The 72,089-nt window shown below is 42.5% G+C and overlaps 1 protein-coding gene across 1 annotated transcript; it reads right to left on the reverse strand.

Moving 5' to 3' along the window:
* Positions 1-4,327: 4,327 nt before the first annotated feature.
* Positions 4,328-29,378, reverse strand: MRAP2 (melanocortin 2 receptor accessory protein 2). Its single transcript, XM_028108115.2, has 3 exons — positions 29,237-29,378; positions 17,129-17,228; positions 4,328-4,721 (listed from the first exon to the last, which is right to left on the reverse strand). The coding sequence occupies exons 1-3, from the start codon at positions 29,361-29,363 to the stop codon at positions 4,328-4,330; spliced, it is 621 nt and encodes a 206-aa protein (XP_027963916.1). The 5' UTR covers positions 29,364-29,378.
* Between the last annotated feature and the right edge of the window lie 42,711 nt (positions 29,379-72,089).

The following is a 72,089-nucleotide window of genomic DNA, read 5'->3' on the forward strand; positions in this document are numbered from 1 at the left end:
TACTGTAGAGAAAGAAAAAGCGTATGATCAGGGAGATGGGGGTGCTGGACAGGAATAAGGGGAATGCAGTGCCCAGTCTGGAAGCATGACCAGCATCAGCCTCATTCAGAACGTTGAGGAGGGGGTTATTACTTTGCTAGGGCTCCAACAAAGTACTACAACCGGGTGACCTCAACACCAGAGATTTGTAGTCTCTCAGTCCTGAGGCTGGAAGTCTGAGATCAGGTGTCAGTGGGCTTGCTTCCTTCTGAAGGCTGGGAGGGGTGTCTATTCCAGGCCTCCCTCCTTGGCTTGTATTCTCCTGATTTGTCTTCACGTTGTCTTCCTCTTCTGCACGTCTGTGTCCAACAGTTCTGTTTTTATAAGGATACAAGTCATATTAGCTGGGGGCCCACCCTCATGACCTCATCTTAATGAATTACATCTGCAACAACCCTGTTTCCAAATAAGGTCACATTCTCAGGTTTGGGGGATTAGGACTTCAACATGTGAATTTGGCGGGTTAGGAGGGGGTACAATTTGACCCATAACGGGGCATTTGGAGGAAAAACTTTCAAGAGATGAGGGAGTGGGCCAAGTGGATATCTAGAAGGAAAATGTTCCAGATAGAGAGACTGGCCAGGGCAACAGCCCCCCTTGTTACAGAGGAATGTCTGACATTTTCAAGGGATAGCAGGGAGGCCAGGCTGGAGCAGGATGAGCAGGGGAAGAACAGTGGATGAGATGAGTACGGCTGCGGGACAGGGGAGGAAAGCCTTGAGGTCACTGTAAGGACTCTAGCTTCTTTGCTGAGTGAAATTGGAAGCCATTGTAGGATTTGGAGCAGAGAAGTAACCTGACTTATATTTAAAAGGATCATTTAAGTCTCTGTGTTGAGAGTTTTCATAGGAGGATTACAAAAGTTAAGTTACCGGAGAGGCTGCTTAGAACCCAAAGATGTCATCCATTACTGTTTATAAGGGTGCTGGTAGTGTCCCACCCAGATTTCTTTACTAGCCCGTGTGTTGGCCCACTCATGCTCCCTTCTCTAGAGAATTGCCGTTGGTCAAAGCAAAAGCCACCTGCCCCTGACCAGCTTGGAGTTACAAAAGGTCATGTCCCTGCCTCAAGAGGGAATGATTCTGTGGTGCAATTTGTGCCTCCTGTCTGATGCAATGAACACATGTGACATGTTGAGGAGGCTCACAATGTTCTTGAGAATATTACACCTGCTGAAACATTGCCAACTCTTGGGCTTTAAGGCACAGAGAGAAGACAAGATGAAAGAGGGCTGTCAGACCCCCAAAAGTCTACATGCAGGAAACAGGTGGATAAACTACTCAGTTATAAATACATTCAAGAAAAAGGAAGGATAATTGCAAGGGCAGAGCTGCAGGCCCAGAGGGCGAAGCCATGAGCCACAGAGGATTATTTCCAGGACTTGCAACCGAATGGAGTTAGCCCAATTGAATTTCAAAATTGCTTAGGATTGATGACTCCTCGTTTTCCTTCCAGTTTCTCCCTTTTGAACAGTAATGTCTATAACTGGTATGCTGTGCTTGTCCCACCACTGCATTTGGGGAACAAAATACTTGTTCTCTAGTTTTACAGGTCCACAGAGAGAGAATTTTTCCCCAAGATGGATCGTACCCAGGGTCTCACCCATACCTGACTTAGATAATTAAGAAGATGAGACTGGGGGACACCTGGGTGGTACAGTCGGTTAAGTGTCTGCCTCTTGGTTTCAGCTCGGGTCATGATCTCAGGGTCATGAGATTGAACCCTGCACTGGGCTCTGTGCGCACTCAGCACAGAATCTGCTTGAGATTCTCTCTCCCTCTCCCTCTGTTCCTTCCATTTGTGCTCTCTCTCTCTCAAATAAATAAAAATACATCTTAAAAAAAAAAGAGGACGAGATTGGGACTTTTGAGTTAATAAAATTTAGACTATATATTGGACTTTGAGTTGATGCTGTAATAATTGAAACTTGGGAAGCATTGGGATGAAGTGAATGTATTTTGCATGTGAGGTGCACATGAATCTTTGGGGCCAAATGGAAGACTGTAGTAGGCTAATGGTCCCCCAAATATGTCCATGTCCTAGTCCTTGAACTTGTAAATATACTACCTTATGTGACAAAAGGGATTTTGCAGATATAATTAAGAATCTCAGGATGGGAGGTTATCATGGGTAATCCAATGCAATCATAAGGATCATAATAGGAGAGAGGCAGGATGGTCAGAGACAGGGATATAAAGTAGAAGCAGAGGATGCAGTGCTGCAAGGCCATAAGCCAAAGTGTGAGCAGCCTCTGAAAGCTGGAAAAGGCAAGGAAGTGAGTTTTTCCCTAAAGCCTTCAGGTGGAACACAGTCTTGATGACACCCTGATTTAGCCCACTGACACTGATTTTGGACTTCTGTGCTCTAGAACTATAAGGAAAGTTGGGGTTGCTTTAAGCCACTAAGTGTGTGGTACTAAGTAGCACACTAAGCTGTGGTACTACAGTAGCAATAGGAAATAAATTCAGGAACCAGCATGAACATGAAGCCCATGCTGCCCGCTCTGCTGTCGTGAAGTTCTTTGTCTCTGAGCTGGGAATCTCGTGTCTTTTGTCACTTGTACAATCTTTGACCCTTCATAGTTCTTGACATTCAGTTAATAAAAATGATGGTATGGTCGTGGGTATTTTTCCAACTTCTAGGAATATTCTTCAGCCAACTGACTAATAAATTTACTTCTAAATAAGATAGCACTTAAATAGCTTTGAAGCTTACAAAATAAGAAATAGCCCATGGTTTATATTTGGTTGTTTAAATTATGAATAATAATATTCATATTAGTAAAAGAATTAGTAAAAGAATCAGCATTCTTTAATGCTAATAGGAAGTATCTATTTGTGAGAATGTGTTAATTACAAGAAATACCCCATGCTTTGTTCTACTGTTTAGTGTTAGAGTCTTAAAGAATAATATTTTCCTCAAGAAATATTATGGGAAAGGGATTTCTTTTGGCAGAATAACTCCTAAATGAAATCTGGTACATGACTCAGACCACTGGGCTCCTAGAGACGATAGAAATTAGGAAGCAGTATAAACATGGAATAATTTTTAAAGGAAATAAAAAATTTAGATGTGTAAAAACAAAGAACCAGAGAAAATTCCCGTGCAATCAAATGCATTTATTTTTTAGCTTAAGCAAGACAGGTGGTGAACAAATTCATAATGAAAATGCCACCCAGAGATTAGCAGCTGGCTGCGCATGCAACCGTGTACGCAAAACCAAGTTTTTCCTAATACCAGTGTGCAGACTGGATTCCTTCACGAAATTAACTCTGTGTTGCACCAGTCCACCCTGCATATCTGTTGGTGGGGAATTCACGACCCATTCACCACCTCAGCTCAAAGCCCACACAGAAGCCACATGACCATCACCTACACATCTGCCAAGTAAATAGCATGGCAAATAGCACTTTTCTTGTCCAGTAGCCAACAACACAGAAATGTGACCAGACATACATACACCAACACAGAGAAACAAAATGCACCTGCCCTCACTCAGCTGACAACTTTCCCTATATTTCTGGGGACAAGAATGTCATGCAACGTACCACGGATTGGTTCTCATCCTGGGGGGGCAGGGGCCAAGGCTGTCTCTAGGTTTGAGTGTGAGTGGCTTGAAGTTCTCAGAAGAGCTATTTCAGTACAACCAACAGAAATGTTGGCCACAGTGACTGTGAGATGAGTCTTCTGACAACCCCATAGTTGTTTGGCCCCCTGACAAAAGCTGGGCTCAGTTAAGGGTTGAGTGGAAGGTACAGACATGGGGGATCCTACAAGAGATAGGAGGCAGTGCCCTAGTTTATACTGCTTTATGTACATCCCAGCCTCTTCTGGATTCAAAGTCTCAAATTCACAAATTAGAGCTGAAATGAATCATGTACTCCAGACTCCTCACGTTACAGTTAACCATGTGGCAGCCCAGAAAAGCAAAGCAACTTGCTAAAGGTAGAGCATGGTAGTGGCAGGACCAGACTGGAACATAGTATGCTAATCCCCACTCAAGAACACTGACACCGAGTATGTGGCCAAATTCTTCAACAACAAGGAGGATGAGACTGTGTAAATACTTTATTCCCCAAGAAACCTGAACTTCTTGTGTTGAATGGCATAGAAACTCCGATTATTCAGCTCTTTTCTGAGGGGGCTCTCTTCTCTCTTTCTTTCTGTCTCTGTCTCTGTCTCTCATAACCCTCCCATCCACCCATACAAACAATTTTAGTGAATGGAGATTTCTTGGTTTACAAAACAGACCCAACACCTTCAAGAAGACACTTTACAGAGTAGTTCCTCAATCCAGGTCTTTGTGTGAGGTCTGGGAAACTGGCTTATTTTCTAGAACAGTAGGTGGTTCCGAAATCAGAAGATCATCCTCCCCAAAGGAGGAGTTCTGGTCTGTGTTCACAAAGTTGGGGATGTCAAACTTCATAAGCCTGTTCAGCTCCTCCTCTGGCCGCCCATTGCTTCTAATGGCTTCCTGGAGTCGAACACTGCTGTCAAGGGCTGTGGTCTGCTGACAAGCTTTAGCCCTATCCAAGTGTCCCACTTCATTGATGTAGCAATGAAAGAGAGACCTGGATTCCTCATTGCCCTGTCGAGAAAACACCTTATCTGGCTCCAGTGGTCTTCCAAAGTCTGACACAAAGCTATTCATTCTGCATCTCTTCTCTGAAGATTCCGCATTGCTGTAAAGAGAAGGAAAAGAAAACACTGCTTACACACCAGCTCATTCACCTACAGAAATCATGGTTTTGGGGGGGGCGTCTGGGTGGCTCAGTTGGTTAAGTGTTAGACTCTTGGTTTCAGCTCTGGTCATGATCCCAGGGTCCTGAGATTGAGCCCTGCATCGGGCTCCACACTCAGTGTGGAGTCTGCCTGAGATTCTCTCTCCCTCTCACCCTCTCCCCCCTGCACACATGCTCTCTCTCTCGCAAATGAATAAATAACCTCCTAGAAAGTTTCCTTCCATTCAGTTTCTACCCCCTTTAGGTAACACTGCCTTGATTTTGATTTCTATTGATAAGCTTTGCCTATTCTTGAACTTCCAGCCCATTTCCACCTCCTATAGGTAATGTTTTCTTATCACCACAGGCTACTTTAGCCTGTTTTTGAAATTCATACAAATTCATACAATATATAGCCTATTGTGCCTGGCTTCTTTTGCTCAGTATAATGTTTTTTTGAGATCCATCCATGTTGTTGCATATAACAATAGTTTGTCCTTCTTGCTTTCATCATATAAGTACACTACAATTGTTTATTCGTCTCGTCTTAAAGGGCATTTGGGTTGTTGACAGTTTGGCACTGTTGTGATTAGAGCTGCTAAAAACATTCTGTGTTAAGTTTCTTTGTAGATATACATTTTTATTGCTCTTCACTAAATACCTAAGAGTAGAATTACTGGGTCACATAGTAGATCTGTGCTTGACTTTATCTGAAACTGAAATTTTCCAAAATGGTCGTACCATTTTACACCCTCACCACAAAGTACAAGAGTTCCAGTTACTGCACATCCTCATCACCATTTGGTGTTGTCAGTCATTTCAACGTTAGTCATGCTAGTGGGAGAGAAATGGCATCTTGTCAGTAGTTGAATGTGCATTTCTCTGATATCTAGCAATGTTGAGCATCTTTGCATGTGCTTGTTGGCCATTGGTTTATCTTCTTTTGTGAAGTTTCTGTATGAATCTTTTGCACCTTTTAAAAATTGGATTGTTTATTTTTGTTACTGATTTGTGATAGTTCTGTAACACATTTTGAACACAAGTCCTTTGTCAAATGTATTGCAAACATATTCTCTTGATGTGTGACTTGCATTTTCATTTTCTTAAGATGTCTTTTGATGAGTAGAAGCTTTAAATTTCAGTTAAGTTCAAGTTATTAATTTTTTTATTTTATATTTAGTGCTTTTATATCACCTCTACGAAATAATTGCCTACCCTACATTCATGAAAATATTCTCCTATTCTTTCTTCTAGAAGTAGGCTCTCCAATACAATAGCCACTAGCCACAGGCGGCTATTTAAATTTAAATTAAGTAAAGTTAAGTAAAATTTAAAATTCAGTATCTCTATCATATCACCCACATTTCAAGTGCTCAGTAGCTCATTGTGGGCAGGGGTTACCTAACTGGACAGCACAGAGAACAGATACAACATCACAAAAGTTCTCTTGGAGAGAGCTCTTCTAGGAGCTTTTACTGTGGGTATATGATCCATGTTGAGATGGGGTCAAGGTTCATTTTTATGTTTATCTGGTTGATCCAGCATTGTTGTTTAAAAGACTTCCCTTTCAATTGACCTCAGACACAGTAATAGACAGTAAGAAAAAAATTCCATTCACAATAGCATCAAAAAAATGGAATACAGGCATACCTCATTTTATTGCCTTTCACCTTATTGCACTTCACAGATACTGTGTTTTTTTACAAATTGAAGGTTTGTGGCAACCTGTGTCTGGGAAGTCTATCAGCCCCATTTTTCCAACAGCATGTGCTCACTTTATGTCTCTGTGTCACATTTCAGTAATTCTTGCAAAGGTTCAAATGTTTTCATTATTATTATATTTGTTATGGTGATCTGTGATTAGTGATCTTTAATGTTACTCTCCTAATTGGTTTTGGGGCGCCATGAACCACATCCACACAGGATGGCAAACTCAATTGATAAATGTTGTGTCCTGACTGCTTTACTGACTAGCCTTCCTTATATCTCTCCCTTTCCTTGGGCCTCCCTATTTCCTGAGACACAACGATATTGAAATTATGCCAATTAATAGCACTACAATGGCCCTAAGTGTAAGTGAAAGGAAGAGTTACATGTCTCTCACAATCGAAAGCTAACACTGGTTAAGCATACTGAGGAAGGTATGTAAAAAACCAAGATAGACCAAAAGCTACTCCTTTTGTGTTTAACAGTTAACCAAGTTGTGAATGCAAAGGAAAACGTTCTTGAAGGAAATTAAAAGTCCCTCTTTGGTGCACATACCAATGATAAGAAAGTGAAACAGTCTTAATGCTGATATGGAGAAAGTTTTGGTGGTCTGGATAGAAGATCAAACCAGCCGCAAAATTCCCTTCAACCAAAGCCTAATCCAGAGCAAGGCCCTAACCTTTGTCACTTCTGTGAAGGCTGAAAGAGGCAAGGAGGCTGCAGACGGAAAGTCTGATGTTAGCAGAGGTTGATTCATGATGTATAAGGAAAAAAAGCCATCTCTGTAACATTAAAGTGCAAGGTGAAGCACCGGTGCTGATGTAGAAGCTGCAGAGAGTGATCCCAAAGCTCTAGCTAAGATCATTAATGAAGGTGGCTACACTAAACAACAGATTTTCAGTACAGACGAAACAGCCTTCTGTTGGAAGAAGATGCCATTTAGGACTTTAATAGCTAGAGAAGTCAATGCCTGGCTTCAGAGTTTCAAAGGACAGTCTGATTCACTTGTTAGGGGCTAACACAGCTGGTAACTTTAAATTGAAGTCACTGGTCATGCACCATTCTGAAAATCCTATGGCGCTAAGGAATTATGCTACATCTACTCTGCCTGTGCTCTATAAATGGAACAACAAAGCCTAGATGACAGCACATCTGTTTACAATATGGTTTACTGAATATCTTAAGCCCACTGTTGAGACCTACTGCTCAAAATAAAGATTCTTTCCAAATATTACTGCTCACTGACAAGTACTTGGTCACCCAAGAGCTCTGATGGAGATGCATGAAAACAAAATTCATGTCGTTTTCATGCCTGCTAACACGACATCCATTCTGCAGCCCATGAATCAGGAGTAAGTTTGACTTTCAAGTCTTACTTTTTAGCCCCTGGGGCTGGCAGGGAGAAGCTCCAGGCTAATAAACTTGAGAAACTGCCAAAAAAATAAAAAGTCTTACTTTTTAAGAAATATATTTCATAAGACTATTACCATGACAGATAGTGAATGATTCCTCTGGTGGATCTAGGCAAAGACAAGTGAAAACCTCCTGGAAAGGATTTGCCATTCATTAAAAACCTTCATGATTTATGAAAAGAGGTAAAAAAAAAAAAAAATCAACATGAACAGGAGTTTGGAAGAAGTCTATTCCAACCCTCAGGGGTTCAAGACTTCAGTGGAGGAAGTAACTGCAGACGTGGTGGAAACAGCAAGAGAACGGAATAGGAGTGGAGCCTGAAGATGGGACTGAATTATTACAAGTTCGTGATCCAAACCTGAAAGGATGAGAAACTGCTTCTTATCGATGAGCAAAGAAAGTGGATTCTTAAGATGGCATCAACTCCTGGTAAAGATGCTATAAAGATTGTTGAAATGACAACAAAGGATTTAGAATATTACACAAGCTTAGTTGAAAAAGCAGCAGCAGGGTTTGCGAGGGCAGACTCCAATTTTGAAAAAAGTTCTACTGTACCTAAAATGCTAGCAAACAGCATGAATGCTACAGAGAAATCGTTTGTGAAAGGAAGAGTCAACTGATGTGGCAAACTTCATGTTTAAGAAATTGCCCAGCCACCCCCGCCTTCAGCAACCACCACTCTGATCAGTCAGCAGCCATCAACACTGAAGCTAGACCCTCCGCCAGCAAAAAGATTACTTGCTAAAAGCTCAGATGACAGTATTCTTTTGGCAATTGAAGTACTTTTAAGTTAAAGTATATATATTTAATTTTTAGACATAATGGTATTGCAGACTTAATAGACTAGTACAATGTAAACATAGCTTTTATATGCTCTGTGAAACCAAAAAAACTCATTTGACTCACTTTATTACAATATGTGCTTTATTGCGGTGGTCTGGAACCAAACCTGCAATATCTACAAGGTATGACTGTACTTGGGAAAAAAATTAACACAGGATGTGCAAGACTATACACTGAAAGTTTTAAAACACTGCAAATGGAGTAAAGGAAGACCTTAGTATATGGAAAAATAAACCATGCTTGTAATTGGAAAGCCATAAAACCGTAGACAGAAATTAATGAAGTTTCCTCCTTTCAAGGGCCAAAGGCCCTTCTGTTTTGTCTGCCAATATTTAGTCTCCAATGCCTTCCATTAGTCAATCTTTACATTTTGTCTAAATTTTATAATGGTTATCTGCAAGGTAATTTAAAGCAAGCTACTCTGCCGTTATTGGAACTGGAACCCACCTACCTATCACCTCTTGGCCCTTCATGAATTATATATGGTGCCACCTCCTGGAACTCATATACCAAAGAGCTACTAAAAAGGGGAATCTTGCATTTTCTACAACTGGCCAGGCTTGGAGGCTGCAGGGGCTCAAGTTCCATGGGGAAGACTTCTGCCACTTATTGGTAAGAATGGCTTCAAGGAAAGCCAGTGAAAATATTGCCCCTCAGTGGTTACCCATTTTTTAAAGCAGTCTGGCCCTCGTGAGTCACATCCAAAAATATTCCTATGTATGTAACGCAGTGAATATCAAAGGATTCTCACTAATTAGGCAGGGGGGAGTTTGCAGCTGGATGTTGTCTTAATTTTGTTTTTAGGAAAGGACCACCTGCCATATTGTTAAGGATGTCTCTCCAGCCTGTAGATGGACTGGGGACTGCTCTGGGGGTTGTTATGCTCCCAAAGAGAAGAGAGCTAGTTGTGACTTTCTCATCCTTTCAAATTCTGCTGGCATAGAGAAAAACAATGCTCTAAGACACCTATTGGATCAGTTAAGAGAGTTTAAAGTCAACTTGTTCTCCTACAGCTTTGGTTACACCTGGAAAATGAAAAACTACAAGGGTCAAACATCTTAAATTCTACCTTGATTAAAATTACAGTTAAAGCCAGAAGCTTCAAAAACTGAAACACTGAGAATGAAAAACTTTGAGATGTTTACTGGACTAGTAATTAATACCATGTCATAAGTTATCACAAGGAAAAGAGAGAATACTGAAGAATATTTGTGCTACAGGCTGAATGTCTGTGTCCCTCCAAAATTGATATGTTGAAATCTACTCCCTCATGTGATGGTATTAGGAGGTAGGGCCTTTGGAAAAGGAGACTTAACCTTAATGGATGGGATTAGTGCCCTTATAAAGAGGCCCCAGGAAGATCCCTCATTCCTTCCTTCACGTGAGAACACAGTGAAGTCTACCATCTATGAGCCAGATACTAAATATGCCAGCACCTTGATCTTGAACTTCCCAGCCTCCAAAAACTGTAAGAAACAGATATCTGTTATTTATAAGCCTTCTAGTCTATGGTATTCTCCTATAGCAGCCTGAACAGATGAAGACAACTTGTCAGAAAATTTAGAATCGCCAACGATTTTAGCATTTTTAAACGTTTTGTTCCATTCCCACCTATTCTATATCTTGTCATCATGAAATTGATGATCCAGCTAGTGTGTTCAAAGAGTTCTCCCATGTCATCTTAACTTTTTAAAAATTACAATAGTTTATTCTGATAGGAAACTGAACCATGAAATCATGTTTCATTTCTTTGTTTTAAGAGTTTGTTATTCCTCACTTTCATCTTGTTTTAAGAAATATAATTGGGACTTAGCCTGTTTGTTGCAACCTTACTGAACTCCACCAGCCAGAATAAAAAGACTGTTCAGACTGTTCTGACTCTTGATTTTTTCCTTCTTCTCCCCATGGGTTGTGTCATGTATTCTCTGTCCGTGGGGAATTTTCTGTACCTAAACAGAGAGCCTCTAACACCCAGTCCTCTGGTACTGGCACTGACTGGCATTACTTCTATGATATTCCCCTGCTCACAGACTTTCACCAACTCCCCAGACTCTGCCTGACAGCTCAGGCTCCCCACCCTTGCATCAGCCGGTCTTTCTGGTGTGCTCTCCCACCAGTCCCCTCGCTAACCCTACGGTCCAGCCACATGGCACCTGACCATCCCCAGATGCACTCTGGGCTGTCCCTCTCTGTGCTTTGCTTGTGCTGTTCCTCCTGCCTGATGGGCCCTTTCACCCCCTCTATCCATCAAAGTCAAATACCTTCTTCACTGTCCAACACAAACCTCACTGTCTCTAGGGAGACTCTCTTATCTCCCAATGGGAAGGAATCTGTCCCTTCTCTCCTGCTGTACTTCACTGACAAGATGCATCTCTTCCTGCCTCTTGGCAGAGCTATCTATGTACAACCCTTCTTCTCCTCTACACTGGTATGCTGTATTTGGTTCATCTTTGCATCTCCCAAAGGGCCTTGCAGTCATTAGACCCTCAGTTGAGTGTCCTGGGCAGCTGTCTCTGTGGGTGCTCCAAAGCCCTGTTCCCATGAAAGACACAGCCACCCCCAGTATTAAGCACAGTGCTCCTTCCTCTGTGACCCAAAAGATAAATCAGGTCAGGCAGACAGAATCTCTCACCTCCATGTAGAGAAGGAAAACACCTGTAATGCCCCAGGTTATTCCTCTAGGGATTTTTTTTCAGATTTATTACAATTTTTTATAAATGAAGTGTTTGCTGCCATGCTGAGTCTTAGCATACCCATGACTGTCTTCAAGTTTGCCCTGCTCGTGAAAAGAGTTGAGAGACCTCTCAAAATGTCAAGGCTTCCTCGGGAATACACGCTATGTCTGCACTTTGCCCACTAGTTCCTGTGGCCTTGGTCATTATCAAAAACATTGAGCACTGACATTTTCTTGCTATTAGCTTTTAGGTGCACTGTACCCATCCTTTAGCGAGTGCCATATTTGGGTAAATTGCAATTCAAGGTAAAATGTAATTTCCATTTTTAAAAGGTCACAAGCAATTCTGCACTCACTCCCAAATGAAGAACATCCCCACTTGGACAAGGTGCACTTAGCAAACGCTACAAAAAGGAGGGTATTTGAAGCATATGATATCAGGGGTTTGACAGTTTTTTTAGGAAGTCTAAAACATTCAACATAAAAATGTGATCCAAGCCTTTTCTGTTACTCTCTCTGGCAGATTTATGATAATGAGGCTATAATGCTTTTAACAAGACAGCACACAGAGTAAATGGCTCCTTAGCTGAGAAAGCAGGATGAAATGGTTCTTTTATCTTCATTGTCCATAAAGGATCCAGGTAAGAGGGGGTTTTCTCCACCCCCCTCAACACACAACAGCAAATATTCCATAAGCAAAATAATCCCCATTAAAGCTGTTTCTTGGGCCTAAAAGCTTTTAAGGAAGGTGATGTCAGCTTTGTAATAGTCTTTTTTCCTCTGCAGTGTACTTTACTAGTGTTCATGAGTATCTGATTCTCTTCTTCTGGACCCCAGATTACCCTTCTCGGCTGGGGTAGTCCGTGGATGTGGCTAGTTCTGGCCAATGAGCTGTGAGAGGAAGGAATGTGTTCTTCCTGGCTGCAGAACAGAAGGGCAGGTGTGAGATCCACAGATGCTCTTTCCTGTTATAGTAACCCAGGAGGCTGAGTGTTGCGGACGGTGCAGATACAAGTCGAGAAGCTTCTATCCATCCATTGCTGACCCTCAGCAAACATGTAGCTTGAGTAAGAAATAAACGTGTGTTGTGTCATACTGAGATCTGAGGAGCTGTTTGTTACCATCTCATAACCTAATCTGATTATTACACATTCTCACTCTTCACAAAAGCCATTGAGAAGTCAGTGACTCCAGAATTGAAATTCTTATGCTAATATGATCCCAATTTGAAATCCTCAGGAAAACAACTTGCCCATTTTATTGTGATGTCATTGGCTCTGTGGATCTCAACTCCTACCATCCAACACTGTTAAATGAAGGTCCAGCCAGGGATAGCAAATATATAGTCTCTCTTGGGTAAACTGGGATTGATTCCTGATGGCTGCCCAAAGTGGCGTTTTGGTTTTTTTGTGTTTTGTTTTTTTTTTAAGATTTATTTCTTTTATTTTGAGAGAGAGCATGTGTGAGCCCAAGTGTGAGCGCAGTAGGGGAGGGGTAGAGGGCGAGAAAGAATCTCAAGCAGACTCCCCGCTGAGCGCAAAGCCCCACTTAGGGCTTGATCTCAGGACCCTGAGATCATTAGCTGAGCTGAAATCAAGAGTCAGACGCTTAACCGACTGAGACACCCAAGTGCCCCCAAAGTGACGTTTTGAAAACAATTCTAAGGCCAAGTCTGGGCTCTGTAGGTAGATAGCACAGTTGATTAGTGATGTCTGTTGTGGGCGTGGGCACAAGGAGGAGAGGCATGGGTTATCGTATCCACCATCCTTGTATCTTACTACTTTCAAGGAGATTCACATCCTGTCCCCTGAAATACCTCCATGGAGAAAAAAAGTTACACAGGAGACTCAGCACTAGTCCGTTCTGAACTTGCAGACTTGATCAGGGATCTTAACCAGAGTATCAGAGTCATATTCCAAAAGGATGCTGCCCAATATCTTACTTGAGGAAGTAACTGTTCTTTGTGACAAACCACCAGAGAGCCTGATACATAAAGCAGTCAGCATTCAGACACGTCACTCCTAAACCACCACCAAGACTCTCTACTTAGCCTCCTTTCTAAAATCATCTCATTTGCCTGAGAGACACACCCAAGGTGAGGCTGGGGTAGAAGACTCCCAAGTGCAGATAAAATGTGAATGCATAGGGCGTGGCTGTGCCATGGGAGCATGGGTTTCTTGTTCTTCTCCCTCCTCCTGTTTACCTAGACCCCCAGCTCTCAGCAGGACCGCCACCAGCACACCAGGGATGGACAAACCTTTGCTGAGTACCACTGTGAATCCAGCCTGTGAGCCATTCCACAGCATCAGCTCATTGAACCTTTACAATAATCCTAGGAGGCAGATACTATTTTATTTTTATAAAGGTGGAATCTCAAGCAGAGAGAAGTAAAGGATCCAGCCCAAAGTCTCAGCAAGTCAATCTGGAAATGTTTGACTCCAGAGCCCATGCATGGTTGAGGATGTGATAGAAGGAAATGAATTGTGATTGGTTGCTGGAATCTTTAGTTCAGGAGAAGGAAGAGATTAAAAATTACCAATATGAGATCATTTCGTGTAGTGGTTAAAATAACAGGAGCTTCAGAGTCAAAGAGGCTTTAGTTTGAGACCTGGACCAACAGTTGTTTTTACCTGTGAGACCACAGACAAGTGATTCATTTTTCTCATCTGTAAAGTTGGAATGCTTACAGAATTTACTTCATCTTCCTGTGAGGACTTAGTGAGATTATACATATGAAGTGATTAGTAGACTCTAGCGTATGGTAAATATTTTTTAAAAAAAGCTCTTATTATTCTCAATGATTTATCATTCTTTCCTCCATGCCTAATTATCACATGGGGAAGCTTAAATTGGTTGTTTTATATTAAAGTTGACTGAGTGGAAAAGATAATGTCTCTTTTAGAGAAAATTTCTGCCAAATAAATGTCAACTTTACTAAGATCTAAAAACCTTTTTAACTGATCCACTTAGGGATTTTGCCTCATGTCTGTTTCTTTCAGTTTTCTATTATGATATAGTGCAACCAAATACTATATCTTATATTGCTTCAGACTCAAAAAAAACATTTACAACATGGCCCTGAGGGCTGATTCATTATTTTATGAAAGTCAAAAAAGGTTAGACTTTCTCCTTAACCTCATTAAAAGTATAGAGTTACAATAACTGCTGTTCCTTCACTGAGATTATTCAGAACCACCATCAAAAGAAAAACCATCTAGCAGTAGAACTGAACTGCCAATTGAAAGCCTGGAAATACAAGCCTCAGCTACCCAGGGTCACCATGATGTATTAAGGAAATATACCAGTCAGGGCTCCAGAGAAACAAAAACAACAGGAGTGTGTGTGTGTGTGTGTGTGTGTGTGTGTGTGTGTGTGTGTGTGTGTGTGTCTAACTACTGAGAGAGAGAGAAAGAGAGAGAGATTTATTTTAAGGAATTGGTTCATGTGATTGTAGAGGCTAGCAGCAAGTCCAAAATCTGCCAGGTAAGCTGGCAGGCTGGAGCCCCAGGGAAGAGTTGCAGGGTGAGACTGTGGGCAATCTTCTGCCAGAATTCCTTTTCGCCTGAGAGACATCATTCTCTTTCAAGGAAGGTCTTCCAATGATAGGATGAAACCTACTCGCATTATGGAGGATGATCTGCTTTACTCAGAGTCTACTGATTTAAATGTTATCTCATTAAAAAAATAAATGCAGAAACAGAATAATATTTGATCAAATATCTGGGTATCATGGCCTCGACAGGTTGATGCATAAAATTAATCATGACCCGAAGTCATGTTTTATTTGGGGGTAGGGTGTTCTCAAGCATAAAGATCACCTGCATCCTAGGGCGCCTGGGTGGCTCAGTCATTAAGCGTCTGCCTTCAGCTCAGGTCATGATCCCAGGGTCCTGGGATCGAGCCCCACATCGGGCTCCCTGCTCAGCGGGGAGCCTGCTTCTCCCTCTGCCACTCCCCCTGCTTGTGTTCCCTCTCTCGCTGTCTCTCTGTCAAATAAATAAAAATCTAAAAAAAAAAAAAAAGATCACCTGCATCCTATATCAAGGAAATACATCCCAATAGTCCTGCAAAAATCCATCTGTCCCTTTGAAGAAAAGGAAGATAATAGTGCTGTTATTCCCTGACCACTCTATAAGATGTTGCCTAATCTGAGTCTGTCCTCTGCTTTTCTTACCACTGTTGCAACCCACACCATATCTTCAAGTTCCCTGGGCGAGTATAATAGAAGCAAAGGCATGTATAGATTTTATGATGACACAGAAGAAAGGGAAGGTCCCTGTCTTTTTAGTGGCTTTTTAGTGGCTGTTAAAGAGATTCTCAACGAGATGTCTCCATAGGCTTCAATAAGATGTTATTTTCCTTTCATTTAAAATGTGTTTAATTTTTTTTTCTACACCTTAATGTCTGAAAATAGCTCAGTGAAGAGTAGAACTAGCTCCCTTTATCCAGACACTTGTTAAGAGTGTGCAAGTGCAGGCTGAAGACTGAACAACAGCCGCTGGAGAGAGCGTGGTGAGATATAACAATGAGAATCCTGTTGCCCAGCTATGAGGAGTAAGAGACTGACCCGATGTAAAATGGTAGGATTTGAGCTTCATGTCTTCCATTTACTCTCCCATGTCGCCCTCCGTCATTCCGCCTGCTGCTGTGTGCTCTGTGCCCTAGAAAACTGACCTCTGATGGAGACTGGCTACTGTGCCACTGCGGTCAGCCAATGACAGCAATGGTGAGAGGTGGAAGGAAGAAGGAAAATAAGGACTTGGTATTTATTTTGAGGCTCCCTCCCTGAGAGGGCCCATTGGGCTAGCTGTCAACCCAAAGTCACAGCTCCTTTCAGCCACCCTCTGCACAGGACTCCTGGGTCCCCTTCAGATCTAGGGTAGTACCTGCTCCTCAGTGTTGCCAGCCCAGGGGGGTCCTGCACTCTCAGTCAGGCTATCCTCTCATCCGGCCACAACTCCTGCAAAAGCTCTTCCAATTACCTAATTTGAGTGTGTCATCTCTGCTGGCTGGGACTGACTTAAAAGGTATTCCACATGTTATTTCTTGCTTTGTCTGAAGAGTTGGGATAATAAAAATCCTCAAAAACATTTCTGAGTTTTTTGCAATCCACAAATGAACAGATACCTTCTGATGTTACTCAATGTTCTTTAAGCACCGTGTAATAATTTCCTCATAAATCCAAAGCCCAACACAAATGTTCTTTATCCTGCCCCGAGAATTACATAGTCCTTGGTGTTTCTCTTTTTATCCTAGTTTCAAGGAAGCTCAGTGTTGAACTCACTGTTTATTGTCAATAATTAATTCAACTGAGTACCCAGCTATAACTATTTCTCTGCTCCTTGAAATGTTTTTTTTTTTAAACTGGTTTTCATCCCATTTTGCTACTGTCTTTTTCCCCCCCACCGGTTTTGGTCTTGTGAGTCATCTAAATTATTTTGGGAGTAAGGAGAAAATACATCCTAATTAGTAAACATTTCAAAATAAAAATCAGGCCTGGATCAGTGTGAAACCTAGGTTCACAAGGGTCCTCTTGAAAACAAGCCCCAGAGGCAAGAGGCAGAGTTCTAGGAAGAAGGTGGATCCCACCCAAGGCAACTGGGTCCAGGCAGGAAATCCATAACCAGCCCCTTTTTTCCACCATTGGAAGCAACCCCAGCCCTGGACAGTAAGTCTGTTTATTTAGTTCCCCAAGGGGCTTAATAGATATTTAGGAAAGATCCAAACTTACTCTTGGTGTGGCGCTCCTGTCTTTGTCAGCAAAGTCAGCACAAAAAACATGAAAATCACGAAGACGGCAAGACCAACCCAAAATCCAATCACAATGGAATCTGTAAACAGTTAATACTGGGATTAGTACTTCACAGCAGCTTAAAACTTGAACATTCAAGAATCTGAGTTTTTTGCTACCCTGCAATAAGAGAAGAAAGTGGACAATCTGATAAGACAATCTTGACCCATTAGTCAACGGGGGGCAGGTAAGATGTAGGGAATGAGGGCGAGGGAGGGGCCTGCGTGCCTCCAGGTTTCTGTCTCAGACAGCTTTGGGAAACTTTGGCCTTATTGATTCTTGGTTTCCGTATCTTAACAAAGGAACCCAGGACAGAGGGTAGACCATCTAGGTCCTTAATATTCCACTGAAGTTTCCTGAGTTAGAAAATATCCTTTTTCGCAGAGACTGCAATGTGAAATTTAAAAATAAATTCTGGGGGTGCCTAGCTGGCTCAGTCGGTAGAGCATGCAACTCTTGATGTCAAGGTCATGAGTTCAAGCCCCATGCTGAGCATGGAGCCTACTTAATTAAAATGAATTTTAATTCAAAGGAACCCAATTTTGTATTTTCACTTATATTCATGCAGGAATAACTCAAGTCCTCATTATTTCTTGAGGAGAACATGCAAAAAACCTCCTGCGTTCTCTCCCTGTCTTCTACCTTTCCTCTGTCTCATCTGTGGATGAAACTACTTTATGACAACTCTGTTAATATTGCTCCTTTATAAAAAACTCTTCGGCAAAGCAAAAACAAAACAAACAAAAAAACTCTTTGGCAAAGCTAGGCTTGACCTTTTCCAAATTAAAAGAGATTCCATATGTAAAGCACTTTCTACAATGTCTGGCGTCTGAGAAAAAGGTGCCTCATATTTGCCAGCTATTATGGTTAAAATTATCATCGGTTTCTCCCAGTTTACCTATACTTTAAAACCCATGTTTCCAAGTAGACAAGGGAACACTGTGTCCCTGTATTTACCTTAACTCTTAGCCATAACTTCCTAAGATCCACACCTTTTCAGGGGCTCTTACCCTCACTGGTTGGAACAACTTTCCCCAACATAGAGCCAATGAAAGTCTAGCCATCCTTCAATGCCCATTCCTTACACCATCTCCCTCACAAAGCCTGGACTAACTTCCCTAACTGATGTGTTTTCTCCCTCCTTTGAACCCTGTGACATGTTTATGCTTCTCTACATGGGCCCTTCCTTGATCCTATCTTGGGTAATAATCACAAGTGTATGTCCTTGGGACAGGGATGACACTGGATTGTCTACACAAGCTGGCACATACATTATAGGGTCTCAAATCTGGGGGAGGCACCAAAGTTGAATTATTTTACATTTTCTTTTTTTTAAGTTTTTTAAATTTAAATTCAGTTAATTAACATATAGTATATTATTAGTTTCAGAGGTAGAGTTTAGTGATCCATCAGTTGTATATAACACCCAGTGCTCATTACAATCAAGTGCCCTCCTTAATTCCCATCACCCCATCCACCTCCCCTCCAACAACCCTATTTGTTTCCTTTGGTTAAGAGTCTCTTATGGTTTGTCTCCCTCTCTGATTTAGTCTTACTTTATTTTTCCCTCCCTTTTCCTATAACCCTCTGTGTTGTTTCTTAAATTCCACATATGAGTGAAATCATATAACTGTCTTTCTCTGATTGACTTATTTCACTTACCATAATACCCTCTAGTTCCATCCATGTCATTGCAAATAGCAAGATTTCTTTTTTTTTTTTTTTGATGGCTGAGTAATATCCCATTGTATCTCTATACCACATCTTCTTTATTCATTCATCTGTCAATGGACATCTGGGCTCTTTCCATATTTTGGCGATTGTGGACATTGCTACTATAAACACTGGGGTGCAGCTGCCCCTTCAGATCACTATATTTGTATCATTTGGGTAAATACCCAGTAGTACAATTGCTGGGTCATAGGGTACCTCTATTTTCAACTTCTTGAGGAATCTTCATACTGTTTTCCAGAGTAGCTGCACCAGCTTGCATTCCCAGGATTTCTCCACATCCTCGCCAATGAGATACCACCTCACACCAGTCAGAATGGCTAAAAATATTTTACATTTTCTGATCTATTCTAAGTTTACCTACATGAGATTACAGTGAGAATGCTTAGAAATTTAAAAGAACAAAAACACATTAAGTTTTAAAAAAACACATTAAATGTGTTTAAATGCAAAGCATTATTCTAATTAAATTATGTATTGCCCTTTTTCTGAAGTTAAGAAATCAGATTAGCAATTTACTCTGAATAGTTCATATTTCATTCTACATATAGGATTGCCCTGAAGTTAATTTTTATTCAACAATGTTTATTCAGTGCTCTGGACACAGAACTAACGTGTTTATCCTTGGATTAAGAATGCCAAAGAAATAGAAATTGTAGACTTTGCCTTGAAGCCTAAAAATGACAAAAGGACAAATACCAAAGAAACACATGTACACAAATGCAACCAACATGCAATGAAAACATCTCAGTTGGGGGAGCGCAGCCTGTGAAGCCCCACTGTACAGATAATTACAGTTCAGGATGCTGTACGTCATCAACTGCCTGCATAGCAAAAGCAAATTCTAAAAGTATATGCAAGAATTATACTGAAGTTCTCAGTTGAGAATTTAACCTAGTCATGTTGATTCACATCGGAAGGTGTTCGCATTAGGACAGCTTTCACACTGCAAACATGGCTGGATCCCCATCAGTCTTTCACTTCTCTAGCTCAGGGTGGGCAGGGAGGGAGGAGGGGTGCCTTTAACCCAGCCTAGTTCCTTCTCTCTGCCTTTCTAGTGCCCCAGGGAGCTGTTCAAAAGGCAGCAATAATGTGGGGCAGAAGAAGGTCATGGCCCTCCCTTGAAGTCATAGGGGAGCAGACTAGGTAGGATGGGGCCTATGGTTAGAACTTGAGAGTGCCAGTGATCCAACAGCATTTCCAAATGCTTCCTTAACGACACGCATCTACATTTCCTATCACAATATGCTTTCAGTGGCTCTGTTTATTCACATTCCTCTTCAAACAGAATTTTGCTTCCTCTAATTATTCCCATTAATTTTCCTCTACCTCATCCTCTGCCACATGGCCTGACCCTAGGGCACTTTCTTACCCAGAGCCCCTTTCGGGGAATATCAGAGATCCCCATCTCATCCCAGGAATATCCAAATGCTCTTGCAGTTTTATTTATATACCAAGTTTCATGGACATGGGCATGGCAGTCAAACAGGGAAAGCAGAGCCCCTGGCCCTCTCCAAAGCACCCTTCCCTGAGAAGGATTCAAAATAAAGATTTATAGAAAGTGAAACTCCAATGACTCCAGTTGGTTAAGGAAACCAGGAGAAGCCTTCCAAAGGTGTTTCTAACAGAGCCCAGCAGCCACTTCTGTCCTGTCTAGGAACTGTACAATTTAGAGGTCATTACAGTAAAGGGGTAGGGTAAATTGCCAAGGGGAATTCTAAATGGAATGTGTCATAATAAAATAACTTCCCTTCAACCTGACCATTAATAAATGGAATGAAACAGAGCAGAAAGCTGACGGCATGGCTTTTACGGGTGTGATCCAGTTTCTCCATGATTATCTCTTCTCCCCTAGGGTCAGACTAGGGCCAACTCCCCCATCCCAGTCCCCTCCTTCTCACCTCCTAAGACTAAATTGTGACCTTTCCGTCTCGTGGTTATATGAAAAACAAGGTGTAATACTTAACTGGAAGAGAAGATTCAGGATCTAGAGCCAGAATTGTCCTCAAAGCACTTCTGGTTTCTAATGCATTAGGGCCAATTTTGTGGTATGAATTCCAGGCAAGGAGCCAATGGTGCTGTTCCAGAACTTGCTTTGACTGTGCTTCCAAAGACACGCCTTACTCTTAAGTCTTCACAAGCTCTAGCTCTGCTTCTCATCTTGATGACCTGGCTTCTTGCTTATTTGTCCATGTGTGTGGCTGGCGTTATCTGCGAGTTGGCATATGAAAAAAAGCATGGGATATGGCCTCCACTGATGGCTCAGAATAAAAGGATGCTCCTTCAGTCTTTCCTCAACACAGCAGCTCAAATGGTCCTACTAAAATGTAAACGTGTCCACATATTGACTCACAGGCTTTGCTTCTGCTTCTCTAAGAATATCTTATCTCACCTAGCCAAGGTCTTCCTAAATGTCTTATTTCTCTTTCCCTTTATAGCAAAATTCTTGAGAGATCTGTCTGTACGTATGGTTTTCAGTTCTTCTCCTCTCATTTTTTTCTTGAACGATTTCCATCAGCCTTTCACTCCCACCCACTCCGCTAAGACTGCTTTCAAATCATTGCCAATAACTTCTATGCTGTAAATCAAACAGTCAAGTCACAGTCCTCAACTTAGTTGACCTAATAGCAGCATTTGACACAGACCACTGCCTCATCCTTGAAGCTCTTTCTTTATTTGGCTTCCAGGAAACACAATTGCCCTGCTTTCTTCCTACCTTCCTGTACATTCCATTTAGGCTCCTTTGCTATTTTCCTCCCAACACCTCCAACTTTTATTTATTTTTTTTTAAAGATTTTATTTATTTATTTGAGAGAGAGAGAACGAGAGATAGAGAGCACGAGAAGGAAGAGGGTCAGAGGGAAAAGCAGACTCCCCGCCGAGCAGGGAGCCCGATGTGGGACTCGATCCCGGGACTCCAGGACCATGACCTGAGCCGAAGGCAGTCGCTTAACCAACTGAGCCACCCAGGCGCCCCACCTCCAACTTTTAAATGCTAGCATGTGTCAGGGCTCAGTTCTTGTACCTCTTCAGTTTTCTGTCTCTACTCATTCATCCAGTCTCTTAACTTTGAATATTATTTATATGCTGTGACTCTCAAATTCACACCTTCACAGCACACCTCTCCTGCCATGTCCTATTGGATGTCTGACAGGTCTCAATTTAACAAGTCCAAAGCTGAGCTCCTGATGTCCCTGCTTCTCCCATAGTCTTCCCCATCTCAGTTCATGGCAATTCATTCTGCCAATCAGATCACAAATATTCACTTTCTATTATGCCCTATGACCAATCTACTGATGAATCCTATCAGATCTATCTTTAAGAAATATCCAGAATATATGCACCTCTCACCACTCCACTGTCCCCATCAAGGCCAAGCCACCATCACCAGCCACCTGGACTATTGCCATAGCCCCCCCGACTGGTCTTCGGCTTCTAACCTCATCCCCTCCCTTCCCCACTTGCAGAAAGGTCTTTTTTTTTTTTTTAAGATTTTACTTATTTATTTGACACAGAGGGAGAGAGACAGCGAGAGAAGGAACACAAGCAGGGGGAGTGGGAGAGGGAGAAGCAGGCTTCCCGCCGAGCAGGGAGCCCGATGCAGGGCTCCATCCCAGGACCCTGGGATCATGACCTGAGCCGAAGGCAGACGCTTAATGACTGAGCCACCCAGGCGCCCCCTGCAGAGGTCTTATTGAAACCTAAGCCAGATGCTATTCCTCTTCTCCAAGTGACATCTCAGAGAAAAAGCCAAAGTCCTCAGCATGATCTCAAAGGCCCTATTACCTTTTTCCTCTTTCCTATTCCCTGACTTCTTTTGCTGTCCTGCCTCATATTCACTCCCCTGGCGCCATACTGGTCTCCTCGTTGTTCCTTGCATGTTCCATTTCATTCTTGCCATGTTGCATTTTCTGGAATGCTCCTCCCCAAATATCTTACAATTCAATCTCTCACTTCCTTCAGGTCTTTTCTCACATTTCTCCTTCTCAGTAAAGCCTTCCATGGCCACTCTATGTATCATTTTACCTCCGCTCTCCACATCTCCTTTCCCTAATTTATTTTCTATCACTATATGGCATAGTTTGTTTATTTAACTTATGTATTGTCTATCTCACCCACTAGGAAGCAAGATCTATAAGCTGAGGTATTTTTGCCTCTTTTGTTTGCTGTTGTATCTCTAGTTCTTAAAACAGTGCTGCACATAACTGGTACTCAGTAAATATTTGCTGAAAGAGTGAATGAGTGAATGTCCATTCTGCTGGTGCCAAATATATGTCAGATATATGTCCATTTCTGATACATTATAAGGTTTAATACCAGATACATAACTTAGAGCAAAAGGAGAATTCACAGTAACCACCAGAGGTTGTTTCTCAGATGGAAGACCCTTTGAAGGTAAGACTCTGTATTTCAGCAGGCAGAAGAACCTGGTTGAACTAAAGATGGAGCTACCATCGCCAAGTATGATCTGTTACAGGTAAAGCAAATGATGATAACTGTTATCTTGTCCTCAATAAACACTTCCCCTTGAAATATCTGGCTTCTATTTTTCTGAACCTACACCTAACTGGCTTTGAATTCTGATCTGCAATACAAGGAGACACACTTGAATGTCAGAATCACAGCATTTTAAAATGGAAGAGACTATACCAAAATATACAGTATAATAGTTAACTTAATCTTTTCTATTTTCCCATATGTCTGTGTTTTTTGTTTGTTTCTTATTCTCTTCTATGTGTCTCATACATTGTCAGGTTCCAGAAGCTAAGGTCCTCTACTTCAGTCAGATCTCTTACATCCAAACAGTAAGGACTCACCCAGGCATTTTGTTTTTTACCGATGTGAATGCTAAAACTAACAAAAGCACTCCTTATTAATAGTATAGTAGGTAAAGTAAATATGTAATGTGTCACACTTCTGCCTACATTTTGCAGGAATCCTTGCCAGCTATAATCGTTTCTAGAATGTAATATGCTCAAAAAAGATTGTCAATTGTCTCTGGAGATGTACCAACCAAAATAATAGCAGCAGGCCTGTCTTCTTTGCCCCTTAAACTAAGGAAAAGAGATAAGAGCAAACTGACAGAAAAATAAAGCTTGTGTCACCAAGCTGTAAAAGTGCATATTGCAGGGAAATATATGGCAATTTGCCCAGTCATTTTGCTTTCCACTAAAATTCTTAACAAGCAAGTGTCCTTACCTAAAGATTGCCACAGAAAAACAACAGATTAAAGAATTAAAGTAAATGAAGGAGGATGATTTCATACCCTGACAGCAACAGCCTTCCATCGGATGACAGCATATCCCAATGGATTTCGTCTGCTTTTTAAAATTTCCACAAAGAAATACTGAGCAGACATCAATAAAGGAAGGAGTGAAAGCATTTAATTATTACTATTCACTTCAGGGATAAGGGATATATGGTTTAGTTAATGATTTTTTAAGGAACAAATATAGAAAGCCCTTGATCCATTAAATGAGTAACTCTGAAGCCCTCTGCAGGCCCACTAGTGGAGACCAGCCAGAGTATTGTTGTAGGATTTTCTCTGCCTTTGGCTGCTTTCCCACCCCCACCCCATTCTTGGTCATGCCCCTTCGAAGAATGAAGAAAGAGGTAGACCAGATGAAGAGTGGTGGGCAGCAAAGCAAAGTTTATTGAGCAAAATATAAAGCTCCCAGAGAGGGAGGGGGCCCAGGAGTGTCGCACTTAGAGTTTCTAAGTTTAGGGGGTTTTATGAACTCTTTTGCAGAACTATTTTAAGCAATCAGGGTGTGCTGAGTTGTGCCAAGCAGGGCTTTCGTCATATATCTGGGGCTTATGTCTTAACTGCCCCTTGCCCGTGATACTGACAAATGTTTTGTGGTTAGTTGCCTTATTTGAGGACGTTTTGCCGAAGTCATTTCTGCAAAGGCTGCAAAGCAGAATGCTAGTGGGGTCCAACCTGTCTAAGCTGTAAAACAGAATGGCAGTGCTGTTTTGTCTTAGCTGGCCCAACTCCGTGTTTTCATTTCACTGTAATTGGGAGCCCTGGCCCTGACTACCCAACTGTCCAACTAATTCCTAACAGTATCACTGCCCTCTGATTGCCCCACTAGAGGCCTTGCCACAGCCACTAGCCATCAGTGGTTTCCTGGCCCCAGGGACCAACAGGTGAAGCCTGGGGTTTTGCAGTCCTTCCTGCAACAGGGGAATGGGGACAAAGGCTTGATCTCTTAATTAAGCTGGAATGGAAATTGACCAGGATAGAGACTTAGGAGGCTCCTGAGCTCCCCTCCTTCCACAAACACATTGAATATACAGTTGCGTATGGAGGAATTCCCTCTGAAAGATATCCAGAAACTAGCTAAGTCACTCCTACACCTCCGGCAAATGAGGAAAATACCCACAGGAAAATGGGTAGGAAGGGCTGAGACATACTCTTGCCATAACCCCCACCCCCAGCGCAGCAACATACAGTTGGAAGGAAAGCCCCAACTTCCAGCTTCTCCCTAAGAAGGGAAGGGTTTGGACAGCACATCTAGAGTCCCACTTTTAAGACCCCCACTGCAGAGATGGGGCCCTAAAATGTCTAGCTCTGAAAGCCAAAAGGGCTGGGGTCCATGAGAACCCAAAAACTATATAGGAAACAAGCAGTAATTCATGGGCAGGCAAGCCTTCAGCACAGCTATCCCACCAAGGCTCACTGCAGAGGAAGCAGGCAAAAATACCCATTTCCCATTCTTTCCCTGACAGGAGTTTATCTGCATACTTTAAAGGATGCAGCCTCCAGGGCCAGGCTTCTAATTTAGCACCCATCTAGTGGCTGCCTGCAATCTTCCCCAGAGAGCAGGGGAGCTGGCAACCAACCCTGCCTTCTCCCTCCAGCCTGTTCCAATCATAAAACCAAGTCACCAGCATCTCCCTGGAAAGAGCTCATACACAAGTCTGACACCCTCGCTTTTGTGGCTACAGCCCAAGGGAAGGCCCCCAGTCTCCTGGCTCTGATACCAATGGTGCTTACATTCAGGAGTCCTACAGGACTGTAGGAACAAAGAAGCAGTTCTTAACAAGCACCAGAGCACTTTCCCATCTATCCACTTGGCCGAAAAGAGAGGAAGCAGGCAAAAACTGAAAGAGGACTTCCATTACCTCCATTTCAACCTCAAACTTTCTAATTGATTAAGTTCTTCTTGCCAGCTTACCTCTTTACTCAGGCAAAATATCCTGGAGCAAAGCATCCCGTGATGGGAAGGAAACTACCCCATCCAGCAATAAGGACTGTCCTGAGCCAGCAAGACCCCGCCCATGACTGACTCCAAGACAATGATCAACCTGACCTTTACTGCCCTCCTGTGTCCATCATTTTTTTTAATATATCAACCTGGAAGTATCTTTGGCACTTTGGAGACCATCAATGACACTAGTCTGCAGTCTTCCCAATGTCGGCCTCACTGAAACAAATTCCTTTCTTGTTCCACCAGCACTCATCTCCCTGCCTTTGATTTTGTCAGCTGCAAGTGGCCAAACCTGGTCTGTTTAGGACCCCCAGAGCCAGGTGTTCTTGGAGCCCTGGGCCCCTCCTACCAAACTTCCATCTCCTAGTTTCTCACTGGCAGGGATTTAATTACATACTTCCCCAGCTGCTGCCTAAGGGTCTGGCTTCTAATCAGGCTGCATCTAGGTAGGTGCTGACCACAATCCTCCCTTGGGGACACAGGCAGGTCTTGACACACCCTCAAATACTGGGAACCACTAAGAACAAAGAAATTTGCTTTTTTTTATTTAGGATTTTTTTTTTTTTGAGAGAGAGAGAGAATGAGAGATAGAGAGCACGAGAAGAAAGAGGGTCAGAGGGAGAAGCAGACTCCCTGCTGAGCAGGGAGTCCGATGCGGGACTCGATCCCGGGACTCCAGGATCATGACCTGAGCTGAAGGCAGTCGCTTAACCAACTGAGCCACCCAGGCGCCCAACAAAGAAATTTGCTTTGACAATCATAAAAACTCAAGAGGCAACTAGGAGCCCAGGGTAGGCTGAATGACAAGGTCAATCTCCTACACAAGACCTACCACTCAAAACTGGGAGAGGTAGCTGTTTTCTCTAATGCACAGAAACCAGCACAGAGAGTCAAGGAAAATGAAGAAATAGAGGAATATATTTCAAGCTAAAGAACAAGATAAATCTCCAAAACCAGATCTTAATGAAATAGAAACAAGCAATTTACCTGATAGAGAGTTCAAAATAATGGTCATAAACATAGGGGGCAAGCTTCTTGACATCAGTATTCACAATGATTTTTTGGATTTGATACCAAAAGCAAAGGCAACAGAAACAAAATAAATAAGTGGGACTACATCAAACTAAAAAGCTTCTGCACAGCAAAGGAAAGCACCAACAAAGGGAAAAGGAGAAAATATTTGCAAAGCACATATCTGAGAAGAGGTTAATATCTAAAAATATACAAGGAATCCATACAATTCAATACCAAAAAGCAACCCAATTAAAAAGTGGGCAAAAGACCTGAACAGATATTTCCCAAAGACATCCAAATGGCCGAGAAGCACATGAAAAGGAGCTCAACATCACTAATCATCAGGGAAATGCAAATCAAAACCTCAGCGAGATACCACCTCATCCCCGTTTGGACATCTATTATCAAAAAAGACAAGAGATAAAAAATGCTGGTGAGGATGTAGAAAAAAGGGAACCATGGTGCACTGCTGGTGGAAATGTAAACTGGTACAGCCACCATGACAAATAGTATGGAGTTTCCTCAAAAAAGTAAAAATAGAACTACCTATGATCCAGTATTCTCACTTCTGGATATATATCCAAAGGCAACAAAACCATTATCTTGAAGAGATATCTATATTCCCACATTCACTGCAGCATTATGCACAATAGCTAAGGTATGGAAATAACCTAAGTGTCCATCACTTACATAGATGCACACACACACAGACACACACACATACACACTAAAATATTAGTTGGCCTTTAAAAAGAAGGAAATCTTGTCATTTGGGACAACATGGATGAACCTGGAGGGCATTATGCTATGTGAAATAAGAACCAAAAAGAAAAAAAAAAAAGTCAAACTGATAGGAACAGAGAGTAGAAAATTGGTTGCCAGGGACTGGGGGTGGGGAAAACAGGGAGAGGTTGGTAAAAGGGTACAAACTTTCAGTTTATAAGAGGAATAAGGCCTGAGGATCTAACATATAACATGGTCAATATAGTTGACAATGTGTATTATATAACTGAAATTTGTGGGAGTAGAACTTAATTCTTCTCACCAAAAAATAAATAAATGAAGGCAAATATCTGAGGTGACGAGTGTGTCGATTAATTCAATGGAAGGAATCCGTTCACAATGTATATGTGTATCAAATCATCACTTTGAACCCTTTAAATATATTACAGTTTTGTCAATTATACCTCAAGAAAGCTCAACAAAATTTAGAAAGCCTTCCTTACAAGGGAGCAGCACGTGAATGTGGGGGATCATGAACGCCAACACACGTCAGAATGGCAGCATCCAGGAAATACTAAAAGAGCAAAGGTATTTCCTTTGCCATATTTGCATCCCCATTTCTAATCTTTCTTTTAGTTCCTAAGGTGTCCCATAAAGCGGAGCCAGTTAAGAACCTAACATTTTTATTGCACTATGGATATTCATTCTGAAACAACCAAACATCTCTGGGATATTTATTGGGTAACCACAACCGGACCTGGGAATGGGCAGTAGTTCCTGGAAGACAGATGCTTTGTGCTGACCAGGAGCATGCAGTTATGACTGGAGTTGGACAGTAACCTTGCACAGAATTGTATTTCCTTGCTTTGTGCTGGATTATTAATCACTCCAATAACATGAAGCACAATTTATGCCTATCATAGTCCATCATTATGAATGCACACAGATAGACTGCTCTCTACAGCCCCAGAAACCCAGCAGGGCTGAAAGGATGCCGTTGACCATGAGACACCAAAGAAGGTTCTTCAAAAAATAGTTCCAGACTTTCCTTTTGTACATATTTTTGATGGTCCAAATGTTCACACAGTTTGGGAGAGCTGGAATGATTAATACTTTAAAAAGAATCTCAGTTTGAGAATGACATTGACTCAGGGTCCCCCACTAAGGGAATCTTTCAAGTTCTTTGTCACTCATGTAATACCATCCCTGAACAGTCAGCCTATGTTTGGGAGGGGGTGTTTTCTGGGACTTGGGGGATACAGAACAGAGTTGTGTAAAAAGAATGTTCAGGAAAATTAATCACTGGGGATTTCACAGGTTAAGACAAATACATTATATTTACAATGGGGAATTGTATAAGACTTACATTTATTAGCCTTCAGTCCTTCAAAGGAAACTGGTCCAATCTCGTAATATTCATATTCCCAGGTGTAATCAGAATTAGGTGCAGATTGCTGGGACGTTCTGTTAGAGATTAATCTCTGGGCAGACATCTTCACCCTGCACAAATGGAGAAAGGCAAGTGTAGAGCCTGTTAATTCATCCTCAACTGCACAGATACTCTACCTGCTCTTGACCACATTCAGAAGTTCAGAAGGCAAAGGCATCAGTGAGGTCCCATCCACGAGGTCAGGGAGAGGTCTTCAATCGCTGCCTATACTTTACACCAAGTGGCCATTGTTTCCTTTTATCTCTCTGCTAGACTGGAATGTTTTTTTAAAATCAGACACCATGTCTTCTTTTGTTGCTGTCCCCCAGGACTTAACCTAGTGCCTGGCACATAACCAACTTTCAATAACTGATAAATGAAGAGAAGAAAGGAGAGAGTATATCAAAGCCTCTGAGCTTACAACTTCAGCTCCACCACCTATACCTGTATGAATATGCAAAGAGTCTACAGAGAATAAATAAAATCAGTACCAGAAGTGAACTTGCACAGTATACATATATGGAGCACCTGCTGTGCAAAAATAAAGACAAGCAACCAAAGGCTAATGAAGTGGGGTGGCAAAAAGAAAAGAGGTCAACAAAAGCCCCATAATGGGAGAAGATCCTCAGTGGAAGCCTGAATCTTGCCTACTGCTTACTCCTAAAATTTGTCCTATTCTCAGGATGTCTCGAGTGTCTTCTTTGTGATGATTTTAGACTTAAAAACTTTGACTTCTTTGAAACAAGAGGTTGCACTGCACAGCATGGATGCCAAAGGTGACAAATCAACCGAGCCAGTATTCAATATTGAGCATCTACTGTGTGCAAGACAGTGTACATTATGAGATGGAAGAAGATGCTTGAGATACAAGTACAGACCCTACAGACCTTGCTTTATATTGGGGAAAGAATACAAAGTAACAAATAGCAGTAATATAAGGAAAAATTTGAATGAAAGATCAGCCAAAACCAAGATTCTCTGAGAAGTCACAACCACTGGGTCCCACCCCTAAGAACTTTCTGAAATTCCCCTTATTCTACCCACCTTGGGTCAGTATCACCCACTGCTGCCTCTAGGGCCCAACCCCCAGAGAGGTTGAGGCAAAATCACCATCACCATCACCCCTCTGCCCCAAGGCATAAATCTCATCTTTCCCTTTTCCTTTCTTCCCTAATCCCCAGTCCTGGACCCCACAGAAACAGACTCTAACCCCTCAGTATCATATTGTTCAAAAGATAGTGTGCTCTGATCCAGAGATAGAGGCTAGTATCAGAACTGGAGTGTTACTGTGAGTGCCCAGACAGACAAATCATTCCTTCAAAGGGAGAAGAGAATGTACCATTTCTGATTTGGAAATGAAAGCTATACAAATTTTAAGAAAAGCTGACCTTCAAGGAAGTATTCAGTAGCCTTTCTAACACCAGCACAAAAATAACGTAAAACCATTACCACAGTATTATCTTTGGTCTTTTTATTATTTGAACAAGAGATTATTTCCCTTGATGAAATAAATTTCCTCAGGAAATGAAAACTAATAACTCAAACCTAAGAAACACTATGCTTGTTTATGAGCACTTCCTCCAGAAGGAAAGAATTGTGTCTGTGAGAGAAGAGTAGCTCTTCAGTTGTAGGGTTCAGAGATAAATGGCAGATTCGGATAAACATAATGTGCATTTGAGAATTTTAAGACTTTCACACCATGCAGGGAAGATACTAGATTTGAAGCTGGAAGACGAGGGTCTTCATATTTGCTCTACTTCAGTTTGATATGTTGCCAGGAAATGGTTCTGGCTACAGTCACTAGTAGACACCATCATCACCCACCTGGCCCCCTTCTCAAGCTGCCTCACTGGTTTTTCTGCTTCTACCCTTACTGACCAATTGTAATCCACTCTTCACTTATCAGCCAGTGATTTAAAAAAAAAATTGTCCTTTTCCTTCCTTTGCTTAATATTTTTAATGGCTTCCCATTGCTCTAAGGACAAAGTCCAAAATCTTTGAAAGGTCCCACAAGGTCATGACTTAGGTCTTAGTGTCTCCTCTTATCTTGCCTCATACCCTATCAAACCATGCTTGCATTTCTTGCAGTTCCTTGGAGACTTCCTGCTGTGTTCCCTGCACACATGCTCTTCCCTCTGGCAAGAGTATGACTCCCACCAGCCCATCCTAACCCATTCCTCCTTTCCTGCTTATGCTTATCTACACTAGGGTGGGCAAATCTGGACTACCACCTGTTTTTGTACAGCCTCCAAGTGAAGAATGTTTTTATATTTTTTCATGGGTGGAAAACAATTTTTTTGAGAGAGAGAGAGCACCTGCGTGCACACGAGCAGGGCGGAGGGGCAGATGAAGAGGGAGAATCTTAAGCAGGCACCACACCCAGCATGGAGCCTGACTCGGGGCTCAATCTCACAACCCTGAGATCATGACCTGAGCTGAAATCAAGAGTTGGATGCTTAACTGTCTGAGCCACCCAGGCGCTCCTGGAAAATAATTTTTAAATAATATTTTGTGATATAAGAAAATTATATGAAATTCAAATATTGGAGTCCATAAATGAGGTTTTACTGGAACACAGCCACCCCTGTTTGTTTTTGTATTTTTTTATGGCTTCTCTAGCATTACAACAGCAGAGCTGGGTAGTGGCAACAGAGACAGTATGGCCCAAAAGCCTAAAACATTTAATTTCTGGTATTTTGTAGAAAAAGTTTGCCAACCCTCCTTTAGAGCAATGGCGGGGGGGAATCTAAGCTTCAATTTTCCCATCAGGAAAATGAAGATGATAACAGTACCTATTTCATGGAGTTGCTGTAGAGATTAAATGTGATGTTACATGAAGTATGGGTAGCCAGGACCCAGTTAAGATCAATACATCGCAACTAGCACTATTATTATAAGCTAAGAAATGCTAGTCTGGGATAGAAAAGCCTAGGCCTCTTCTTCAAGCATCACCAACTCTCCTGCCAGCCAATTCCTATCAAACTCACCATGTGGGTTCATTGATCTGTGCGCCCTAGACAAATGAATAAAACTGTAATAAAAAATAACACAGAGGGCATTCATTTAGATGCTTTAAAAGTTTTAATGAGAAATATATGCATCATGATTCATGTTGTTTCATCAAGTCAAAAATATGGTAACAATCTCTCCTGTTTTTTAAGGAAAATAATATAAAGTCTGGTTTGATAATCTCATTTTTATTGGAAATCAGGTATTACAGCCATGTAATAAGCACAGCAGAGGGAGGCCCTAGATTTTATCTAGTATCGAAATAGACAACAGAAAAATAGCAAAAAGGACATAAAACCCTGAAGGAAATAAAGATGGGAGTGTTTTCCAATCTCTGTGTAAGCTGTTCTCCACATCTGTACCTAATGGTGACCCCCACCTGTGGCTGCCCAGGCCCACACGCCTAGCAGGTCTCCCCACGACTCTCTCAGGTCAGAAAGAAGCATTAGGGCCACCCTCACAGGTCTGGCCAGGAACTAGCAGACTATGTCTGTACAAAACATCAGAGATCAAGAGATCTCAACCCCTGGGGTACCTGGATGGCTCAGTCATTAAGTGTCTGCCTTCAGCTCAGGTCATGATCCCAGGGTCCTGGGATCGAGCCCCACATCGGGCTCCCTGCTCAGCGGGGAGCCTGCTTCTCCCTCCACCTGCTACTCCCCCTGCTTGTGCTCTCTCTCTCTCTCTTTTTCGACAAATAAATAAATAAAATCTTGAAAGAAAGAAAGAAAGAAAGAAAGAAAGAAAGAAAGAAAGAAAGAAAGAAAGAAAGAAACTCTCAACCCCTTACCCACCACAGAGAAAGTGTTTTTTCATTGCTTCTTTTATTCTCCCTTGTACCATTCCTGTTCATCTATATGAACTATTTAGGGATGGCTAGGGAGCAAGGGGTCATACAAGTCACATGTGCAGAGATCCTGAAAGTGGAGAGTCCGCCCTTTAAGAGAGGAGCAAAGGGCTGGCCTGGAGACAAGAGGGAGTGAAGAGCAGAGCGAGACTATCAGAGGTTCTCCAGGGAAGCAGAATGAAATGCTAGACAACTTCTGCCATCATTTTGGTAGCCTTTAGATAACAGGGGGTGGGGCAGGGGGTGGGGGAAGGCTTTTGTTTTTGCTAGCTATTTCATCTAGGTTCTCGAATCCCAAAGTTAGATTGGGGGGCGAGCGTCTCTGGCCCCCCCTCTCAAGCAGCCACCTAGCACCCTTGAAAAAGCGGATGAGGCAACAGTTTTCATCCAAGTCTCAAGGTGATTAGCTTGGGCCACCAAATACACAAGGACAAGAAATAAACAGAAGACTGGCGTCTGGCCAGATTTTGTACACTGTCCATTTTTTGAAGCCCCATGTTGCCTGTCTGAGTTTTGCAGAAACAGAAGCTGGCACTGATTCACCGTTTGGAAAATAACAGTACATCCGGGCAGCCGGCCCCAGAGTCTGATATTCGTACTACAGTGAGGAAGCAATGTCTGAGCCATACCTCCCACCTCCCGGGGTGGAAGAGGCAGTGGGCACCGCGGCCCACTCACAGGGCTGCTGAGAGCAGGCAGCTGCTAGCTCCTGAAGCTAGCAAACTGGAAGTGCAGGGCTCAGCCAAGCAGCTGCCTTCTGTGCCTTTGGGGGTCCTCAGCACCCCCTCCCCAAATCTCCTCTCTGCCCGATTTCTTCATTATATTAGCCTCATGAAAAGCAACTTCCAGAGGAAATGCATTCAAAGCAAGCTTCCTGGAGGAGCAGCTGAAAGCACGTCTGCCAACAGCAACAATAACGAAAAATCACAACTGTACCTCAAAACCACACCTGAAAAGGAAGTTAACCTTCTCCATGTGCGCATGTGGTAGTTTAGCCCAAGGTCTAGGATTGGAGGAAGGAGGAAGATCTCAAACCCAAACCGAGTAAGCACAGTTAGCAGGCTGCAGACACCTCTCAAGGCTGGGTAAACATACCCCCTCCTCCCATACACCTTCCCAACACCCATTCCCTCTCATTCCCCGATCTTTCTTCCTCCGACCCAGCTTTCCACCCCACTCCTAGGCACACTCTGTCCGTCTTAAAGACAGCTCAAGCAATTCTCTCTTCCTCCTTCAAACTGGGAAGATGCATGCAGACATGCACCCTTCCATAAAGTGAGTAAAGGCTCTTCGCGGCCTCCCTTGCAGGGCCATGATGGGTACACATGCCAAGGGGGCTATTTCCTTGAAGTTGGACCTTGATTTCCATACTAAGGTATAAACATCAGCAGATGTGTTTTCCCAGTGACCACCAATTCAGTCATAGGACTAGAACATTAAGGAGAGATCCAAAAGATGCCTATACACCCTAAAAATGTGCGCACGCACACACACACACATAAACAGCTGAGAGCACAGCAAGAAGGGCACTCGGAGAAGCTGCTGGCCAAGGTCATGGATCCAAAGCCCCACAGTAACCAGTATGCACAGAGAAAGACTGAATGACCCATTCAGATTTGAGATCAAAAGTCCCAGTTGCACGCTATCTTCTTTCCCTTCAGTGCCCAAACTTCAACTGTGGGCATGCCAGCCAGGACGCCAACCTCTGTTCCGGCCTGGGCCATAAAGGTCTCATTAGGTCTCATGTACTTATCTCCTTCTTCCTTCTATTCCCAGGAACAACTGTCCCCAGCAAAACAGAGAAGTCACTCTCGTAATCCATCACCCTTTCTCTCTCCAAGCAAAGGCATTTGAGAAACCAAACGTAAAGCCTCACTAGGCTGCATTCTGGCAGCTGAGGAGCCCAAGGTCAGAAGTTCTGAACTGCCACTTTAAAGAAGCTTAGTCCCCTCGTTGCACAGAGATGTGACTAGGCCCCCAATGAAGACTAAGGGTGCACTCAGCTTGTCCGCATCTCAATGGGGTAGGACCACACAGAGATCAGATGAGAGTCTGCAAGCTATGAGTCAGGCTCATGATAGACCAGAGCCCCTGGGTATTCCTAACACATTTCCATAAGGCAACACATCCTAGCAAGGAAGTATGCTTTACCTTCTAAAATCAGAGCCTCTGCGGTCTCCTCCCAGGGCAGTGCTTAAAAAAGGCAGACATTTTCCCCCAGTGTACTTTTCCTTTTTATAGACTCTGTGTGAGCCACCACCTTCTACTTCTACTCATTTCTTTAATTTTCAAGTTTGCAGATTCCTTTTCTGTGAACCCATTTTAAGTCAGCAATTTCTTTCATGGAGTGTGGATTTTTATTTTTATTTTTATTTTTATTTTTTATTTCTTTCAATTGAAGATGTCTTGCTTCTGGGATTTTGAAGTCTTCTCCTTTTGACTTGAGCATGCATCTTACTTTTGAAGTCTGCATCTCTGGTCACTCAGTTCAGCCTAGAGATATTACCCCACCCCACCCCCCCACACACACACCACACACCTCTTCCCTTCTCAAATGGACATATTCCCACATTTCTCTACTCCGTCAAGTTTTATGCTGTTCCTGGGTATTTCCTAGAAAGTACTCAGTTACCCAGCAGACCTCAAAAATATGGTGACTGACAGCTGACGGAGAAATTCTGGATGCATCTTCTTCCTGTCTACCCCGACACCTCTGCTGCACAGCAACAACTCGTTTCCAGGAGCAAAACAGGGAACAGCAAGTGTTCCCAAGCCTGAAGACTGCCCCGGTCTTAAAATCAGAATCAAGGCCAATAAAAGAACAACTTCCAAAGCCAGAAACAGGACTTCATATTTTGTGCTGATAAATATTCAGTCAAGATCTGAAATGGCGAGATGCTTAATTAACAAGTGGGCATCCTTCCTCCACCTGCTGGCGCCTCAAAGAGGACAGTGGTCTGGACTCCTAAATCCAGCTCCTTCACTTATGCCCTGGACAGCCACAGAGTAGTCAACAGACTAGAAAGTAATTTTTTTAAAGTTAGCATTTCCTGACTCTGTTCAGTCCAGCAAATGCTTACTGCACAAACTACTAGGTGCTGGGACACAATGACTATCTGTGAGCCCTTCGGAGACGTCTTTGGAGATGGCAGCAGATCTTTGCCTCACACCGTAGTACAGGCGATGCTAGGACCGCATGGACCAGTCCTCCAGTGGCCTTCTCCTCCCTCCGGTGTCTTGTCCGTAAGCACCAACAGGGCACGGCCTCCTCTGCTTTGCTCACCGATGTATTTCCAGCAACTCACACAAGGCCTGGCTCACAGCAGAAAGGCAATAAATACCAGTTGATTCAGTTTCTCATTCTGTGGAGAAGCCATAGAATTATCTTTTTTTCTTTTTTTTTAAAGATTTTATTTATTTATTTGAGAGAGAGTGAGAGAGAGAAAGTGCATGGGGCAGGAGGGTCAGAGGGAGAAGCAGACTCCCCGCCGAGCAGGGAGCCCGATGCGGGACTTGATGGATCATGACCTGAGCCAAAGGCAGTCGCTTAACAGCTGAGCCACCCAGGTGCTCGAATTATCTTCTTTCATTCTCTTACTCCACCCTGAACTTGAGAGCAGAGTTCTCCCATTCTAACAGAAACTTCAGTCGGACAGGGAGAAGAACATCATACCCACACAGGGGGGAAGAAAACACCCCAGAAAGAAGCTAGGAAGCCTCCATCTGGAAAGGATTTTCCAAAAAGAGAGATGAGGCATGGATGGGAGGTAGGTGTGGGGAAGGCAGGCACGCTGCCCCCAGCAACCGCACCTCAGCCCCAGGTCTGAAGATTTAGCAAGGTGGGTTTTCACAGTCCTCCAAGGGCAAGAAACGTAATGAATTGAGTCACACTGACCAAACGTAGGAGAATGATTTATAACCATAGCATCAATTTGGTGAATTACAATAAGGAATAAAATGGCCAAGGAGACCGGAGCACATGCTTCATGTGATCTGGGAAGCAAACTTTAAGATCCAAAGATTTACTGATGACTGTGGAATTAGGGCAAAGGAGTTATGTAATATAATAAAACAGGGCTCTACTCCTCTACCCCACCACAGGATGCTACCTTGCTACTCCTATATCCCAACACGGATGTCCTACTATAGCCAAAGTGAGGCCACTCCTGTGGCGGGTTGAGGTCCCACCCCAGAAATGCATTAAGTTTAACTCCCACCTCTTTCTACATCTTGCTTTCCTTGGTCTGTACTTCAAGGAATTCTAGGCATATTGAGCATATCAGTGGAATCCCAAGTTGACCACTCTATTACAGTAAGGTTTGCTGGGTCCCCGATACTTCCATTTATTTTTTATTTTTTTAAAATTTTTATTGTTATGTTAATCACCATATATTACATCATTAGTTTTTGATGTAGTGTTCCATGATTCATTGTTTGTGCATAACACCCAGTGCTCCACGCAGAATGTGCCCTCTTTAATACCCATCACCAGGCTAACCCATCCCCCCACCCCCTCCCCTCTAGAACCCTCAGTTTGTTTTTCAGAGTCCATCGTCTCTCATGGTTCGTCTCCCCCTCCAACTTACTCCCCTTCATTCTTCCCCTCCTGCTATCTTCTTCTATTCTGGAGCCTTCACAAAAAGTATGTTTAAAAGTACTAGAGTCAAGTCAAAAAACCAACTATCAAAAAGCAGTGTTTTACCATGAGATATCACTTCACACCCATTAAGATAGCTGTTATATTAAAAAAACAAACAAACAAACAAACAGAAAATAAGTATTAGCAAGGATGTAGAGAAACTGGAACCCTCATGTGTTGCTGGTGGCAATGTAAGGTGGTGCAGCTGGTACCAAAGGCAATATAGCAGCTCCCTGAAAATTTCACCATGGAATACCTTATAACCCAGCAATTTCGCCTCTGGGAATATTCCCCAAAGAACTGAAAGCCGAGACGCCAACAGATATTCGTACACCAAGGTCCATGGCAACATCATTCACAATAGCCATAAGATGGAAGCCATCCAAATATAGATTGGCAGATGAGTGGATAAACAAAATACAGTATGTACATGCAGTGGAATATTATTCAGCCTCAAAAAGAAATTCCGACACACGCTACAACACGGATGAACCTTCAAAACATGATGCTATGTGAAATAAGCCAGACACACAAGGGCAAATATTGCATGATTGCCGTTATATGCGGTACCTAGAGTACTCACATTCATGGAGACAGAAAGTAGAATTGTGGCTGTGGAGGGCTGGGAGAAGCAGGGAATGGGAAGTTATTATTGGGTGGATACAGAGTTTCAACTCGGGATGATGAATAGTTCTGGAGACAGGTAGTGGTGATGGTTGCACAACAATGTGAACGTTAACGTTATATACATTTTACCAAAATTTTTTAAAGTTCTAAAAACTTTCTTAATAAGAAAATAATAAAAATCAGCACTTCCCACCCAATGTACTTGAGGGAAGTGTAACTGAGAGCTCCCCAAAACAAAAGACCCCCCTGGGGACGTCCAGGCACCCCTCCCCGGGGGCAGGGGGCGTCCTTCCTCTATGGCCAAACTTCAAGTTATATTCAGCTCTGCTCTTTTTGAGAGACTCTGTGGTGATTCCTTTCCGTGTAAAAGGAACATTCTGTCTAAGCCGTGGGGAATCCTCCTTCTCCGTGACCACTTCCCAAGCCCTCCTTGTGACCAGCTTCACCTTCTATAGTCCCTGTCATCAGCCAACCTCATTTCAGCGGAAGTCCAGTATCAGTTACCGTTCCAAAGCTTCCAGAGCATTCTTGTGGATTACATTTAGAGTCACTAAGAGGACAGGGCACCTGGGTGGTCCAGCCGGTTAAGCGGCCGGCTCTTGATTTCTGCTCAGGTCCTAACCTCAGGAATGTGAGTTCAAGCCCCCTGCAGGGCTCTGTACTCAGTGAGGCCTCTCCCTCTGCCTCTGCCTTTTCCCCCCAGCTCACGCACATGCTCTCTCTCCCTCTCTCAAATAAATAAATAAATCTTAAAAAAATAATAATAAAGTCACAAAGAGGAAGCATGTAATCTCCTAACGCTAGCTCTAGCGTCTGGGGAATGTTAACTGGAGACCAGCTAGAATTCGTGGACCTGGGAAACGGGACTGCCGACATTTTTATTTTGCCAAATAAGGACATTTTTTGAAAATGACTATTATTAATAATTAGCATCCTTATAAGAAAAAAGTCATTTGAAGCACCTTCCAAGTGAGGAAGAGATAATCTCATAGGAAAGGTGGCCCTCTGCAAGAAAGGAAAGGTGGCAGGCTGACCAACATTTTCAAAAGAAGCAGGCAGTTTTATGTGGGTGTGCATCACACCACCTCTGTCCACTGAGCTCACATGCTAGCTGCCTGAAACAGCTTACATCTTCATTCTCTCTGAAAGCAAAGGAAAGGACTGAAAGGGACGTGGTGAGATTTTTTTCTACAGAATCTATGATTCTGTAACTTAATACCAAGATGCTTTCCATTTGCATCACAAAATCAATGATGTGTGTCTATTTGTAAAAACCGTGTGTGTGTGCACCTGAGTGTGTATATATATACAGTACAATCCGGGTATGGTGCTTTCACAGGCTGAACTGTGTCCCCCTAAAATTTGTATGTTGTAGCCCTAACCCCCGCATACCTCAGAATGTGGCTATATTTGAAGACAGGGTCTTTAAGAAGAAAGTTCAAATGAAGCCATTAGGATGGGCCCTAATCCAATCTGACTGGTGTTCTTACAGGAAGTGATAAGGACACAGAGAGACACCAAGGCCACCTGGGCACAGAGGGACAACTGTGTGAAGGAGACAGCAAGAGGAAGGTCACCTACAAACCAAGGAAAAAGGCCTGAACAGATCCTTCCCTTAGTTCACAGAGGAAACCAACTCTGACCCCTTGATCTTGGACTTCCAGTCTCTAGAACTGTAAGAAAATAAATTTCTGTCGTTTAAGCCACTCAGTCTTTGGTATTTCTGTTTTGACAGCCCTAGTGAACTAATACAGCTTAGATGAATTAAATACACTGTCCTAGAAAGTCCATTAAAAATGACTTACATTATACCAACCACTTCTACTGTAACTAAACAACAAATATATTTCTGGAAAGAAAACCATTTTTAAAATGTTATTAATCTATCCCACTATATGTTGTCTTTGCCAAATACATTTATGACATTCCCATCAACATGTCTTTCAAGAAGAAAGAGCATTAGTTTTGTACATGCTAAAATTAGTACGGGTCAATTCAGCCCAACAAGGGTATTTTAAACACAATGAGCTCAACTATGAAAGATGTAGTAGATGTTGAAACGTCAAGGCCTGTGCCCTCAAAGAATCTGGGCTTGTCTTTGAAACCAAGTTCTCCTCTGTTGAAGTCACCCCTTCAAATACACACGCACAGAGGTTAAGGTGCAACACAAAAACCTGATGACACAGGCAGACAATAGGTGAACAGGCTCATCACAAAAGGGAGGCTCCTTATAGCAAAGGAGCCAGGTGGGGGAAGGCTCAAAGACAGGCAGTCCTCTGAGCCTTTGCCCACTCTGTTCCACCTGCCAACCTGGATTGCCATCTACCCCTCACTCAGGATGCCTGCCAACCTTTGAGAATAGAGCTCAGTCACCACTTCCCCCACAGAGTCCTGCCCAAGCCCAAGAGGACCGTGTCCCTTCCTTCAAATCCCGTCACATGGAGTACCTGAATCTCTCACTTTAGTAAGGAGAGTATAAGTCAGACTCCCTCAGGATCAGACTTGGCCTCTCACCGAACTCTTCTGCTGATTTATAGAGCTGCTATTATAAAACATCACAGCCAGGTGAATTACCATTTTAACAGTACTAGGGAAACAAGCACCATTTCCGTTTTAATTAGCAGAGTTTGGGAAACACTTGGCATAATAGGGCTAAGGAGAGTGAGACTGGCCATATCTTAAATCACTTTGAGGATGATCTGGCAAACAAGCCGACTTTGTATTTATTGCTCATGCTATCTGTCTCCAAACGGCACACACTGTTATTTACGGCCCCAAGCTGAATCGTTCTTTTGACAACACAAGCCAAAAGGAGAAGGACCAGGTATTGCAATATCTCTGTTCCACAGAAAAGGAAATGTAAACTAAAGTAGAGGTTTATGTAAGGGCTCCAGACAGAGCCACCAGAAGGCTAAATTTTCTAATGATTGTCTTATCCTCCTCAGGATAAGACATCCCCCTGGGATTCTGAAATTAAGGGGTGTGTCTTTTTAGTCTCTCCTCCTGCCTTGCCCACTGCCGACCTCCTACAATCCCCGATGATAAGCAATCGTAGTCTGGTAGAGCAAGGCCAGCCAGGCTCCGGGCTCCCTGGGGCCTCCTCGTCTGCAGGGAGGGCCGGTCGGAAGAGAGCCAGAGGGAACCTACCACAGGGAGGGTCAGAAAGCCGGTTCCCCGCTCTGCCTGCCTAGGTACTGGGGATGTTAGCCCCCCAAGTCTCGGGACATACCTGGCTCATCCTCCTGGAGCATCAGTTTTACATAAAAGAAGACTTGAAAGATGATTTTTTAATAGTAAATAAGTACAGATATGTTATAGAGTAAACTGCAAATATCAAATGAATGTTCAAGATAAACCCAGACTTGCTGCTGGTAGCCTTGGCCTCTGCTTCAGGCGCCCAGAAATACGGGTTAACCATCCTCTCTTGTTGAGGCAACTTAATGGAGATTTTAGAGGAGCCCTGGTAGGAGTATATGTCGGTCTACATGATACAGTTTCTGGATCTCCAGATCCTCATCTGTTTCTTTCCTTTTTCTTTGGTTGTTTTTTGTTTTTTGATTCACACAAGAGAATTATATTTTGGGGGAAAATTTGCACAAAGGTTTATAGAAAGACAGGTGCTATATACACCCACATATCCTCAGTTATCTCAAAGTTTTCCTTCTTGATCAACCAGGCAACCGTAGAGTTGACCTGTAGGGAGCAGCTCCTCCAGCTTGCCCCACCTTTGCCTTTAATTGTTGTTTTTGCTGTTACCGAGGACGTGAGGAAAACAAAGGCATCTTTGAGGAGAACAGTTATTTGAAGCTTATAAATTATTTTCACTTGAAGGGTTATAAAATTTACTAGTGTTCTCTAGTCATGTGAACATCCCGTAGATCTTGGTAACACAAGCAACAATTCAACCCAGACTTTAACATCCATAATTTTAGCGTTTCATAAAAAGATGCTCAACTTCTGCTTTTGTTTACTTCACACCTCGGCAACACCATAATGGATAGAAGAATCACGTTTGCAAGGAAGGAGAAGCCAAAAATGCATACTTTACTCTCTTTCTAATAGGACTAAGCATTTCTTATTCTCCAGTCAAGAAGAAAAGTCACTTTGCACCCTGAGATAAGCCAAAAATAACACGACCATGCTGTTTGAAAGTTGGTCCCCAAAATAATAAAACTTTGAACATGTCCCATAAGCCTGAAGTCCCTAAGGAAAAACAATTTCTTTCCTGATTGTTTGCTATGGAATGTCTGAAGATAAGTCATGACTTTGGGGGAATGTGGTGATCACATGCAAAAGTTGCCTTCAATCATTAACAAGAGACTAATGGACACTTGAGAACTCTGATATTATGGGGTATTTTCTTTCAAGTATTTATTGTGTTTTTATTTGACGAGCCAGTCTTCTGAAGCCTGACTCCCTTGCACTCTGGGCAAGTAAACATTTTCTTTCTTTTTCTAAATGCTCCTACCTCCAAGTCTGAAGTGCATGCAACAGCAAGCAAACAGACCATTACTCTTTACTATTTCAACCCAAGCATATATAATCCATATTCTGAGCCGGCACAACTGTGGGACCTGATCAAATGCCAATTTTATTCTTCTCTTCCATTGTCCTTTAAATATGGATTAAGTGGATTCATCCTCCCTGTCCTCGGACGAACACTTGGGTAGATCCCATGACTTTTCTGCTCAAGCAACCACTTCAAAGTTCCAAAAGAATTCAAATGTGCAGTCTGGAAATAAAAGAAACTCCATCCTGATTATAACATTAAATGTCCTGGCCTATGCCAGCGAGGTTCTGTTGTACGCTGCTCTCCTGCAGGGACTGGGGGAAAGTTGACCTCTTTTCTTTTCCTCTACCTTATGGGCAACTGCCGGCCAGTTTCGCACATCAACAAGATCAAAGTAGGAGGACAGGGCTGCATTAACTGTCTTCACACACTCTGTTTATGGGTGCGTTCGTGATACTCATTTTCCTTCAGCTGACTGCTCACTCTTACCTTAGCCTCTGGATTTCTGGAAGCTCTAGCTGCTGGGTGCCCTCACTCTTGGGCTGAATTTACAGTGGCTCCAGGCCAGTCCTCTCTCCCACATGGTCCTACCTGGCCCACAGGAAATCCTCCGGCATCTTTTGCCCTAACGAACTCTGAGAAGGCAGGTGATCCTACTGCCCAGGCCACCACATGAGTGCCAAATGCAGGAAACGCATTTACAGGTGAACTAGTGGTTCCTCAAAAGGCCCCCCTCACTAGGTTTGGGATGAAGGAAATGATCTTTCCGAATAAATCTCTTTAACACAACTGCCTCTCTTAACCCTCATATTCTTGAAGTGGCCAATGGGGTTTGTGAGTTATGGAAAAGTTCTCAAATAGCTACATTAAAATTTCTACTTGGTGGCCTAGCACTTTCCTTTGGAATTTCAGATAACTTGAATGTGTGGCTCAGTCAAAACTTTAATTCAGTATCCTATTTACATACACACACGTACAAATGTTTAGGATAGACCACTAATTTCCAGTTATTTTTAAGGTTCATTTTACTCTGTCTAATAAAGTTGAGAAATTTGAACACTGAAAGGGGCATTTAGGGACACACAAGTCAGTACTCCCTCACTGGTGGGGAATCCTGTGCCAGTCCTGACACAAGATCACCCAACATTGGCTTGATCTGATACTGGGAACATACCTACTCATCTTCCTCAGATATCTGAGGACTGGCCTTATAACTGGCCAAGGCTCCTCTCTGGCAGGTGAAACACTCACTGTTGCTCATATGGCCTAGTCTTCAGACCCTCATCATCCAGGTCACCTTCCTCCGGATGCTGCAAAGTTAGTTTCTGTCCTCTATTAAGGGGCCACCAGAAGGGGACGCTTTGTGGAGGGACTCTGGGCTCCCTTGATCCAGTCACTGTAGGTTGGGGGTAGATGGTAGTGGTTAAGGGCCCAGGTTCCCCGCTCTACTACTTACTGGCTATGTAATCTTAGGCAAATTGCTTAATCCTTCTGTGCTTCAGCCTCTTTATCTGTTAAATGAGAATGGTGATAATTGTTTTCCCTACTTCATGGGGTTGATACAGGGATTGAGATAAAATTACAAAAGAGTCATAAATGTGCTTGGCACATAATAAGCTCCATACAAATGTCCATAAAAAAAAAAGGTCTGTCCTTGTCAGTGCAACCCAAGTTTGCTACTGAGAAGCTACTTCACATTATGGTCCTTGCTACTGAGAAGCCACTTCACATTATGGTCCATTCAGAGCTTGGCAGGGGTGGGGAGGCGGGCACTGAAATTCCTGGGATTCTTTTCTTTCACGTGAATTGCTGCCTGGTGGGGCCACTCCATCTTTTACTTTTTAAATTGACTGTGAACCTAAATGCAGGACTAGAACTTCAACCTTCTGAGAGCTCAACATTTTGTATTATTGTCTCTTGTCCAGATATAAAATGTGTCTCATGGAGTATCCTCCTAGATTTATAGTTGCCACATCTCTGATAAATGTCCCCTCTATGTCTTTCTCCTGATGAATAATACCCAGAGGTGCAGGGACAGGGCCAGAGCCTTGTTGTACATCCTCTCTTCCCCTGCTTTATCCTTAGGGACGGAATGAGACTTTGTAAAATGCTTCTGGCAAAGGCAGGACACACTGTGGAGCATCCGTAATGGGGGGCAGGGACCAGTGACTGAATTATTGTATGTCCCTAGCTTTGGGAAGCCCTGTTTGTAAAATGTAAAATAGTAACAGCCACCTAGCTGTGAGAAGTAAAGGAGACTGCACTAGGAAGCACCTAGCCAAATCACTGTCACACTGAAGACATTAGAGGGTCAAAAATAAACATTCTCCAGAAGAGATCACATATTAGGCTGACCACAACACTATGAAACTTGAAGTCAACCACAAGAAAAAAATCTGGAAAGACCACAAATACATGGAGGTTAAATAACATGTTACTAAATAATGAATTGGTCAAACCAGGAAATAAAAGAAGAAATTAAAAAAACTATATGGAAACAAATGAAAATGAAAACACAATGGTCCAAAACCTTTGGGATGCAGCAAAGCGGTCCAAAGAGGGAAGTTTATAGTAAAATAAGCCTACCTTAGGAAGCAAGAAAAATCTCAAATCAAAATCGAATCTTACACCTACAGGAGCTAGAAAAAGAACAAAAAATGAACCCTAAAGCCAGCAAAAAGAAGGAAATAATAAAGGTTATAGCAGAAATAAATGATATAGAAACTAAAAAGACAAATAGAACTGATCAATGAAACCAGGAGCTGGTTCTTTGGAAAACATCAACAAAATTGATAAACCTCTAGATAGACTATTCAAGAAAAAAAGAAAAAGGCTCAAATAAATAAAATTACAAATGAGAGGAGAAATAACCAACACCACAGAAATACAAACAATTATAAGAGAATACTATGAAAAACTGCGTGCTAACAAATTGGACACCTAGAAGAAATGGACAAATTCCTAGAAACATATGCCTACCAAAACTGAAACAGGAAGAAATAGAAAACTTGAACAGACTCATAACCAGCAAAGAAATTGAATCAATAATCAAAAAACTCCCAAAACACAAAAGTCCAGAGCCAGATGGCTTCACAGGTAAATTCTATCAAACACTTAAAGAAGAGTTAATACCTATTCTTCTCAAACTATTCCAGAAAATAGAAATGGAAGGAAAACTTCCAATTCACTCCATGAGGCCAGCCTTCTCCTGATAACAAAACCAGATAAAGACACCACAAAAAAAGAGAACTACAGGGCAATTTCTCTGATGAACATTGTTGCAAAAATCCTCAACAAAATACTCAGCAGACCAAATCTGAGGATACATTAAAAAAATCATTCAACACAATCAAGTAGGATTTATTCCTGGGTTGCAAGGTGGTTCAATTTACACAAATCAGTCAACATGATACATCACATTAATAAAAGAAAGGATAAGAATCATGTGATCATTTCAACAGATGCAGAAAAAGCATTTGATAAAGTACAACATTCATTCCTGATAAAAACCCTCAACAAAGTAGATTTAGAGAGAACATACGTCAACATAATAAAGATAATAAAGGCCATATATGGAAAAGCCCACAGCTAATATCATCCTAAATGGGGAAAGTGAGAGCTTTTCTTCTATGATCAGGAACACAACAGGGACGTCCACTCTCACCACTTTTATTCAGTATAGTTCCGGAAGTCCTCGCCACAGCAATCAGACAACAAAAATAAAAAGGCATCCTAATCGGCAAGGAAGAAGTTAAACTTTCACTCTTCACAGATGACATAATAGTCTATGTAGAAAACCTGAAAGAGTCTGCCAAAAAACTACCAGAACTGATAAATGAGTTCAGTGAAGTCACACGATACAAAATCAATGTACAGAAATCTGTTGCATTTCTATACACTAATAATGAAGCAGCAGAAGGAGAAATTAAGAAAACAATCCCATTTACAACTGTACCAAAAATGAAGAGATAGCCAGGAATGGTTTGGTCTGGGAATAAATCTAACCAAAGAGGTAAAATATCTGTACTCTGAAAACTATGAAACACTGATGAAAGAGATTGAACATGACTCCAAGAAATGGAAAGACATTCCATGCTCATGGATTGAAAGAACAATTATTGTTAAAATGCAACCTACTGCCCAAAGCAATCTACACATTCCTATCAAAATACCAACAGCATTTTTCAGAGCTAGAACAAACAATCCTAAAATTTGTATGGAACCACAAAAGACCCCGAATAGCAAAGCAATTTTGAAAAAGAAATGCAAAGCTGGAGGCCTCACAATTCTGGACTTCCAGCTCTATTACAAAGCTGTAGTATTCAAAATAGTATGGTACTGGCACAAAAACAGACACATAGATCAATAGAACAGGATAGAGAGCCCAGAAATGGACCCTCAGCTCTATGGTCAACTCATCTTCGATAAGCAGGAAAGAATGTCCAATGGAAAAAAGACAGTCTCTTCAACGAATGGTGCTGGGAAACCTGGACAACTACATGCAGAAGAATGAAACCTGACCATTCACTTTCACCACACACAAAAATAAACTCAAAATGGATTAGAGACCTAAATGTGAGACCTGAAACCATAAAAAACCTTGAAGGTAGCACAGGCAGTCATTTCTCTGACATCGGCTGAATCAACCTTTTCTAGATAGGTCTCCTGAGGCAAGAGAAACAAAAGCAAAAACCAACTATTGGGACTATATCAAAATAAAAAGCTTCTGCACAGTGAAGAAAACAATCAACAAAGCTAAAAGGCAGCCTATGGAATGGGAGAATATATTTGCAAATGACATATCTGATAAAGGATTAGTATCCAAAATATATGAAGAACTTATAAAACTCAACACCCAAAAAACAAATAATCCAATTAAAAAATGGGCAGAAGACATGAATAGACATTTTCCCAAAGAAGACATACAGATGGCCAACAGACACATGAGGAGATGCTCAACATCACTGAGCATCAGGGAAATGCAAATCAAAATAACAATGAGATATCACCTCACACCTGTCAGAATTGCTAAAATCAACTACACTAGAAACAAAACAGGTGTTGGTGAGGATGTAGAGAAAAGGGAACCCTCTTGCACTGTTTGTGGGAATGCAAACTGGTGCACCCACTCTGGAAAACAGTATGGAGGTTCCTCAAAAAGTTAAAAATAGAATCTACTACAATCTAGTAATCACACTACTAGCTATTTACCCAAAGAATGCAAAAACAATAATTCAAAGGGATACATGTACCCCGATATTTATAGCAGCATTATCAACAATGGAAAGATCCCAAATGTCCATCAACTGACGAATGGATAGAGAAGAAGTGGTGTATATATACAATGGAATATTACTCATCCATAAAAAAGAATGAAATCTCGGGGCGCCTGGGTGTCTCGGTTGGGTAAGTGTCTTCCTTCAGCTCAGGTCATGATCCCAGGGTCCTGGGATCTAGTCCTGAGTCAGGTTCGCTGCTCAGCCGGAGCCTACTTCTCCATCTGCCCCTCTCGCTGCTTGTCCTTTCTCTCTCTCTTCCAAATAAATAAAAATCTTAAAAAAAAAAAAGAATGAAATCTTGCCATTTGCGATGACATGGTTGGAACTAGACAGAGTATTATGCTAAGCAAAGGAAGTCAGGCAGAGAAAGACAAATACCATATGCTTTCACTCATATGTGGAATTCAAGAAACAAAACAAATGAGCAAAGGGCCGGGGGAGAGGCAAACCAAGAAACAGACTCTTAGCTATAGAGACCAGATGGTCACCAGAGGGGAGGGGGTGGGGGATGGGAGAAATAGGTGAGGGGGGTTAAGGAGGGCACTCGTGATGAGCACCAGGTGATGTATGGAAGTGCAGAATCACTATATTACACACTTGAAACTAATATTACACTGTATGCTAACTAACTAGAATTAAAAACTTTAAAAAAATAAATAAAAGGTCAAAAATAAGGGATTCAGAGGAATTCTCATTGGCAAAGTATCAGGCCTAGAGAAATAGGGCGGAGGAAGGCTACATTTTCTAGAATGCACAGATGATATAATTTGCACGGTAAAAGGTGACCCCCACCATGAGCAGAGTGGGGTGAGCTTTGAAGGATCAATGGGGGCAGCCAGGGAGAGGTGAGTACATCCCCACAGAGGCAGCAGGATAAACAACACAGAACAACACACACTTGTATTTCACAAAACAATACTCTCCCCTGCATATACAAAGCACTCTGATGTTTTCTCTTCCCTTCTATTTAATTTGGTGTTTAAAAGATGCTGGTGCAACTCACTACATTCATATTACCCTAACGAGTCATAACCCACATTTGAAAAGTGATGGATGTGGCATGACCCAAAGCAACCGGGTAAGTTGCTAGATGAGAGAAAGAAGTTAGTTTGGTATAAATTGTCTTTGCAAATCCTTTCCTAGGTGGTCTTGAGCTTTCTCCCTTAAAAATCTGCTCTGGAATGTTGCCAGGATTCAATATATCCCTCTTTTGAAGTCTGGTTCGGTGCTCCCCTATCAAGCCTGCTGAAAGGTGATTGTGAACACTTAACACTGCTCTAGAATGTCTGTTATTTGGGCCTTGAGCAATCCAGCCCAGTCTTGGGTTTCAAGATCTCTTAAGGGGGTCTTATTTCTGTGCTCCCAGGAGCACAGGAACTAAACTGGGAGCAACTCTGCCTTCTCCTAAACTTGCTGATATCATCTCATCTTCCATAAACACTGCATGATCATCCTGATCAGGGCCTGACTCCTTGATGTGGGCACCCCAGCTCACAGTAGCCTCTCCATTCTGGACCTTACCCTTGGCAGGCCCAGGCCACTTTCCTGCCTGCATTCTTGGTAATGCACCCCATGTGTACCTAAGGGACACTAGCCTCACTAGTTTCCAGACCCCTACTCCCCACTATTGACTGGAGGATTCGGTTGGAAAACTCTCATATCTCAACCTAATTTTTTTTTCATGTGCAAACTGGCAATACTACCACTTACCTTTGGGGTTTTCATGAGGATTTATATATGGAAGTCCCCTTCTTTTCCCTGGGGTAGCATGGACAATTTCCCCCAAGCTCCCTTTGCTTTCAGGACACCATGAAATGTTTCCTTTTGTCATGAGATTAAATCCGGGGTAATAGCTGGCATTCCTCAAGTCTTCTAAACTGCTGCGGAAACCACAAAGCCTCAAAACAAGTTTCTAACGAGGCAACCTTTTTGTCTAACTCAATTAATTATGCAGAAAGGATGGAAAAGGAAGAAAAATGAAACCGCTCTTTCCCTCTCATCAGTAAAATGACCTGCGGGCAGGCTCCCTAGTGCTAACGAAATGAATTAACTGTCAAGCCAGGGTTGCTTCTGGGAACCCTGCCCGCTGCTGGGGGCGTGCACCCTGGGCCAGCGACCGACCGCGCATTTTCCCTGGACGCGCAAGGTCCCCGCGCCCAGAAGGGCTCTCCGTTGTAGATCACAGCGGTGGCAAGCAGGCCAGGACGCGGGAAGTTTTCTCACAGGCTGGAGAAGGTGTTCCACGGCCCTCCCAGCGGAGAGGAGGAAACCCGCCCAAGCCCTTAGCTCCGAGCTCCACCGCCTCCAGCCTTTCCGGACCGGCTGCGTCCGCGGGCTGCGAGCAAGGTCTTAAACTTGGGTGCGCTCCACGCGGTCTCACTCTTCCCCTGGGCACCCTCAAGCCCCAGTCCTCCCCTTCCCGCTCCCATCCTCCCAAACACCCCGCCCCCCCAACTAAAAACCACCGCCAAACCCAATCGAGCCCGACTGCCTTCTCCCGAGCCTCCCGACCCCCGTGCCGCGGCTCGGCATGGCCCAGAGCGCCCCGTCCCGCCCGCGGTTACCGGCTGGCGCTCCCCGGCCGGAGGGCACCGCTCCTCCGAGGTGCGTGAGCGTCGCCACCGCCTCCACCACCTCCGGCGGCCGGGGCCTCGGCGAGTCGCTCCTGGCGCTGCGGTGCGGCGGGGACGCGCGCTCCCGACCTGCAGCCCAGGCAGCAAGGGGCGCGGGGGCCGCCTCCGGAGCCCGGGGCCGCCGAGGCCAAGAGGAGGCGAGCTTTGCCCAGCCCCGCCCTGCTCACGTTGCCCCCTCGCTGTCTGCCTAAGAGCTTTCCGCGGGGAAAGGAAAAGGAATCAGAGAATTCTTTACCCTCCCCAGCTCTGCATTGGGTCCCTCAGGCCAGTTTTGACTAATGAGCTGAGAAAGAAGGAGTGGGGCAGCACGAATGAGATTTATGAGAAATCTTTAGCTTTGAGTTCAAGTTCATTAAGGCCGGGGTCCTCCATCATGAGCTACTGAAATTACCTCAATTTCAGTTCTGCCTTCTGCTTGCGGTTGCAGGTGCCAACGGATAGTCTAAATGTCCCCCAAACAGGGCCCCAGAAGGATAGGACTGGACCGAGAGTAGTTTCAAGTCAGCAGACGTGGCTCACTCCCCGCTTCCAGTAAATATTTAGAGTCCATATTCCAGGCCAGCCACTGATCTGGGCGTTGGGGAGACTACCTCCTGGACCTTATAATTCCAGTAAGGAGACACTCAGTAAACATAAATAGTGAGCTAGGTAGCATGTGCAGTAGCAGTTAGAGCTATAGCGAAAAAATAACTCAGGAAGGGCATAAAGAATGTTGGGGGGGTGCGGTTTTAATTGGGTGGTCAGAGGGGGCCCCAAATGAAGGTGGGTCTTGAGTAAAGAACTGAAGATGGGAGAGGAAGTCCTGCTGGCATCTGAGGAGAAAGCGCAGCTCCAACCGAGATGTTCTTTATTGTGTAAGGCATTCTTTCACTACGCCACCATAGCAGGCATATTATTGCCAGTTTACAAATGAGGACACTGTAGTTTAGGGAGGTTGAATGAATGGCCTGAGGTCACAGATTAGTAAATGGAGGAGCTCAGGAAGCCTGGTGCCCCAGATCCATGGTTTATGCAGGGCCACAGCCCAGTGGGGAAAATGCACCAAGAGCAGCATGCATGCCGGCTGGCGGCCGTGGGATTAACTCCATCTCTCGGTGTCAGAAAGAGATTCCTGAGTTCACTGATTTTGTTAAGCAGCTAGTTTCATTACTGCGTGTAATATGAAATATTTTGCAAACTGCCTTTACAGCCCCGTGTATGATCCTCACCCTCATCCGCAGGCAGTTTCATTCTCAGTGACACCATCTGGCCATCTGTGATGAGATTCATTAGTCCTTCCCTAACTCTGCGCACTGCTTCCAGCCGCTCGCGCCTGATTATGTGGACACAATCCATCACCCCCGCCTTGGAGCCCGCACGGCGTGTCAGCAGGGCGCGGTGAAGCCATCAGAGAGAGCAGGGCGGCTGAGCTGGGGGCGCTGAGGCAACAGCGCCAGCCAGCCAGCCAGTCTCTGCCTTAGCAGTCAGAATCTGATGGCCTCTTTGGGGCAGAGTGCCAGTGGCTCATGAGGCCAAAAACAATGGCATATTGTCCTGTGCGGTAGAGGCCACGAACCATCACTTTCAGGGGCTGGGGCTGCAGTGTCCAGGGCCAGCAACACCACCACTATGATGGCCGAGCTCCCGTTTCTCTCCCAGGTGTCTCTGCCTTCCCATGGCTGCATCCATCCCCTTCTTCCCTCCCCCAATGCCAGGAACATCTTCCCACCCGTCCTCCAAGGTCCACCCCAAATGCCACCCGTTTCAGGAAGCCTTCCTCATTGCCCCCAGCGACAAATGAACTCTGAACTCTGAACTCTGATCCCTCTCTTAGAGCATCTGTCATTTGAGAGTTTCGCTCTAAAATAACCTCCTTCTGTCCCTCCGCAGGCCTGCTTTATGTTTACTTTCTCCACAAGTCTTAGTATAGTGCCTTGCACCCAGGGGACCTTTAATGAGGATTTTGTTGTTAATAAATTCGTCCATGAAAACACCATTTCATTGTCTCTTAATTTTGTCTTTTCATTCCAAGATAGCTTTTAAGCAGACAGTAATTGAGTGACAAGACCGAGTGATAGGTAGCCCTAGCTATTGCTTGTCAATATACATTGACAACAGTTTACTCTGACCTAAATTCTATTTGCCCCATTCTGAAGTTTGGAAACTGAGGTTTACGAGTAATTTCTCTAAGGTCACAATACTAATCATTGCTAGAGCCAAGTTTTTTTTTTAATTTATTTTTTTATTGTTATGTTAATCACCATATATTACATCATTAGTTTTTGGTGCAGTGTTCCATGATTCATTGTTTGTTCATAACACCCAGTGCTCCATGCAGAACGTGCCCTCCTCAATACCCATCACCAGGCTAACCCATCCCCCTACCCCCCTCCCCTCTAGAACCCTCAGTTTGTTTTTCAGAGTCCATCATCTCTCACAGTTCGTCTCCCTCTCTGACATACTCCCCTTTTCTTCCTCTCCTGTTATTTTCTTTTTTCTTAAAATATGTTGCGTTATTTGTTTCAGAAGTACAGATCTGTGATTCAACAGTCTTGCACAATTCACAGCGCTCACCGTAGCACATACCCTCCCCAATGTCTATCACCCAGCCACCCCATCCCTCCCACCCCCAACCACTCCAGTAACACTCAGTTTCTTTCCTGAGATTAAGAATTCCTCATATCAGTGAGGTCATGTGATACATGTCTTTCTCTGATTGACTTATTTCACTCAGCATAACACCCTCCAGTTCCATCCACGTCGTTGCAAATGGCAAGATCTCATTCCTTTTGATGGCTGCATAATATTCCATTGTGTATATATACCACATCTTCTTTATCCATTCATCTGTCGATGGGCATCTTGGCTAGAGCCAAGATTTAAACCCAGGACTGTTTGACTCCAAAGTGTGTGCTCTTCACCGCAAGCTTGTGCTGCTCCTTATTCATTCATTCATTCATGCATACATTCATTGGGCTTTCGATCAACATTTATATTTACTGTCTCTACTCTGCAGCAGGCATTATCAAAATAGCAATGATTCAAACACAGTTCTTGGGGAACCGAAGGGAGGTGGTCCAAGGGAACAAACTTCCAGTCAGAAGATAAGTAGGCAGGCACCAGGGTAGAATGTACGACATGATGCCCATGGCTAACGCTGCTGTAGGATACGTGGGAAAGTTTCTGAGAGATAAATCCTAAGAGTTCTAGTCACAAGGGAACTTCTGGTCTGTTTTTGCTTCTTCTTTTTATGGTATCCATATGAGAGGGTGGATGCTAACTAAACTCACTGCAGCAATCACTTCACAGTACATGTAAATCAAACCATTATGGTATACACCTTTAACTTATTACATCTCAATAAAACTGGAAGCAAAAACAGAGTCATTGCCCTCAAAACTGCTTGCAATCTAGAAGGGACAGACAAGGTAGGAAATACTCAGACTTTCACATTATAAATCTAAAAGAGATGCGAAGAGGCCCTAAAGGGACACTTGGTTTTAGATTAGATAATGACAATAAGGATTCACTGAGAAGGTAGAATATAATTTTAATTTTGAAGGATGTAGAGTAGTTTATTATAACGATAATGAAGAAAAGCATATGGCGGACAAAGTAAAGAACATATGCAAAAATGTGGAAGCGTGGAGGAATAAGGCACATTCCGGGAATGACTGCAATGATTCTGGGGGCTAGAGCAGTACTGAGAAGAAGCTAGAACGGTAGGCATAGCCAAGACACAAGGGATCCATGGATCGGCTTCATGAAGTCCAGTGCCCTCTGAAATGTACGAATTCATGGATGTCTATGTATATGAACTTTCCAGGGGAGAGGTTTGATGGCTTTAGTCAAATTCTCCAAGGGTTGACTGACCCAGGGCCAGGAGATAGGGAAGTCAGTTTCCCTTGCCACCGTCTTCTGCCCAATCCACAGAACACAGGTAACCCCCAAGGGATTTCAATATCAGGATTGGGGGTAGGTGCAAGGCTCAGCCCTGCCAAATCACCTCCAAACATGCATTGCATTGCTAGCCCTGGGCAAAGATGGCTGAACCCTGACCCTCCCAGCACCTGCATCCAGATCCCCTCCCAGGACAGAAGAAGGGCATAGCTGGGCAGTCAACATACCAGAAGGCAGGGAGCTGACAGCTGAGAACATTTACCAGGGAGACAGCAGAAAGCAGAACCACAGTGAACCCAGATTCTAAGCCCTCGGTGCATGCTCCATTGCCCCACCAGACTTGTGCCCCCACCCCAACTTCCTATATTGAAGTCCTAACCCCCAATACCTCAAAATATGACAGTATTTGGAGACGGGGCCTTTGAAGAAGTGATTAAGGTTAAATGAGTTCATATGAATGGGCCCTAATCCTATCTGACTTGCGTCCTTATAAGAAGAGGTGAGACTTTTGCACACAGAGGGATGACCATGGGAAAAGGCACCAAGGAAGGCCATGTGCAGGCCAAGGAGAGGGGCCTTAGAGGAAAGTAACCTTGCTGGCACCTTGATCTTGGACTTCCAGTCTCCAAAACAATGAAACAATAAATTTCTGTTGTTTAAGCCATCCAGTCTGTGGTATTTTGTTATGGCAGCCCTAGAAAACTAATAAATTTATAAAACATAAATTCAAATTCAAAGATGAAAGTTTTAAGAAATTCAATATGGTGGCCACAGAACATTAATGAGGGCCTTCCTAAGCATGGAATCTTGTGCTGCGATCCTGGTCACATCCCCCCGAAGCCAGGTCTTAGGAATAGGGGAATGACAATCTTCAGACAACTTGGGATCTGGGAGGGGAGAGGTGTGACTAAAGCTGTGGGAATGGATGTGACTGCTTCCCAGGAACACAAAGTGAAAAGAGAAGAGAAGAGAAAGGCTTGGTATCAGAAGCTTGGAACACAAACCTGGAAGGAAGACAGAGAAAGAGCAATTAGAAAAATAGTAGAAGAACAAGAGAAGGTGGAACTTGATGGAGAAATGGGCAATAGTGTCAAAGGCTCAAGGTTCTGTGATTAAGAATTAGGGTCTATTTGTCTTTACAAAGAGGTCATGTGGTGGAAACTGAGGTTAGATTTCTGTTGGTTAGAGCATAAGGACAGCAATTACAGGCTACTCCTCTAAGGAAACGGGGGAGGGGCTGGAGGTGGGACTGTTGAGGACCCCAATGCAGGCATAGGAAGGGCCACGCGTCCAGGAGACTAAAATCCAGCTCCGTATTGTGTCACCTGCATCAGCCTGCAGGTCAGTGGAAGGTCTTCTGGCAGAGGCACCAAACTGCCGGAGGCCTTGAATAACAAAGCTGTAGCTAGAACTTTTCTGTCTCTTTATTATTGGGGTCTCCTCTCTTGCTCCATGAGAGCAGCAACTGTTCCGTCTCTATCAGGCACTCGCTGCAGCTCCCAGCACACCGTAGGCATAGTAACATATGCTGAATCAATTAACGGGATGCAGAGTCAAGTGACAAGTTGTGTTTGTCTTGTTTTGTCTTCATGTATTTATTTGTTTCAGATGAATAAGTCTGAAACGTTTTTCTAGATTGAGAGCAAGGACCAAGAAGGAAGAGAGAAGTTGAAGACAGATTTGGGAAAGGAAAGAATTGATGAAATAAGATATTAGGGAATGGAGTAAGAAAATAAATCAACATAAATACTAGAGACAAAAAAAATTGTATCTGAGTCATCTTTTGGGAAATTCATTTATTCATTCAATGGTGACTACCTTGCTTTATCTTGGACCCTCCCGGGGATGGTGAACTTTGGGGAAGGGGAGGGCAGATACAAAAGAAAACAAAAGAGCTATTCCCTTCCAGCTATTCAGGATGACCATCTAGTTAAGAAATTTCTTGTGGAAGAGGATAAACAATGATGAAAGACGGCAAGGATGATCCCAAGTGTCTGAGTAATCATGATTCAGAAACAGAATGAACAGAGAGGAAACCCGGAGGCATTAGGAAAATGCACTGCAGAAAAGGAGAGGAGATGGGGGAAAGGAAGCAGAGAAGAACTAAGGGAAGGTGGCCCTGGCCTGGCCTTCTGGCACTGGGCTGGCTGGCAGCTTTCAGCATCTGGAAGGCAGGGGCTCAGTGTTGCCCCAGGACCTGGGACAGCTCCATTTATTTCCCAGTTAAATAGGACCTGTGCCAATGTGCCCAGCAGGAAGCGGTAAAAATCCAGACTTGTCTCAGAGAAGGACACATCCCTAATAGCTAATGTGTCTGGGTGAGGAGAATTTGGCAGTGTTTCACAGAGTCCAATAAAACGGCAAGAACCAACTGAGGAAAATGAGAAAGAAAAGTAGACATCGTTCTCAGATGTTAAAATATATAACAGTTACCTCTCTAACTTAATTGTTTTCTTCGAAGATTAGGATAATCCATCATCAACCCACATCGAAGGCAAAAATCACACACACACACACACACACACACACACACACACACGGGCACAGGTACTCCACCATGCAAAGTTACCCAAGGGAGCAGCAAGCACAACTCACTTCTATGATATAGTTGCTCAGTTAAGTTTCAGGAAATAAATAGAACAGTGAGTGTTTAGAAATGTGGAGACTTCTAAGATGTGAGGGGTGCAGGCTGCAGTTGGCCATGTTCTAATTGTGAATCTCTCCCAAGTCATTAACGGTGGTAGCTCTCCACCTAATTTCCTAGATGATTTGAGAAATGTCACCCTTTTCTTACTCTGCATAAATTGTATTTCATTGCCTTATCTTGGCTTTATACTCTTGTTCTTTTTAAAGTAGCACAGTTATTCTGAGTGTATGTAAACTGCTCTCCCTTGCCCGTCGTGCCCTTCCACTCCATGGGGCCAGTGCACACCGGGGAAGGTCACACACACGCCTGTGCTCAGACAGGGCCCCTCCTCCTGGTAGCCATCCCATTCCTTCCCGTCCAGTGCTCCCACATTTGCCTGGAGCGTCCCTCTTACAGCTAATCCTATTGTTCCTCTAGCAGAACTGTACAGACTTCCACCCACAGAGCGTGGGACAAGGCAGACAAAACATCTAATGTGTTTTAGTTCATTTGGCATTCAATCAGGAAGATGGAGCTTTGAGCCACTCGGAAATGTCAACCTGAATACATTTTACACCACCAGAGAGAGACACACGGTGCACCAGGGAGAAACTACAGCCTCGTGGTACTAACTTGTAGACCTTGGCTCTAACACTCCCATATTTCTTTTTCTCAAAATCAAATTGTGCATTTGGGAGTGAATTTCTGGTGTCTTCTTTGTTTACTATCACACAATAATGACAAAGCTGCAGTTTATTGGCTCTGGGCTCATTGGCTCACTGACAGCAAATGGGAAAAAGAGACTTGTTTGTTCTGGCTCCTTGCTTCCTATTATTCCTTAAAGTATATCACAGGCACGGGGCACGTGGGTGGCTCAGTTGGTTAAGCGTCTGCCTTCTGCTCAGGTCCTGATCTTGGGGTCCTGGGATGGAGCCCCGCATCGGGCTCCCTGCTCAGCGGGGAGCCTGCTTCTCCCTCTGCCCCTCCCCCTGCTCATGTTCTCGCTCTCTGTGTCAAATGAATAAATAAAATCTTTTTAAAAAAAGTGTATCACAGCCAGTATAAGGCACGCAGGAATTATCCCAAAATGGAAAAGCATATTGACTCCAGCTCTGATATTGGAGGTTATAGCCACATGCGTGTCCCACAGAGTCATGCCTCTCTGTAGATGATTCATGCCTCACCTCTACACGCAGGTAGGTAGGTGAGGACAAGATGAGATCTTGCAACCCCGCATGGCTTCACCTTCACCTTCCCACGGAGTCTGCCTTTCTCATGCTTTTCTCTTCCTGATTCCTTTGCCTCAGGGGACTATCACACTCATCATTTTTACATGAAAGGTTTCCTTCTCGGGTTTTAGCTTATGACACAGCTATTAAATCTCTGCCATCACAGAACACAAACCAACCCAGACGCAGTCCCTAAAGTGCCACCTGCTTCAATGGCAGCCCACCAGCACCTGCCTTCGCTGAATTCCTGCAGGCTCCTTAGCCCTGCTGGCCCAGAGCCTACCCACACCCTCCATGTTCCTCCCTCACCTCCTAGGAGCATCGGGCAGTCAAGGCCCTGGGGGACTTGCCCAGGGGAGGCTGCCTCTACCTCTCAGCCACAGTCTTGTCACCCTTGGCCACCTTCCTCTCTGCGTCTACCTCTCAGCCACAGTCTTGTCACCCTTGGCCACCTTCCTCTCTGCGTCTACCTCTCAGCCACAGTCTTGTCACCCTTGGCCACCTTCCTCTCAGGCCTTTCTGGACAACTCACATGTTACACGTGCACACACACACAATTCCATTCCATTGCAATTCTACAATTATCTTAGAGCAGACGCCAATAACACTCAGCCCTACACTGTGCCTTTCCAAGTACTTGGCAGACATCACATTCAAGCCTCACAACAACCCTATGAAATAGCTGCTGCCATTATCACTATCCCCATTTTACAGTCGAGGAAACTAAGGCTTAACAAGGGTAGGGATATGCCCCCAGGTGCTGAAAGCATTCAGCGTACTTCTGCCTCTCCTCAAATCACCGCTGATACTATTCTTAATGTTTCTGATTCCACCAAAGGGCATGTCTCTATTTGGAGAAACTGACTCAGTGATGAATAATAGAAGATGAATAATAATGAGGAGGAGGAACAGAAGGAAGGGAAGATGTGTGTGTGTGTGTGTGCGCGCACGTGCACGCTCACACACACGTGCATGCATGTATCCAGGTATGTGTGTTTGTGTATACAATCTCAAAGAAATATTAATATAAATGTAAAAACACTTAATTTTTTCTTATTTTTAAAGTAGCACCAGCACTTTATGGAAAGCCAAAGAGAAGGAAAGAAAATCATCTACAACTATGCTACCATAAAGCTACAATTACAGCATTTTTGCATTTACTTTTAGACTACTGTACAACATGGCTGTTCACAGAATAATCATACAGTACCTATAAATGTGTGTGTATGTATACATATATAATACACATATATTTTTCACTTAATCCCATCACATTGTAAGCATTTTCTATTTTATTGTATAATTTTTATAAGCATCCACTTTATTAGCTGTAATAGTTCATTGAGTAGGCACCCTAATTCCTTCAACTGTCTCATCATTGATAGACACTTAGATAGATTCCAGGTTTTTTCTACTATAAATTTTGCTGTGACATTTGGATTTATCATATATAATGGCAGATACGACAAAAGTCACAGCAGTTACGCTTTCTGTACTTTAATATTCATTTTACATTTGCAGACATTTTGCGGATGCACACCCCCAGGGGGTGCCAACGACGGTCGTCTTGGCGAGAGGTTGCTGTCAGTAACAGGAGATGTATACTAGTTAAAGTTGTTTTGTTTTTATTTATAAACTCTAAATCTCTACTTATTCTATTAACAAGAAATATAGTTATGAAGCACTCTAAGTTTATAAATGAGAAACCACTCAATTTAGCCTGGACGTGAGAAATCTGAGGGCAGGGAGAGATGATAACTACATATTTGAAGGTGAAAGTATTGGGGGAGAATTGGTCTATGGCCTCAGGTGGAAGCAGGTTTCAGCTGAGTGCAGGGAACTTCTGCCAAGTGGCCCTGGGACAGTCCCCTCAGTGGCTGCGATCTGGAGCAGGCTGGACAAACCCCTGGCCAGGGCTGAGTCAGGGAACACAAGGCTGGGCTGGATGCTCTGTGAGATCCTTTCCAGCCCTGGGGGAGGTAACTGTTAGAAGTTACACAAAATGAAGAAAAAAAAAAGAAGAAGAAAAAGAAATCACACAAAATGAGTTTGTTCCTTTTGTGAAATGGAAAATAATCAATTACCATAATTCTGAATTGTTTAGAGTGAAAATGTGAGTGCTTTTTATAACGGTTTGCATTTATTCAATAAATATGCACTGTGCACATATTATGATTCAGGCATTATTTTAAATGCTGGAGATGCAAGGGTGAGCAAAACAGACAAAGATTCGTGCCTTACAAATACCTTCAAAATGTTTCTGTATCTAGAGGACGCCTGGGTGGTTCAGCTGGTTCAGTGTCTGCCTTCGGCTCAGGTCGTGATCTCAGGGTCCTGAAATCGAGCCTGCGTCCAGCTCCCTGCTCATTGGGGAAACTGCTTCTTCCTCTGCCCCTCTTTTATTTATTTAGTTGAGAGAGAGAAAGAGAGAGACCATGAGTGAGGGGAGAAGCAAAGGGAGAAGCAGAGAGAGAAGCAGACTTGCTGCTGAGCAGGGAGGCCAGATGCGGGGCTCCATCCCAGGACCCCAGGACCAGGACCCGAGCCGAAGGCAGACGCTTAACCAACTGAGCCACCCAGGCGCCCCAAATAAAGAAATAAAATATTTTTAAAAATTTCTGCATTTTTTTCTTATTTGACCCCATAATGACTGGGTGAAGTGAGTAGGGCAAGGATTCTCCCCACTGCACAGGGAAGCTAAGGCTTAGAGAGGGGCAGTGACTTGGCCAAGAGCACACACTGAGAAGAATGGAAACCAGCCCTTGTGACCTCCTGTCTCAGTGCTCCCAGCACTGCCCTGTCACTGCGCGCCGAGAGGAGCTTGTGTTCCCATATTCCCACCCCACACTTTGAGAGTGGCCAACACATCCCCAGTTCCCTAAAAATTACTGCACTTTCAATGTAGCAAAGAGATTAAACCTCAGAAGCTATGCTCATTAAAAGCCTAATATACTTTAATTTCTAAGCTGTGAGGTTCTCAAAGGCTAACATTGTATTTGGTTCATTTTTTCAAACTCTATGACTAACACAGAGCATGTGCTTTATCGGTGTTTGTTAATAGATAACCAGAAGTCGTTAAGTATCGAATGCTATTCTCTTTTATTTTAGGTTTATTTGAGTAATCTCTACACCCAACGTGGGGCTTGAACTCACAACCCCGAGATCAAGAGTCACATGCTCTCCAACTGAGCCAGCCAGGTGCCCCTCAAATGCTATTTTTATGTTGTGTTTTTAAAGCTTACTCTTCTTGTGAAATTATAGTACCTCCGAAATGGAAAGTTAAGACATTTCACATGACTCCCAAGAAACGAGAAGGGTAAGACAGGATGTGTGTATTGATTACAGAAATGCTTGGGAAGACATGCATAGGATGGATGCCTTGGAGAAACAAGAGTCTGACTTAATCTTCATTTTAAAGCATTGATTGTTTTGAGAGTTGCGTGATTTATAGTGCATTTCAGTACGTTCTGTTTAATTACATTCTGGCCTTTAGTTTTCCAGTACTTTAACTACATTCCTCATTATAATCACCGGATTATGTTTACCCAGAAGTATGGTCATCTTTTGCCATCACAAGCATTCTCTACCCATGAAAGTTAAGAAAAGTGAACACATCTTTCTATGGCGGGTTTCTGGAAGGTCTTTGTTTAGAGGGACAAGTTAATGAAAAGATAGCACCATGCTCCCTCCTCAAGTTCTCATTAACTGAGGACAAAGCCATATTAGACCTAAAGTAGAAAAGGATACACACACACATGTATACACATAAATAACAAAAATCTATAGATTTGTAAATATACATACAGGCACACCTCAGAGATATGGCAGGTGCAGCTCCAGACCGTTGCGATAAAGCAAATATTGCAATAAAGTGAGTCAAATGAAATATTTCGGTTTCCCAAAACACATTAGAATTATGTTTACATTATACTAAAGCCTATTAAGTGTGCTGTAACATTATATCTAAATAATAATGTACATACATTCATTAAAAAATACCTTATCCCTGAAAATGGCTAACTATCATCTGAGCTTTCAGCAAATCGTAATCTTTTTGCTGGTAGAGGGTCTTGCCTCAATGTTGATGGCTCCTGACTGATCAGGGGGGTGGTTGCTGAAGACTGGGGTGGCTGTGACAATTTCCTAAAGTAAGACAATGAAGTTTGCTGCGTTGAGTGACTCTTCCTTTCACAAATGACTTCTCTGTAGCCTACAATGCTGCTTGATAGCATTGTACCCACAGAACTTCTTTCAAAATTGGAGTTGATCCTCTCAAACCCTGCTGCTGCTTTATCAACTAAGTTTATGTGATATTCTAAATCCTTTGTTGTCATCTCAACAGTCTTCCCAGCATCTTCACCAGGAGGAGATTCCATCTCAAGACACCACTCTCTTTGCTCATCCGTGAAAAGCAACTCCTCAGCCCAACAAGTTTGATCATGAGATGATAGCAATTCAGTCCATCTTCTGGCTCCACTTCTAATTCCAGTTGTCTTGCTATTTCCACCACATCTGCACTTACTTCCTCCACTGAAGTCTTGAATGCCTCCAAGTCATCCATGAGGGCTGGAATCAACTTTTTAAAAATCTTGTTAATCCTATTGATAATTTGACCTCTTCCAATGAATCATGAATGATCTTAATCTAGAATGGTGATTTTTTTCCAGAAGATTTTGATTTGTCTTTGCCTAGATCCACCAGAGGAATCACTGTCTATGACAGCTAGAGCCTTATGAGATGTATTTCTTAAATAAGACGACTTGAAAATCAGACTTACTCCTGATTCATGGCCTGCAGAATGGATGTCGTGTTGGCAGGCATGAAAACGACATGAATCTTGTTTTCGTACATCTCCATCCGAGCTCTTGGGTGACCAAGTACATTGTCAATGAACAGTAATATTTGGAAAGGAATCTTTATTTTGAGTCTCAACAGTGGGCTTAATATATTCAGTAACCATGTTGTAAACAGATGTGCTGCCATCTAGGCTTTGTTGTTCCACTTATGGAGCACAGGCAGAGAAGATTTGGTGTAATTCTTAAGAACCCTAGAATTTTCAGAATGGTACCTGAGCATTGGCTTCAGCTTAAAGTCACCAACTGCATTAGCCCCTAACAAGAGAATCAGACTGTCATTTGAAGTTTTGAAGCCAGGCATTGACTTCTCTTCTCTAGTTATTAAAGTCCTAGATGGCATTATCTTCCAAGAGAAGTCTGTTCTCTTGCACTGAAAATCTTGTTTAGTTTAGCTGCCTGCACTGATGATCTTAGCTAGATCTTTGGGATAACTTGCTGCAGCTTCTACATCAGCAACTGAGGCTTCACCTTGCACTTTGATGTTATAGAGATGGCTTCTTTCCTTAAACCTCATGAGCTAATCTCTGCTAACTTCAGACTTTCCTTCTGCAGCCTCCTCACCTCTCTCAGCCTTCACAGAATTGAAGAGAGTTAGGGCTTTCTCTGGATTAGGCTTTGGTTGAAGGGAATGTTGTGGCTGGTTTGATGTTCTATCCAGATCATTAAAACTTTCTCCATATTGGCAATATGGCTGTTTTACTTTCTTACCATTGGTGTGTTCACTGAAGTGGCACTTTTCATTTCCTTCAAGAACTTTCTCCTTTGCCTTCAAAACTTGGCTAACTGATACTAGAGGCCTAGCTTCTGGTCTAATTTGACTTCCAACCTGCCTTCCTCACTAAGCTTAATTACTTGCAGCTTTTGATTAAAAATGAAAGATGTGCAACTCTTCTTTTATTTGAACACTTTGAGGCCACTGTAGAATTATTAATTGGCCTAATTTCAATATTGTTGTGTTTCCAGAAATAGGGAGGCCCAAGGAGAGGGAGAGAGATGGTTGGTGGAGCAATCCAAACACATATAACAGTTATTGAATAAGCTCACCGTCTGACATGGGTATGGTTGGTGGCGCCCCAAAGCAATCACAAGAACAACATCAAAAATCACTGATAACAGATCACCATAACAAATATAATAATAATGATGAAAAATACTGTAAATATTTTTGTAAGAATTTTAAAAACGTGGTATAGAGACACAAAGTGAGCAAAGCCATTAGAAAAATTGTGCCCATAGACTTGCTCCACAAAGGGTTTCCACAAACCTTCAATTTGTACAAAATACGACATCTGTGAAGTGCAATAAAGGGAAGCATAATAAAATGAATACGAGAGAGAGGGAATATTCACTGGAAGGGAAAGGGCACCAGGTGAAAATAATTTAAAATTCACATCTATCTAGGTAGATGGGAAAACCCACAGAAGCTCAATCCTGAAGACAACTCTGAACTCATGGATGTCTATGCCCTGGCAAAATAATGAGAAGATTCACCCTTGTTCATTTGTGAAAAATTTAAATCAGTGATTGAAATGAGGTTGTTTGGTGAGATCCAAGCTATCAAGGAGAGCCAATGTAACAGGCCATGAGAACAGGGATCAGAGTTAGAGACCTAGGCTCAAATTTCTGATCTGCCACCAACTTGTTCTCTGTGTTGGTTTTCTCATCTGCAAAGTAGGGATAAACACTGTTTTCAGGATTGTGGCAACTAGAATGAGCTCACTTATGTGAAGAGCTTATAACGGAGTCTGACACAGAGTAACTGTTCATCAGAGGGCAGTAGCCATTGTTCTTGGTTATGCATGATACAGCAATCACATGGCCATGGTCTCCACTTTGTAGAGAAAAGATGAGATTCTGAGTCTGGATGTTTGTGTTTCAGGTTGAGTCCAAAGGTAAAGTTTGTACTTTGAGCAAGTCAATAAATCTATGTATGCTCCTTTTTATGAGAAAGCATCACTTAGCCAAGCCACAAGTAACAACTAATTCTGCTTCAGTTCCAGGGCCACATAAAAAGTGGAAACAAGGAGAGCCTATTGCCAACCAGTGTTCCCATAGGATCTGAAGGCCTTTGGCCTCAAATAGAATTTTCATGAAAATAGAACATTTCCCAGGGAGACAATGCAACTGCTCCCTGTGGTTCCTATTGTGCTATTTCTTTGTTCCTGAGTATTTTCTAGAGCTGTGTTGCTTCCTTCTCATAAGAAACGATGTGGGCTTGGGGAACTCAAACTCTGGTACATAAGCAAAACAATGAGGGAAAGAAATCTCTGGGCAGAAGTATACCCTTTTCAAACAGAAAAGAAATTTTTCCAGTATGGAGTTTCCTCAAAAAGTTAAAACTAGAGCTACCCTACAATTCAGCAAATGCACTACTAGGTATTTATCCAAAGAATAAAAACATACTGATTTGAAGGGATACATGCACCCCAATGTTTGTAACAGCATTATCAACAATAACCAAATTGTGGAAAGAGCCCAGATGTCCATCAACTGATGAAAAGAAGCTGTGAGATATACATATGGAATGGAATGTTACTCAGCCATAAAAAAAATGAAATCTTGCATTTTTTTAAAAAAGATTTTATTTATTTATTTGACACGGAGAGAGAGTGAGAGCAGGAACACAAGCAGGGGGAGTGGGAGAGGGAGAAGCAGGCTTCCCGCCGAGCAGGGAGCCCGATGTGGGGCTCGATCCCAGGACCCTGGGATCATGACCTAAGCGGAAGGCAGACAATTAACAACTGAGCCACCCAGATGCACCAGAAATCTTGCCATTTGTAATGACATGGATGGAGCTAGAGAGTATAATCTTAAGTGAAATAAGTCAGTCAGAGAAAGACAGTTACCATATGATTTCACTCATACACTGAATTTAAGAAACAAAAACAAATGAACATGGGCAGGGTAAGAGAGGCAAACCAAGAAACAGACTCTTAACTGAGAACAAACTGAGGGTTACTGGAGGGAGGTGGGTGGGGAGATGGGTTAAATGGGTGATGGGTATTAAAGAGAGCACTTGCTGTGATAAGCACCAGGTGTTGTATATAAGTGATAAATCACTAAATTCTACATGTGAAACTAATATTGCACTCTATGTTAACTGGCTGGAATTGTTTTTAATTTTATTATGTTATGTTAGTCACCATACATTACATCATTAGTTTTTGATGTCGTGTTCCATGATTCATTGTTTGCATATAACACCCAGTGCTCCACGCAGAATGTGCCCTCCTTAATACCCATCACAGGATAACCTCTCCCCTCCCCTTAAAAACTTGGGGGAACAAAAGAAAAGGACTTTTTCACTACCTGCTGTTTGGGGGGAATCTCATAACATGGCTCATTCCTTTGATAAGAAGAGTGGACTCTGTGATGTTTGCTTTCAACCTGGATTCCCCAGAGCAGAGCTCCCCCAGGCTTTCTAAGTGTGCAGCCGCTTTCTATGTGGGACAGGATTAGCAGCAGGTCTGTAATCCATTCTCCACAGGGTTTTCCCCAGGAAATAAAGGAACTAAAGAAGGTGACACTGTCTAATCTTATAAAGATGCTAATGACAGGTCTCCTGCCAGGCAAAATAATTGAATCGCTAATGGGAGAGTCCTTTTCTAAAAACAGTTTTAGGATAGGTACCAGGTTGCCTAAGATTGCTTCTGGTAAACAAACATGGCACCTGTTAATTTCTGGGGCAGGTCTTCCTGAGAAGTCATAGAAGCTATGTAACCAGCTGAGTGTAAAATGGAGAGTTTTCAAGGCTCAAATGGCCCACTTCTGTGTAAATGATTTGACCAGCACATATCCCATAGAGACCTCATATATTCACCTGGGCCAGAATCAACCCAGAGCTTTGAGAAAGGGCCTAGAACCTGCACTGACCAACCTAGACTGGTTCATGCTTACCCTATGCCTCTTGATTACTTGTCTCCTTGAAATTATTAGTAAAGCTTGCCCGAGGCAAGATCTCTGATTCATGTGAGTCTGATGTCACAGTCCCATTTTTGTGATCAGCCAGGAGTCTAGCAAAGGAAGAGGGAGGGTGCACTCAAATTTAAAGTAGCAGGCATCAGTCTGTGGGGTGAACTTCATACCTTCTTGGGAGGCTCCACAAACTGAACACAAGTGTCCATTTTGAATCACCTTTGAGATCTGCCCTATGTAAGGACCTGGGACTTGGTCCTCAAAGAGATAGTTTAGACAAGTATTAAGAGGATAAAGGGATGGAATTTAGAAGCCCAAATAGAGATATCATTCCCATCCAACAGATTTCTCTCAAATTCAAAATAAAGGGCTTTTATTATAAACTATTCTTTGATTCTGAATTTAGCTAAGCTCATATCAGAGCATGGATGGTGATACCAAATACAGTCAAATCTTGCCAAGTGGATGGAATGTTTGAGTCAAAGTAGCCAAGCAGGAACACCAATATTTTCCAGGTAGGATATGGATGAATGAGTTCGTGGGCACACAGCCCTCCATCCTGCCTCCAGCTCTGCCTCTCAGCAACTCCACCACATAAGTCCATATAGTCCACATTTGTCCCTGGACTTCCCACTCATTTTAGTTTTCTACCCATGTCCTCTTATTTTCATTTTCATCCTTCTGGGCTCAGCCTTGGTAAGATATCTGCCTTATTAAACAACAACAACAACAACAAACTTCACAAGCACTTCTTCCTCATGATGGGGAATTACTTTCCTTTAGTCCTTCTGAAAGCATTCTGCTGTATAACTCAAATGAATCATTAAGCAGCATGTCTCCTGAATAAATTCAGAATATGAATGTGCATGTGGTTGTTTTAGTCACTAGAAACAGTTGTCTCTGGAGTGTGGATGAGAACCTGAGCTGTAGTTCCCTGCCAGGACCAGGTGAGATCATTTGACTCAAGACAAACTAAGCAAGGTATGTATTTAGAGGGCAATTGTGTTGTTTGAAAACCAGCTCTTTCCTCCAGCTTCTGAGGAAAACTTGGGGCTTGCAGTGCTGATTAGAGAGAACAGAGTTTCTGCCAGACTCTAATGGATGTTTCCTAAGATTGTGGAAGCAGAATGAAAACTGAGTTATCAAAGAGCAATCGACTGTGGGCTCCATTTCAGATGTCTCACTGGGAAAGAGCTGTTTAACTCTATACCAGATATAAGGTGTAAATCGATAACTCAAGGACACATCTCAAGTAGATTTCATGGATTTCTGCACACTCTAAAGAAGACATGAAATATAGAATATTTGTAACAGAACAAGAGATTTCAGAGGCTAACATAGATGGTAACATCCTTACCTTCCTTCCCCCAAAGACAATTGTTTGTTTATATTTAACATTTACTATTATGAATACTATATAATAAGATTTACAAAGATTGACTCATTTTATCCCCATGACAACCATATGAAGTAGGATAGGTATTATTGTTATCTTCATTCCAGGTGAGGAAACTGAGGAAGAGAGGGATCAAATAACTTGTTTAAGGCCACACAGCTTGCCTAATGCCAGTGTAGAGTCTGCTCCAGAATCTCTATTATCCACCCTGCTATGCTGCCTGGTTGAATATTTTAAACACAAAATTTTAAAGTATTTAATTACTCTCTATATTAAAACATTCCTTCTTTATCTAAGAAGATACATTCATGGAAACCTTAGCATGTGGGCTAGGGAGCCTCCAGCAGAAAGTGGGCAGAGATCACTCACAAGATAGTGGACAAAGTGAGCCATTACTGCTTTGATTCAACCATCTTGCCAAAGCCAGGAAAGTTCCCTCTTGTCCAAGTTCTGCCTTCATCATCTTGGTCTGAGTAGAGGGTCTTATCGGTTTTCTTGTTCCCTGTTCTATGTCCAGGCTCCCAAATTATTATTGCCCATTTGATGTCAGATAACCCTTCCAAGGTCATTTATTCATTCATTCCATAAACTTTTTTCCATATGCCTAGCCTGTTCTTGGCATAAAAATAACTGAGAGCATCTTCTAGGTGAGTGGAAACATAAAAATGTGAGTGGAAATATAATAAAAAATGGGATAGGAAAACCCACAAGTTAATGCAAGTTAATCCAGCATATATCAGACAGACCAAAGATCAGCGATTCATCCCACCTTTTACTGAGCACCAGTGTAAGACACTATGATAATATGAAGCAAAACAAACGTTATTAACTGCCTTTAATGTTCCTGACTCTGTACTAGGTTCTGAGGACATATTAGTGGACCATATAAACTCAGTCCCTGCTTTACAAAGCATATAGTCTCTGGAGAAGGCTGACAATAAGAAGGTAATTATAAGTACAAGTATAAATTATTAAAAAAAAATTCTAAATTTACATTTCTAGGATTGACTTTGTTAAATGCTGAGATGCCCTGATCTGGCAGTTACATTCTCAGGAGGTCCTTATTCAGACTGACAATTCCTCATGTTAGAGCTTTTGGAAAATACATGATATTGAGCACTAAGTAATTAAATTGTAATTTCTAGAGTTGATATTCCTGGGTAGAGGGAGAGATTGAATAGTTACAAAGGCAATGTTATGGTGGGATGCACTGGGGGTTCTCAGTGGGAAGGGATTCTTTCTGCTTAAGGTCCCGAGAAATGGAAAGTTAGCAAAAGCCAGAGCACACTGGACGGGGCAAAACCTCTGGTATATATACAATGGAATATTATGCAGCCATCAAAAAAAAATGAAATCTTGCCATTTGTAATGATGTGGATGGAACTAGAGGGTATTATGCTAAGCGAAATAAGTCAATCAGAGAAAGATAATTATATGATCTCACTGATATGAGGAATTTGAGAAACAAGACAGAGAATCATAGGGGAAAGGAGGGAAAAATGAAACAAGACAAAACCAGAGAGGGAGACAAACCATAAGAGATTCTTAATCTCAGAAAACAAACTGAGGGTTGCTGGAGTGGAGGCGGGTGGGAGGGATGGGGTGGCTGGGTGATGGACACTGAAGAGGGTATGAGCTATGGTGAGCACTGTGAATTGTGTAAGACTGTTGAATCACAGACCCGTACCCCTGAAACAAATAGTACATTATATGTTAATAAAAAGAAAAGTCAACTGACCAATATTCAGTATATAAACTGTAATTGGAGCAGATTTTAAATAATAAATAAAAAGACAAAGACTTTTAAATTTACACCTAAAGGAAACTAGAAAAAGAACAACAAACAAAGTTCAAGGTTTGTATAAGGAAGGAAATAATAAATATCAGAGCATAAATAAATAAAATAGGTACTAAAATAGTAAAAGAAAAGATCAATGAAACCAAGAGCTGGTTCTTTGAAAAGATAAACAAAACTGATGAAACTTTAGCTGGACTCATCAAGAAAAAGAGAGAGGACCCAAATAAATAAAATCAGAAATTAAAGAGGAGAAGAAATAACTGACATCACAACAATACAAAGGATTATAATGGAATTCTATGAAAAATTATATGCCAACAAATTGGACAACCTAGAAGAAATGGATAAATTCCTAGAAATACAGAATGTTTCAAAACTGAATCAGGAAGAAATAAAAAATCTGAACAGACCAATTACTAGTAACATAATTGAATCAAAATTAAAAACTCCCAACAAATGAAAGTCCAGGACCAGATAGCATCACGGGTAAATTCTACCAAACCATTAAAGAAGAGTTAACACCTAATTCTTCAAACTATTCCAAAAAAAGAAGAAGAAAAAGAAGAGGATGGAAAGCTTCCAAATACATTCTATGAGGCCAGCATTACCCTGATATCAAAACCAGACAAAGACACCACAAAAAAAAGAAAACTACAGACCAATATCTGCGATGAACACAGAGGCAAAGATACTCAACAAAATGTTAGCAAACCACATTCAACAATATATTAAAAGGATCATTCACCAAAATCAAATGGGATTTATTCTGGGCATTCAAGGATGGCTTAATATTCACAAATCAATCAACATGATACAGCACATTAACAAAAGATAAAAATCATATGATTATCTCAATAGATACAGAAAAAGTATTTGACAAAATCCAACGTCCATTCATGATAAAAACTCTCAACGAAGTGGGTTTAGAGGGAACATGCTTCAACATATGTTAACTCACAGTTAACATCGTACTCAATGGTGAAAAACTGAGAGCTTTCATCTAAGATCAGGAAGGAAAAAAGGATGCCCACTCTCACCACCTTTATTCAACATAGTACTGGAAGTCCTAGCCACAGCAGGTAGACAAGAAAAGAAATAAAAAGCATTTGAATTGGTAAGGAAGATATAAAACTGTCACTATTTGTAGATGACATGATACTATATATAGAAAACCATAAAGTCTCCACCAAAAAATTATTAGAGCTGACAAATGAATTCGGTAAAGTTGCAGAATACAAAATTAATACACATAAATTGGTTACGTTTCTACACACTAATAACAAAGTAGCAGAAAGAGAAATTAAGGAAACAATTCCATTTACAATTGTGCCAATTGTAAATGAATAAAATTAGAATAAAATACCTAAGAATAAAATTAACCGAGGAGGTGAAAGGCCTATAGTTTGAAAACTATAATAAAACACAGTTGAAAAAAATGAAGATGACACAAATAAATGCAAAAATACTCCATGTTCATGGTTTGGAAGAATTAATATTGTTAAAATGTCCGTACTATCCAAAAGCAATCTACAGATTCAGTGCAATCC

This window comes from Eumetopias jubatus, unplaced genomic scaffold, assembly GCF_037043125.1.
Source record: "Eumetopias jubatus isolate StellerSeaLion01/CBP00866 unplaced genomic scaffold, mEumJub1_p1.0 scaffold_6, whole genome shotgun sequence".
NCBI classification, from domain to species: Eukaryota; Metazoa; Chordata; class Mammalia; order Carnivora; family Otariidae; genus Eumetopias; species Eumetopias jubatus.

Coding starts and splice junctions, on each gene's coding strand:
- MRAP2 (XM_028108115.2), bottom strand. CDS start 29,363: ATGTCTGCCCAGAGATTAATCTCTAACAGAACGTCCCAGCAATCTGCA. Junction 17,229..29,236: donor AGGACTGAAGGCTAATAAAT/GTAAGTCTTATA, acceptor AACTGTTTACAG/ATTCCATTGTGATTGGATTT. Junction 4,722..17,128: donor ACAGGAGCGCCACACCAAGA/GTAAGTTTGGAT, acceptor TTCTCTTTACAG/CAATGCGGAATCTTCAGAGA.